Genomic DNA, 72,089 nt, shown 5'->3' with positions numbered 1-72,089 from the left:
CAACTTTGCTGAGGAAGGAGACTCAAATAAAGTCAAGCTTGAAGAACCCGATATTAGGGACTTATACTACTAAGTCCTTTGCTTGTAGTTTTATATATCTTGTTTTATATGTTTTAGAATTTATAGGTTTTTAACTTATTTTGGAAAAGACACTTTTTGTATTGTTTTTATAAGTTTGTAGGTATCCCTCAAGCTTTGGAGGGAGCCCCCAACAACTGCCTAAGATAAGTATCCCATGTATTTTCAGTTTTTGTTTTCATATACTCACTTAGTTTTGATTATATTAAATACTAATCACAATTCTCCCTCTATTGTCTTGATTAGGAAAAACATCTGCAATAAGTATGAAGGAGGATCTCTCAAGACATGGTCTGTTAATAAACTAAGGCATGCTTTAATACATTTCTATTGAAAAGATTATTCTTTTGCTAATCTATTACAAACATTGTTATGACTAGCTATATTGAATCACAGTGATTCTTGTTTTTGGTGATTCATCTCCTGGTAAATCTACCCACCCCACTCATATTCTTAACTGATTGTATAGAACCCAAGACAGGTTCTGGAAAACCCTAACCAAAGGGTATGCTAGTGTGAATGTCTGAAACCCTAAGTTAGTTAGAGATACTGTGAAATGTTGTTTTATTGATGATGTCATGTTTGGAATTTTGGTATGATCGGGAAAACCTAACTTGTTAGGATTGAATGATAAGATCTAAAGTTTTGAAACTTTGAAGTTTTGGTGATTGTTGGGTTTGATATGTTTCTACATTGAAACCTGACTCATTAGGATTTGGTAGAATGTGTAAGAAAGATCCTTATATTGTCTTAAAAATGATTTCATTGGTATGTGTGTGTTTGTCTAACCAAACCCTAGTGTAATCAAGATGGTTGTGTTTCTAACTCTTATTAATCATTGTGAAGTTGGGTTTGACTAACATATCATATGAAAAGTCTTTGCATGATGATGAAATCTAGGCATGAATGGTTATGTATTTTTGGTTGAAACCCTAGCTTGGTATAGATCAGATGTATTAATGTTGTTGGACATATGATATGAATGATTATGAATTCCTAGATATATGTGTTGGCTAATTATTGATGGTCATAAGTCTTAGGATTTAATGGAAATCCTAATATAAAATTATAGGATGATGATATTTGGAAATCCAAGGTTTTATAGCTAAACCCTAATGAAGTTAAATTGTCTAGTATGTGTGATATAACAATTTGAAATCTACTAAATGATTATTGAAAATGAAAATCTAGGGTTTTGCAGATAAATCCTAGTAGCAACATTCTCTAGTGTAAAATGTAACAATATGAGATCTATGTATTTAATGATTGTTGAGATTGTGAAAAATGGAATTCTAGGGTTTTGGAGTTGAACCTTAGTCAAAGTAAAATCTCTGAAATATGATGATTTGAGACTTGTGTAAGATGTTGAAATTGTGAAAATAGAATTCTAGGGTTTTGGAGTTGAACCTTAGTCGAAGTAGAAATCTCTAATGAATGTTGACAATATGATAATTTGAGATTTGTGAAAGATTGTTGAAATTTGAGTTTTGGATGGATTTGATGATTGATTGGAAATCTAGGGTTTGCAACTAACCCTAGTGGAAGTTGGTCAGGTTAATGACTAATTTGTGATTAACTTTAATTGATTCTTTTGTATGAAATCTAGGAATTATGTAAATATCTTGTGAGAATTCTAACATATGAATCTTTGAAGGGTTATTAGATGCCTTGTAGATCTATATTTGTGTGAACTATTTCTAGGGTTTTCTATATGTTTAAGTAAGGTATGTCATACCTTTGGAAGAAACATTGAAACCACGGTTGGAATGAAAAGTGTTATGAAGTAGTCTAGGGTTTATGATAAAGTCCCTACCAAGATGTTGAAGAGTATATGTCTCTCGTTTGTAATTAAGTTTCGATATCTGATATGCATAAAGATTAAATGCTTCCGTAATTCTAATATGGCTAACATCATGATTCTGTAGATTTGGTTGTACTTGTTATTTAAGTTGTGCAGGTACAAAGTCTTCAATATGGTGAAGATGCTCATTGATGCGATAAGCATGATCGAGATGATGGTAACTTTGATATGGTTGGAAGCCATGAAAGATTCTTCGATGACAAAAAGAAGAATCTAATATCCCTAAGAAATCATGAATAGAAGAGAACTTCCTAAGATTCAGAGGAGTTTGGATAAAGAGATGCTTTCTGGTAGAGAAGGAGGGCATAGCTTGATGTTAAATGAAGAACGAATTTTGGAGGATATGTTGTTGCATGGGAGGTAGGAAGGAAAATATATGATTGAGGAATATTATATCAAAGATTCAATTGAGAGTCCTACTATGGAAAGTTGAGAAGCAACATCAAGTTGTCTAAAATACCCCAGAGGTTTGTATTTGATTTTGTACATATGAAAGCATATTATTAATTGGGGTTGTGTTTTAACAGGTGAATCTCTCGAAGGTTTTGATAGCATGTTGTTTACCAATCAATCTGATTGGGAGAGATTGGTCATTATTGATCTCTGGATCAAGGGATGTTGAGGCTTTGTGAATGAAGCATTGCCTGGGAAGACATATGGCTGGATTTTTTTGCCGATGTCTGAGTCCCAAAGTTGGAAAGGTGGTGTTGGTTATTGAGCTCTGTTTTGGATAAACACCTGGATTTTTTGGTTGATGGTTAGCAAGCCTGAGGGTACCTAAAGGGGTTGAAAGCTTGAGTCCATCTTAGTCCCACCTAGATAGATTGCCTTAGTTAGGAATCTAGTCCATGGCATTGAGGTGCCTAAACTGTTGAGTGACTGTTTGGATAGATTGCCCTGGTCAGGAATCTAGTCCATGGCATTACGGTTCCTAAAGTTCTTCATGGTTCATATAGTTTGATGTCTTCTATTGTATTTGTACATTATGAATACCTCCCTAGTTAAGAGGGAGTGTTGGAAAATGTAACTATGTTCGGTCTTTAACAATGTAGTTGAGTCATCATGTAATGTACTTGTCAAAATAATAATAAAAATTATTATTATTATTATTACTTATTAAAGCATGGGTTTCATGCTTGGATCACCATGTTATAGGTCAAAGTCACCATTGAGGACTTCTATGATTTATTCTGAGTCTATAGAGTCATTATACATTTAAAGAGACCCTTCTTGGACTTTTAAATCATGTAAAAAGGTTAATTATTTAGTCAAATATGAATTATGTAACCTCCACACCATGTTGCCCTAGAAGAAGATCAATTCAGACTAAGGACCCTATTCGACCCCACATGAAGCCTATAAAAGGAAGCTTATCGAATTCATTTGGAGCATCATTCTCACATACAAGTTCGATCTCTCTTGTAGTTGGGAAGAAGTGTGAAGTCCGTTGATGGGAATTCGAAGTGAATGTGAGTTTGGGGAAGTCTAAGCAGAATGGAAAAATAGAAATTTTGGTGCCTCTCTCTCTCTCTAGTTCATGGTTTGGATTGGGAGATTGAAGTCTCCTAAGTTTTGTTGTTTCTAGAAGTTGTCTGTTGCCGGAAGCTGCTTCCTATTCGAAGTTGTTGGAAGGGTTCGAAGATCTGGAAGGCTCACTTGGTGTGGAGGCAAGTTCTGGTCTTAGTATAGGGTGAAGAGTCTCAAAGAATACTATTGAAAGGAAGAATTGTCTTGACTGGGTTTTCCCCACGAGGGGGGGTTTTCCCTAGCATAATGCCTACATCTAGGGTCTATTGTTTTATGTGATGTTGCTTTGGTAATTGCTTGATGAACTAAAAGAAAGAAGATATAAAGAATCGTAATAATAAGAAACATCACAAATAATTATCAAGAACAAGAAAAACTTTATGCCTTTCTGATTTTCTAACAAACTCTTCTATAGACATATTTTCTCTTAAAATGGTAAAACACACTTCTCGTTAAAACTAAATAGTTTCTTGGCTTGGTTGGAACTTACTAGTAAATTTTTAGACTTTTCCTTGTGCATATTGATGGCAAAGAATTTTCCATCCTTGATGAGGTCGTATTGGTTGGCTCGCCACATGAAGATTGCATTCCACATGTACACATAAGGACTTTCAAACACCACTTCACATACATCATGGAGAACAACATCTAGTTCTACTTCATCAATAAAATCAACATTAATAACAAATATAATTTTACACTGTTTAGTTACCTTTATTTCCACATCCTTATTTTCCCATCCCAATCGGATATGATATTTTATGATCATGAACTTCCACCCCCAACTCTACTACAATGAGATTCGCTTGTGATCCTGAGTTGAACATAACATAAATCTTTGTCTTCTTGACCTATATCCTTATATGGAAGAGTCTAATATTTTACTTATCTTCTTGTTGCTAAAGGATATTTATATTCACCTCCCTCTGCATTAATGTACAAATGATCTTCTCATCCACATCTTAGTTTCTTTCAACATAGTTATTCGAATCAGTGGCCATGGTATTCTTCTTCTTATTATCTTTCTTTTTGTTCTTCAAGTTAAGCTTTGGATGGAACTTCTAACACTTCTTTTCTATATGATCATCGATGTTACAATCATCATTGGGATCTTTGCACTAGTGTCTTTCGGTTGTTGTCTTTTTAACTTCCCCCCTTTCCACTTATTCTTCCCCTCCTCATAAGTGTCTCGGTGTTCCTTCTTATTTGACCCATTCAATTTCCCTTTCTTTTGGCATGTGTTCTCTACATATTGTGCCTATACACATGTGTCTTCCACCAATATAGGTTTGAACAACATCACTTGCTTCTGCAAATGGCTATGTAGATCCCCTAGATACTTGAGAAGCACATTTGCATTTTTTTGGGAGATACCCAACATTATGGCCATTTCTTTTTAACTTTGTGATGTACTCTTGTACACTCTGCCCTTGCTTATGCCCGTAGTAATGTCATCGAATCCATTTTGAATTTATAAGTGTTTTGAAATCCTCTCACTTAGTCATTGTAGGATATCCCTCCAACCTCAAGGTCTATGTGTGGCTTTTCCACCAGGTCAGGACATGACCCTATAATTTTAGTCGAGCAAACAAAATCTTGTATTCTTCCTTTATATGATGGATACTAAAATAAACTTCTAGTTGCTCCAACTAGTGATTTAGCTTCAGAGCATGAATCTCACTTTGGTACAACTATATGTCAAATTTTTCTTCCATTTTGAATAGGGACTGTGAATGGTTCATGGCACTCAAATTGGGTTGATCTTTTTTGGGTTCTTTCTTTGGTTGCTTCTTTGTTTCTTCGTGATCTCCCCTCTGATCGAACCTCTATGTCAGAACACCATCTTCTTTAAATAGCCTAAGCTTATTGGTCAAGTTCGCCATGAGGAGGTTCACATTATGGTTTATATTTGCAACTTGTGCTTCTAGTTCACGCAAACCACTCCTTTGTAAGATCACGAGGGTTATTCACATATTCATCTCCCATGACTGGGGTTTTGTGACTTTAGGATTAACTGACTCGGATCCCATGCAACTTCCCGTGATATGCCCAAATAAACCTTCTTTGATACCAATATGGTTTTTAAAATACCATGTACATTCCAATGGATAATTCGTGACAACAATCTCATAAAATTATGCTTAAAATCTTAAATTTATACTATGAGGTTTTATCTCTCCTAAGATTTATGGATATGTAAATTATTGTTTATTGTGTATGCATGCAAATTATAATTATGTATAAAATAGAGAATAGTGAAATAAAATTCACAAGCCACAAATTAACACATGAAATGACCTAGGAAACCCTCTTGGGAGAAAACCTAACTAGAAGATGAGGATTCTCTGCTCTCTCTTTCTGAATGGAAAAAGGACGCAAGTACAAAGAAGTAAGGTTTGTAGCCTGTGGGCTACTATAGTGCGCTAATCCTCTTTGTTTTCTCTCTTCCTATCCAATCTTTAACTACTTTGCTCACCTATGGAACAAAATGCACTCGAATAGAATTTAACCCCTTTTCTTCTTAATGACTAGGTTATAAGGCAACTCGATAGTTTGTTAGCAATTGAATTTGACTACCTTGACTCTTAACTAGAGTTGCAATATGGAATATTTTATAGTCTTCTTCATCATGATAATGTGGCTAGTCCATTTTCCATTAACAATAGGGGTTGACATGGCATCCTCTCGAATTATGGTGGTAAAAACATGAAGGTTGACTTTTGAATGGCATAACTTTTGCATATGGACTTTGATTGAGGTGTTTCTTGTGCCATTAGAAAGGTATCTATGTGTAAAATAACACGAAAAGGTGTCACACATAAGTTGCAAAGTTTTACCCCCCATAAAACACCATTTGATGCCTCAAACTGCTCTTGGAAGGTTTTAAACCCCAACTCACCAAACTGGGTCCTGTTGGTAAAAATGGCCATGTGAATTGATTGCTCCACCTTTTCCACTTTGAAAGCATTAAGATGAATGTCAAACAATATAATGATCCAATCTCGATCATAGGAGGAAACACATTGTCTTAACCATTAGGCCTACTTAATCAATAAATGTACAATTAAATTTAGGCAGTTTGTGTTACGTCAAATGATGATTACATAGACTAAAAAATTTTCTGCTACTGGTCTACCTAAAGGGAAACTAGACTATTGATATGAATTCAAAGTCTTGATGTTGCTAATACCTCATCTAACTAGGCATATTATAAGAAACTTATAAAAAGATACTAGTTATGCCAAACCTTGACATACATTGACGTGAGAAGACAAAAAAGACTACTGAAGTTGCAAGCGAAAAACTAGTGAGCCTTAACAACTATTGGGAAAAATCTCCACGCATACACGCTAGTTGATCACTACCCTCATTTAAGGAGAAGTAAATGTTGGTTGATATCCTAGCTAGAATGGTCAACTTGCGATCAATATTGTTAATTTTTTCCTCTAGCTTTGCCAATATGATAGAATTATCTCGTTGAGTTCTCTTATACCTCCTCATGCCACTTGCAATATTCAAATGACATTTAACCTTGTGTTGGCTTCGCACCATGATCAATGAAGTGACGAGAGTGCATGTAATGCACCAAGTATAGTGGGAAACCTAGCCCCCTTTTGTTTGAGCTAACATCATATCAAGGCAGAGGGGGGTGGGGAGGAGTGTGAAAAATCCACAATTGCAGTAAACTAGAAACTATTCTTCTAACTGCTGCAATTATTTTTATTTTGTTAATTAATTATTAACAAAAAACGGATAACTCAATATTGCAAGCTTCATAATTAAAATAAATGTTGCAGAAATAAACCTGAGAAATAGATGCACACACATAAAATGACACCAATAATGGATTAATGCCCCCAAAAAAACCCCAAAGGGAAAACCAGTGCAATAGATGAGGGTTTATATTTTATTATCTTCAACAAATTAGAGAGTACATAGATATGATTGCCAAACTTCGACCAAGCTTCGGGATTTCTTTTCCACCACTCTAACTGGAAAATCAACCTGGAAACCCTTAGCTTCCCTTGTGAAATCAAACTCAACCTCCTCCAGTAAATGCACAACAACAACAACAAAATTACTACAGGAAATACATACTAACTGGAAACTGAGTTTTTGTTGATCCTGCACTCTTTTGGTGATTTTTCACTCACACTAGACAACTCGCTCTGTCCTCTATAATTAATTCCTGATAATTGGAAAAATGATCTGTTGCCCAGATATGCGCACTAGAGAACTCGCACCCACTAACATGACCTTCCTGTAGAAGAAATAAACCTTGCCTCTGACCCTGGAAATCAATGGAAATCTCCCCTGGAAATATCTCTCCATTTTTTGTTGAACCCTTTCATTGATGCTCTGTTGGGTCGAAGTCTTCCCTCACTGAAAATTCAGCATTGGGAAATTTTCACTATCATACTCCCTTACTCAATCGATGTATCTTCTCCAAGCCCCTTCAACTTGCTCTTATAATTCTCTTCTTAGGGCACCAACGATCAAGATATAATTGTGATTGATGGCTAAGATCATCTTAAACTCTGTCAAATCACTTTTGAGACGTTTCTAGAGCAAAAGTTGATTGACTTAATTAATACACTTTAATTAACCAATTTGCCTAAGTTAGACTTAGGAAATATTTAATTATATGGTCAATTAATTTAATTAAGATATTTCATAGTCATATCTCGTGAAACCATTCTTAGTATTGGAGATCTCGTGTTCCTTAGCCTCTTAAACATTTCAAAGACTAGAACACTTGTCTTATGCTAATCCAAACTCCATCTTCAAAAACTAACAGGGAGGAGGGAGAACGCTCGCTCATAGGCACCCTCCTTGGGGGATAATTAGCATAATTATATTAGTAAATGTGATCGATATATGTATCATTTTTTTTAAACTATAATGAGAAATTTTGGAGAATCAATAACTTCGACCAAATCGACTACCACTATTACAAATTTATATGAGTCAATTACAACATGTCTCTGAAGACTTGAACCCACACAACCAAGGAAATGCATGGTTCATCAAACCACTCGAGCTAAGATCCTTTGACAACCATATAAATTAAAATAATGATTTATATTCGTAGCTATTATATTTCAAAACTTCATATTTAAAATTAATTGAAAAAACATAAAAATAAAATATTTATAATAAACATTTTTTCTAAGTTATATATTTATCTTTTATATCAATATATCATCAATATATCATCAAATATTATGCATTTAAATGCAATAAGAGGCAATAGTTTACTTACTTACAAGATTTTTAAACAAATAAAATTTTACCATTTACATTCTAATCCTTATAACTTATGGTGAACATTTCATTTTAATAAAATTTACATGAGTAATTTATAGAGGAATACCTGTACCGGTGGCTGGTAGAGATGCCTTTGACCTGCTGCTCCTGCTGAACGCTCATTTTGAAGGACCCAACTGGATTTACCTCCCAGCCAACTAGGAAATAATCCCTAGCCCATGAAACCTCCACAGGTTCCCTAGCCCTCTGAGCTCAAGTCCAACCAGATGTAATGTGTGTGTCCAAGATGAATGATCCAGACCAAGATGAACAATATTTCCCTCCTCTCAACAACCCAAGAAACCTCCACAGGTTCCTAAGGTCTCCAAAAATCACAGCAAATCCTAAAATCACAACCAACCCCAAAATCATAAGCAAGACCCAACATCCCCTTTTCTCCCTTCCCCCTTCCCTTTTTATACCCTCCCTCTCTTCTCCATCTCAACCACCTCTCATTAATGTCATTAACTTCTCATCCATCCTTACAGTTGACTTCTCTTCTCCCAAGTAAAGTTGGGAGTACATTTGGAAATGTGACATGAATATAAAATTGGGAAAATAATGGGAGAGGACCATGTCTTCTTTCAAGTAAATCTGAAAGTACATTTGGGAACGTGAGATGAATATATATATTGATAATTAAATGGAGAGGACTATGTCTTTTCCCAAGTAAATGTGAGGACACATTGGGGAATGTGAGATGAATATATATATTAATAATTAGTTGGAGAGGACCATGTCTTCTTCCAAGTAAAAGTGAGAGTATATTGGGGAATGTGAGATGTAATTAAATAGAGAGGACCATGTCTTCTCCCTAGTAAATGTGAGGGTACATTGGGGATTGTGAGATGTAATTAAATGGAGAGAACCATGTCTTCTCCCTAGTAAATGTGAGGGTACATTGGGGAATGTGAGATGAATAGATATATTATTTGAAATAATGGAAGGAGACCATATCCTACCTAAGATTCAATTTGAAAAGGTAAGTTGGGAATTTGAATAATAGAAATCATGAATTTTATATTAGACCAATATTTCTCAATATTTTTGAGATAATGTAAACATTAATAAAATTTGTAGGATAAGATTTAAGTGGGGCATTACATACACCGAAGTTAGAATTAAAAGATACAAGGGGTTCGAAAGCATAGCAAATCAGAGAGAGTTATAGCAATAAAATTTGATAAGTCAGACAATGACATTACTTCCCATCAAGAGTCTCTAACTGATCTATATCCCCCTATCCATCCTTTCCTATTTCCGTTCCCACCCTATCCGTCCTTCGTTGCTTTATCAGTGGCAATGGCCATACTAACCACTGATAAAACTGACATGGTGGAAGCATCGACTATGTTGACCTAACTTCCCCAACAAGCAACTGGCAATCGTCATCACACGTCTAGGGGAGCGTGTCCACCACTGCCCTCCCACAATTCCAGGTTTCGGAGGATACACGGTGGGAAATGCCTCCACCCTTCCTTCAGAACTAGGGTCAACACCCTAATACAGACCACACTACAGAGTTGGTTGGACTTGTCATCGAATAATCCAGTCAGGTCGTCTTACCACCTGTCATTTGCATTTTACTCGTGTCATAAGAGTGCATATCAAGTAGATACCAAATGTAGTAGAATAATGTACATTATACCTTCCTCATGAGATGTCTCGTCCTTCCCTCAATGGAAGAGTAGATCTCAGCTATCATATAGTTCTTTTCCCCCTGTGGGTTAGCTCTCATTCATGCATTTATATAACAACAAGACATATAATCATTACATTATTAAGTCTAGTATCCATGTGTCAATCTGGGAATTCTCACTGGAAGTAAATCATAAATTCACTAAGTCATTCATTTAAATAAATCATATCCACTTGAGCTATATATGAACCAAAATAATTCTGATAAGTTACGCACTAGATAATCCATCACTAAGTGAGTCATACATGTAGGCCATACATCAACCATTTCTATCATCAATATCAAATCTATCAATTGATTCATATAAGTAGTTTTATGTGTCAAACCAAATGCATCAATATTACATAATGTTCATAAATAAATAACATGGAACTGCAAAATAGAACCTTAACATAGGTAGTTGTCTAGTCAAAATGGGCATCACAGATGCTCAAAAAGTGAGGGGTAGTCACGACGCATAGTCTCTGCATCCTCCCAGGTAGCAGATCCTGGGCTATACTTGTCCCACTGGACCTTAACTTGGTCCATCGTGCAACGTCTGAGCTGTCGAACCTTACGATCCAATATGTGTAATGGTTCTACCATTACGGTTACCATGTCTGAGACCTGCAAGTCCCGCCAATCCAGTTTGTGAGATTCATCATAAACATAATGTCGTAAAATAGATACATGAAAAACATCATGAGTTTTATGCAAATGGGGTGGCAGTACAAGACGATAGGCAACTGGTCTAATCTTCTCTTTGATCCTAAAAGGTCCTACGAACCGAGGTGAAAATTTTGTCCCCTTCCCAAACTAGATGGTGCTTTTGTTGGGCCGGATACAAATAAAAATCTGGTCCCCTACTTCATAACTGCGATCAATCCTATGTGAATCAGCATAACTCTTCTGTCTATCCTGTGCTTCCTTTAACCTTTGTTGAACCTGCTTTACCTGTTCCTCCATTTCTTGAACTAATTTCAGGCCAACTATCACTCGGTCCTCCAACTTTTCCCAACTCAACGGCATCATGCAAGGCCTTCCATATAGAGCTTGATAAGGAGGCATCCCGATTGAACTGTGATAATTGTTATTATAGGCAAACTCTACCAATGGTAAGTACCTTTCCCGCTGAGTTTGATTATCCATGACGTGCATCCTAAGCATGTCCTCCAGAACCTGATTTACTATTTCAATCTGCCCATCTGTTTCTGGATGATATGCAATGCTCAGGTTCAACTGAGTCCCTAGTGCTGACTGCAAACTTGTCCAAAACCTAGATGTAAATCAGGAGTCTCTATCAGAAATGATCTTTGTGGGCAATCCGTGTAGTCGAATAACTTCATTGACAAACACTTGTGCCACATCCGTAACATCGTAAGTGTCCCTCACTAGGATGAAATGGGCACTTTTGGTCAATTTATCAACTATAACCAATATAGCATTGTGCCTCTGGAAGTGAGTGGCAAACCCACCACAAAATCCATGGAAATTACTTCCCATTTAGATGTAGGGATGTCATGAGGTTGTAGGAGTACTGCTGGATGGCAATGATCAGCCTTCACTCGCTGACATTCAAGACATTTGGCGACAAACTGGACCATTTCATGCTTCATTCCTGCCCAAAAGAAGAGTTTCCTTGTGTCTGCATACATCTTCTTTACCCTAGGATGTGCACAATAGAGTGCTCTATGAGACTATCCGAGGATGGTTTCTCTTATACCCCCTTCCTTAGGTACGTACATTCTCCCTTGGAATCTCAATAGCCCATCTGGTTCAAGGACATATCCCTCAAACTTTGGTTCTATCTATTTACCATTCTGGATGGCTAAGATGACTTTTAGATACCAACTATCTTCAAATAGTTTCTCCAATATCCGCTCCCTTAAATTTACCTTTAAGGCTACTAGGGAGAAGGTTCGTGGCCTCCTGCTTAGTGCATCCGCCACTACATTCTCCTTTCCCTTGATGTATGAGATTTCAAAATCATACTCACTCATAAATTCGCTCCATTGCCTTTGTCTGGCGTTCAAATCCCTTTGAGTGAAGAGATGCTTCAGGCTTTGATGATCCGTTCTTAACTCAAATCTTCTCCCAATGAGGTAGTGTCTCCATAGCTTCAAGGCTAACATCACTACTACCAATTCTAAGTCATGGGTAGCATATAACTCTTCATACTTCTTCAATTTTATAGAAGTGTAAGTTATTACTCCGCCTTCTTGCATCAATACTGCACCCAATCCTTGTGCCGAAGCATCGGTGCAGACAGTGAAGTCTTTTCTCATGTCTGGTACTTGAAGGATTGGTGCACTGGTTAGTAGCCTCTTCAGCTCTGTGAATGCAGTGTCACATTCATTTTTCCATTCATACCTAACCCCCTTTCGTTGTAATGTGGTGATGGGTTTTGCAATACTTGAAAACCCTTCCACAAACATGCGATAATACCGAGCTAGCCCCATAAAACTACGTACCTCATGGACATTTTTTGGTACTGGCCAATCCATTATGGTCTTCACCTTTTCCGGGTCAACTGAAATCCCTTCTCCTGAAATGATGTGCCCAAGGTAATGGAATTTCTTCTGAAAGAAGGAACATTTTGACAATTTCCCATACAATTGATTTTCCCCTAAACAAGTCAATACCACCCTTAGGTGCTTTTCATGCTCCTTTTCATTCTTAGAATATATAAGAATGTCATCAAGGAATACTTGCACGAATTGGTCCAAATACTTCGTGAACACACCATTCATGAGGCTCATGAATACTGTTGGTGCATTGGTTAAACCAAATGGAACAACAACGAACTCACAGTGCCCAAATCGAGTTTGAAATGCAGTTTTTGAGATGTCCTCCTCCTTTATCCTCAATTGGTGGTACCCAGATTGTAGATCGATTTTTTAGAAGACCGTTGCTCCCTTCATTTGATCAAATAAGTCATCTATTCGAGGTATTGCGTACCTATTCTTTATCGTGGCTCTGTTTAAGTCTCTATAATCTATGCATAGCCGCAAGGAACCATCCTTCTTCTTGACAAAAATTACTAGTGCACCCCAAGGTGAAATATTAGGTCTGGTCAATCCCAAGTCTAAGAGCTCCTTTAACTGCATCTACAACTCACAAAGCTCTGGAGTTGTCATCATATAGGGTGTCTTAGATATTGGTTCTGCACCTGGTTTCAGATCAATGGTGAAATCAATCTCTCTTACAGGAGGTAATCCAGGCAATTCCTCTGGAAAAACATCCTTGAATTCTATCAAAACTGGATGTTGATCTAGGGAAGGTCCTTTCTGGTCACTTACAGCCTTGACCAAATATGGTTTCCAACCTTGTTTGAGACAACTTTTTACCTTCATCATGGATATGAGTCGTAGGGACACTCCCCTCTTGATTCCAAAAATATCAATTGGCATACCTTCATCATCTAAATAGATCACCTTCTTCTTGAAATAGTCTACCAAAGCTCGATGAGCTTCTAGCCAGTCCATTCCAATAATTACATCATACGTCCCCAATGTTGTGACGTATGCCTTCAACTTAGTCATACACACCCCGAGGTTTACCTGACATTGGTCAACACTAGGCCCTACTGCTTGTTTTATTCCAGAAGCCTTCGCAACTTGTTTAAAGTCATCGTGCTCATAGGCTGCCAACCCACATTTTTCTAATGCAACTGGTGAAATGAAACTATTTGTAGCACCAAAGTCAAACAAAATTTTAACTTTTACTTTGTTTATCATACATGAAGTTTCTACCACGGTAGACTGGTGTTCAACTTGCTGATTGTCAACTGATGCATAGATTCGGTGGTGGCTACCTGCTCTCCCCATTAGTTCTTTCCCTCTCTTTTGTTGTTACCGGTTTGAAACTCAGGGCAGTCCCGCTGGTAATGAGGTCCTCTGCATCCCCAACAAGTGATGCATGGTGGACCTTGAACCGAATGTTGTGGAGTTCTTTGGAAAGAGTTTCTTCCCCTAGAACCCCTACCCCCACTTGTTGCTCCTCGCGTATGAATTTGATTTGTACGCGCCCTTGAAGCTGTGGGTGAAGCTGCATTAGAAACCATTCAAATCCATATTGTCGGTGTTCTAGGCATAACCTTGTTTCCATATGGTGGTGGCCTTAGACTTCCTCCCCTTTGGAAGGTACGAGGGGCCTTCCCCATAAACCTTGTTTGGCGTGGAAATATGGCCCTGCCTTCACCCTTTAAGTCTAAGTGTTCTTCGACATAATAAGCTTGTTCTATAGCTTCTGCAACTAAGGATGGTTTCGACATCCACACCATTGCCCTAATCTTAGGTTTCAACCCATACATAAAACGATCCACTTGGCACTGGTCAGTATCTATGTAGGAGACATACTTGACCAATTCCATAAATCGAATTTCATATTCTTCTACTGTACGACCTCCCTGTATCAGAGCATGGAAGGCTCTTACCTGATGTTCTTCATAATACACTAGCAGGTGCTTCTTCTTGAACCTCTCCTCAAATAATTCCCAAGTAACTGTGTCTGGAGTGAGGTGCAGTTGACGCTCCAAGTTGCCCCACCAATTCAGAGCACTATCTCTGAGTTGGAATATTACTATTTTGGCTTTGGAATTGGAATTGTAATCCCTTAGTGCAAAACACCTTCCCATCCCTTCTAACCAGGCTTCTTCATGCTCGTTGGCACGACCTCCTGCAAACTCTAAGAGCTTAATCTTCTGGAGCTCCCTAGTAATGTCCTCAACTGGAGGTCTTCTATTATAGTCTCTAGATCCCTCGGGGTTCCCTAATCCTGATGGAGGGTGTTCCCCTTCCATTTAATTTGTTTGGCGCCCTCTTAAGGTTTCATTAATTGCTTCCAGGGAACACAGGATGAGAGTTAATTCTGGTGAAGGTAATGGGTTATTTGAAGGACGTCCTTATGAAGACTCTCCGGGCCCTTGGTTTCTTCGCGTCCTCACCATTTTGATTTGTTAAAAAACTGCATGATATCTAAGACTTATTAGCACTATTCCTAACATTTTCTACCACACTCTAGATAGTCCATAGAGAACCCTAAGCAATAGATCAATTCAAGTTATGCCAAGTTACCAGAAATTTAAACTTTAGAACATGTTATCATAGGCTAGATCACTAGTTAAAAACATTGTTGGTTCTCTGTTTAAATGTTGTGTGCATTTTACCTGCCTACCAACACCTCATTTCTGTTTAATCTCAATGTCTTAAGCTCATATGTTCTCTTTCTAGTATATGGGAGAACTCCCTATAGCAACACAACACTTTCTAGTTGGTATTGATATTCTTCCCAATCAATGTTCATCCTAACATCATAACCCTCATGACTTTTATTGTTTCCATACCTCATTCATGCAAGATCCTCAACCAATGGACCATACTTTCATCCACCAATCTCAACAATTTTACAGCTAAGGAACCAATCGATCTTCATACATGTATATTCTCCACATCCACTTGTCAAGTTGTAAAAAGATTTTATTTATTTTTAATATATAATGTATAATTCAAACATAAACCTAAACTTAGTAATGTATTTTACCATATGCATCCAATTAATTTAATTTCTCTTTCTATTTTCCATTTAAAATTAATTTAGATTCTCTTTCTATTATATTTTAAAAAAAATTGATCTAGTTCATTGAAAAAAAAAACCCTATCTAAACAAACTTTTATATAAATATATTTTATATTTAAACTACCACCAATAAATAAATATAAATATATAGTGTAAGACAATCATATATTTATAAAATTTATATTTAAACTACCACCGCTCTAAAAGTTATTGTTTACCTCATACCAAAAACTCCCCACTCATGTACACGAAAAATCCAGAAGCTGCTACAGATTGAGTAGGTAAATATCTAAATAAATGTTTATCTCCCCTTTCTTTACAAACTGGAAAAGGAAAGTAACAGAATGGTGGGTCAATGAATGATAAATTGCAGACAAAAAGGTCCGACAACAAGTCTGTGTGTATTATCCCCTGAGACTATAAAACAATTGAAATGGGTTTCTTTGCACTGCGATTTGATATTGGTAATGAGCTTAACAGTCCTCTCGGATTCGCAGAACACAAAGCAGACAGATGCATTTTCAGATATGTTAGCATCCGAATCCCATGTCGTACAAATTCACTTGGGTTTACAGGTAATCACATAAGTTTGAGCAATTCGGCAATGGGAGTTCGTTTCAAAGAAATCCTTAGACATGTACCCGAACGGGAAGCTAGAGGATTTGAGAATGTTAATTGCAAATATCAACGAGCCATGGATTTGGATTCCTATGTTTCTATTCTGCTTGAATGCATAAGCATGAGATACCCTTTATGGGGTAAGCAGGTCCATGCCCACAACCTAAAATCTGTCATTAATCCAGAAGTTGTTATGCTGAACAACCTTGTGAACATGTATACCAAATGCGATCTTCTAGAGAATGCACGTCGAGTGTTTGATGAAATGCTAGAACGAAACATAGTGTCATGGACCATATTGATTATGGCATATGCCCAGGATGGGGTTGGAGAAGAGGCGTTGAAACTGTTTGGGCAAATGCAGAGAGAAGGGATTAAGATGGACCAGCTTATCTTCTCAAGTGTTCTCAAGGCATGCACGGACATCAGAGATTTACAGTCTGGGAAATAGATCTTTGCCCTCATTATCAAGATAGGATTTGGCTTAAATGTCTCGGTGGGGAATGCCCTTGTTACTTTGCATGCCAAATGTGGGAGTATAGAAGATGCTTGTAAAGTGTTTGATGGAATGCCTGATAGGAATATTGTCTCATGGACTGCTATGCTTTCCGGCTATGCTCGGAATGGCCTAGAGGAAGAGGCCGTGAGTCTCTTTTTTGAGATGTTGATGGCAAGTGTGAAGCCAAACCATTTCACATTTGCCACTGTCCTCCAAGCATGTGCTAGGAAAGGATGCGTAGAACAGGCCAAGAAATGTCTCAAAGAGATTTGATCTCGTGGAATGCCATGATTGCGGGGTATGCCCAGAATGGCTATGGAGAAGAGGCCATGGGATTGTTCCACGAGATGCAGCTTGCTGGATGGAGGCCAAATGTGACAACATGGAACACAATAATTGCAAGCTTTGTCGAGAATGGAAACAATGATGAGGCCTTGGAGTTCCTTCTTAAAATGGAATCAGAAGGGATCAAACCAAATGTTATCTCATGGACTACAATGATAGATGGGTGTTCGTAGAATGGCCAGTGTGATGATGCTAAGAAACTGTTTGATTTAATGCAAGTTGCAAGTGTGAAACCCGATGTTGTTGCATGGAACACAGTGATATCCCGATATGCCCAGAGTGGTTATTGTGATGAGGCTTTGAGACTCTTTAGTCAAATGCAAGCGGCAGGCATACATCCAGATGTAATCACATGGAATGCGCTGATTACAGGCTATGCCCACAATGGGCATGGTGATGATGCCTTAAAACTAGTTACCCAAATGCAATTAGCGGGGGTAAAATCGGACGTGATTACATGGAATGGGATGATTGCAGGCTATGCTCAGAACAGACATATTGATGAGGTTGTGCAATTATTTTCTCAATGCAATTGGTAAGCGTCAAACCCAATTCTGCAACAATTTCAAGTGTTCTCCCAGCATTTGCCTTCTTGGCAGCTCTACAACAGGGTAAGGAGATCCATGGTTATGTAAGTAGAAATGGGTTTGACTTAGACGTATTTGTGAGGAATGCCCTTATAGACATGTATGCAAAATGTGGTAATTTAAAAGTTGCAAAACCAGTTTTTATGGATACCTCTCAAAGAGATGTTGTCTCATGGAATGCAATGATTGTTGGTTATGCGCTTCATGGTCATGGTAAGGATGCTCTCCAATTTTTTAAGCAAATGCAAAAGGAAGATATCTATCCAGATCATGTTACCTTTATTGGTGTTTTGTCTGCGTGCAACCACGTAGGCCTAGTTGATGAGGGTCGACAATACTTTGATTCCATGAGTGGAGAATATTTAATAATACCCAGCATGGAGCACTATGCATGCATGGTTGACCTTCTTGGATGGGCTGGGCATTTGGATGAGGCACATGCCCTTATCAACAAAATGTTGTTTCAGCCTAATGCCTCTGTTTGGGGATCCTTGCTTGGTGCTTGCAGAATCCATTGCAATGTAGAGCTAGGAGAATGTGTAGCTAAAAACCTTTTTGAGTTGGAACCTGAAAATGCTGGAAATTATGTCCTGATGTCCAACATATATGCTGCTACTGCTAGGTGGGATGAAGTAGCAGAAGTAAGAAAATTGATGAAAGACCGGGGTGTGAGGAAGGATCTAGGACAAAGCTAGGTTGAAATCAAGAATAAAATGCATATGTTTGCCTCAGGAGATAGATTGCACCCACAAAGTGAAGAGATCTATGCAAAGCTAGAGGAATTAACTATGCAAATAAGAAATAAAAAAGTGGTGGCGCAGTTGGTTAGCGCGTAGGTCTCATAGCTTCTGAGAAATCCTGAGGTCGAGAGTTCGAACCAAATGTATCATAAAATGAACGACATTTAGGACTGATTAACTGCTCCATTCATTGATAAAGTGTACAGGGAGCAATTTCTGCTTTCTGGTGGCATAAGTGCACAACAATACCTTTATAATAAACCTGGCCCACTCTCACTTAAAATTGACAAGCACTGGGATCTGTTACGTTAGCTTAGGTTGGCATCGTTTGCGTGTTAGTTTGCAGTTATGCATGTAGTAGTCAGCATGTTTTTAATTTTTACTATGCATGAAATAAGATTGAGAATTTCCAGATTTGGAGAATTATCTTATCCGCATGGTGTAACTATCGGCCAACGACTTTTATATCCATTGTGATCCTTTTTTCTTAATACAATAGAGAACTATTTTGGTTCGCCTGTTTGCTGTAAATGTCAGCAAATCTGGTATATGGTTATCCCTGGGTTTTCATGATATCAGAACCATAAAGATTCACTCTACATTTTGGCACACTGGTGCACATGCTTGTTCACGAGATCAAAAGCTTCATTGGGATTCTTGTTATCTGAAAAGGTTTAAGGTTCATTTGCTTTTACTCGTTTAGCAGGTATTGTTCAAAGAGAGCATTCTCTATCGGTAGCAGTGGCACCATGCTTTTGTTTCAAATCAAAGCAATACAAAGGTTCCTTCTAATTTTTTTTTCTTCTCATTGTTTTTCTATTTCTGCTGCTTTAGGCATAATGTTTTCCTACATTATATATGCTTACTAGTGCTAACTATGTACTTTGGAAAAAAAAAGATTGTAGCAAATTGTCATAGGTGGTGAGTGTTACCCCTCACATAGCATGAGGATTGCCACAGCTCGAAGACCTTGCACAAGCAGTCTGTGTTTGGAGGATGTTGAGTTAGGGCCATATTTGTGTGGCTGTGATGCATGTTTTTCAAGTATTACCACAACAGCTTAACCTCAAGGTTGGAGGTTCAAGCCCTCCTTCTAGCATGTATAATATTGAGTTTAGTGGGCTTTGGGTCCAGATTTTGAACCAAAGCTCTGATACCATGTGTAAGAGCCCTATCCTAGGGTCTGCTAACAGATCTATTTCTAATGAATTTAAATGCAATAAAAGGCAATAGTTTACTTACTTACAAGACTTCTATACAAATAAAATTTTATCATTTACATTCTAATCCTTATAACTTATGGTGAACATTTCATTTTAATAAAATTTACATGAGTAATCTATAGAATAATATCTATACCGGTGGCTGGTGGAGATGCCTTTGACCTGCTGCTCCTGCTGAATGCTCCTTTTGAAGGACCCAACTGGATTTACCTCCCAGCCAACTAGGAAATAATCCCTAGCCCATGAAACCTCCACAGGTTCCCTAGCCCTCCGAGCTCAAGTCCAACCAGATGTAATATGTGTGTCCAAGATGAATGATCCAGACCAAGATGAACATTATTTCCCTCCTGTCAACAACCCAAGAAACCTCCACATGTTCCTAAGGTCTCCAAAAATCACAGCAAATCCTAAAATCACAACCAACCCCAAAATCATAAGCAAGACCCAACATTCTCTTTTTTCCCTTCCCCCTTCCCTTTCTATACCCCCCCTCTCTTCTCCATCTCAACCACCTCTCATTAATGTCATTAACTTCTCATCCATCCTTACAGTTGACTTCTCTTCTCCCAAGTAAAGCTGGGAGTACATTTGGAAATTTGACATGAATATAAAATTGAGAAATTAATGGGAGAGGGCCATGTCTTCTCCCAAGTAAATCTGAAAGTACATTTGGGAATGTGAGATATATATATATATATATATATATATATATATATATATGGAGAGGACTATTTCTTCTCCCAAGTAAATGTAAGGGTACATTGGAGAATGTGAGATGAATATATATATTGATAATTAGTTGGAGAGGACCATGTCTTCTCCCTAGTAAATGTGAGGGTACATTGGGGAATGTGAGATGAATATATATATTATTTGAAATAATGGAAAGAGACCATATCCTACCTAAGATTCAATTTGAGAAGGTAAGTTGGGAATTTGAATAATAGAAATCATGAATTTTATATTAGACCAATATTTCTCAATATTTTCAAATAATGTAAACATTAATAAAATTTGCAGGATAAGATTTAAGTGGGGCATTAAAAATATATATAATAGTATTAAGAACCAACACTTTAATCCATTTTAACTGGCCCAACAACACACAATCATGGGTATACTCACATTTACTTTACATTTTCATAGGCTTGCCAAGTGAGCTCCTGAAAGGGGCTCGTCTAATGTGTGTGTGTGTGTGTGCACGTTCAAAGAAAAAAACTTTATATATTCATGATGAAATATATATATTGTGGTCTATTACATCATATACCTTCAAAATGCCAATGATAGTTAAAACTATACAACTTGCTAATATCATATGTTGTATTATGTCTCAATACATTTTCAGTTTCAATTGTGTGTATCTTTCGTGCAATAAACCTTCCAAAAAGAGATAACAATAAAAAAATGTGATAGAGAATAAAGGAGAGATTACATATGGACTTACATTGCATCGATTACCTACCGATCGTTGTATTCATAGATTTTAGAGTGTCCAAGAGGAAGTTGTAAAGCTTCTTTCGAAAGAGCATCAACTTCCTCATTGAGTTCTCTCATAATATGGTTGTATGTGATCCATTTGAAAGAAGATTTTAGATCTTAAATTTCGAGTATAATAGAGTCCAATCAAATGTTTTGAACTATATTTCTCTGATTTTCCTATTTGATTACTAATTTAGAGGCCCCAAGGACATGTATTCTATTGAGGTTCTTCATTTTAGCAATCTGAAGGTGGCACAACAAAGTGAATTCCACCTATTGTCAATGCCTCTGCAAATTGAGAATCCACTGTAGAGAAAGTGAAGTTGATTCAAATATATGACAACCCCTACCCTATAGAGAGGTGGGTGGCACTGTCAAAGTATACATATATATAATGCCTTTTCACTTAAAAGTTATATCTTTTCACTTCTTCTTCTTTTTATCGATCAACATTTTCTATTAATTCGTCAAAATGATGTACATGATATATTTGGTCATTGCATTCCTCCTGGAATCACTCCTACCATATTTATGGGGGATGTACAAAAGGATTGTCTTTTAGACCAAAATTTAACAACTTTACACATGAAACCATAAAAAAGACACCAAAAGGGTAGCAAAATACAAATGTAACCCAACATCAACTAATTTGGAGGAAGTTGATCATGTTGATTACCCAACTGGTCCAGAAGAGGAGGACCCTCATGTGCATGATGTTTTAGATGTCCAAGGCATCCCTCAATATGGTCCAACCTCTCGTGGAGACTCCTTTGGCTACACTACACCAAGGTCACATGATCCATTAAGTCCCATTGATTATGTTGAATGTCATTCAGAAAATTGATGACCTCGCTCTTATCATCATGGTGATTATTGGAAAGGTCTCAAATCTGTGTCGAGAGAGCCTAAAGCTAGCTAGCAATGTAAGTTATCGACAAGAGTTCTCCAAGCCCGCCCCTGCTGGCCATACCTCATTGTCCAACTCCCTCTGTCCCTACTTGCTTTAGCTTCCCCGCTAGCATGGCCACCTCCCAATGAATCTTCACCATCCCTGGAAATTCCACCTCTGCGGGCCTGACCCCTTTGCTACAACATGCGTTCCCCCTAAGAAAACAAACCACACAACCACCACCCAACACCTGCAGTTCTCTCCCGACCTCAATCCCAAGACACACGTGACACCAAAGAGGTTCACATCATCCCAAAGATATGCACCGAAATAGAGAGACAACTAAGGTTCCCCCCACCCTGCCACCCCGCCCGCCTGTACATAGAAACCAAGCCCTAAGCCTACACTCACCCCAGACACTGGTCTATTCCACCACTGCTAACCAATTTCTCCCAACCACCCAAACGCACTTCTTTCCCTCCGTCCCCAGCCCATCTCTCATTGAATCAAAATGTCCTCATAGAGGTGGAGGTGCTCGAGAGCTCACTCAGGCTTCTCACAAGACTTCCCGAGAACAAAACCGCTTACCCATCACAAAACTGAAACTCCAGGCAACCATCACCCCCCAAGAACAGACTCAAGCATGGCTCCCAGGCCAATAGAACACTCCTCCACAAACACACCATCGAACCAACACCAAACGACACCTCTACCACCCTTATTAAAGAAATAAACAAAAAAACGACTAACACCACTGGACCAAGTACAAGAGCGGTGCCTTACGTACTTACCACCTTTCCACGCTTTGACGACCAACTACATGCAAAGGGAATCGAAGCCCTAAATCCTAGAGGGACCTCCTCGACACCCTGGAGCCGCAAAGAATCCACGCTCGAACTCAGGTCCCAAACCTATTGAAGACAACCATATACCTATCCACTGCTCGACACAACCACACTGAATCAAAGTGTCACCGAAGAAGATTCCCAGTGACACGGGCTCAGGAAAGACCCTTGTGCTTGTTCAGATTTTGAACCCTCTACTACACCAACTCCCATAACCTGCTTCATAATAAGGAAACCATGCCTCATAAATAATGTTTTTTCACATATTACTATTATTATATTACAAATAATACGGGTTACAAAAACCAAGGTCTTGTAAACTACCAATGGTTAAAATTTTTAAAGATCATACCATTAACTATTTGATATATTATTATATTGCAAATACCATGAGTTATAAAAAACAAGGTTTATAAACTACCAATGGGAAAAAAACTTAATTAATAACCATGAAAATATCTTTTAAACATGTCGAAGACAACTGTTAGCATAAGAGAGCAACATACATGTACCTTTGAATGAGAAAGTAAGTGTCCCTTATGAAATGTTCAATTGTAATTTGTATCAAGGTTCTTTTGCCGGAAGGAAACAAAAGTGAGTCTTTAGAAAAAATTAATAATACTAATCTAGTAAAGACATGCGCATATGCATAGGAAAGAATCGATAACCATTAAGCGAAATAGTTCGCATAGAATCAACGATCATGAAAACAAATACAACACATATTCAATTAGATGAGCACCAAAGCCACTGAAATAGTTCAATTTCTTTAGTACATATGAATGCCAACATATACCACAAACATCCCAAGGATAATTCTAAAAAATTCACGATATACGCAAGAAAATGTGTTGGCTTAATGAGCTTCAAATATTAGGTGAAAGTTCCAAGATACATTAATATAATGAACCACTAAATCCAATAGTGGAGCATTAAGCCACTACTTTCTCTCCATAAGAACTATCTTCCTCTCTAATGCTTTGGTGGAGAAGCCAAGGCTAAAAGTCCTCTCTTTGAATAATGAGGCCTCTTTTATAACAAGAGGAATGCCTTTTCATATCCTCATGACTCTTAGACTTCTAATGTGACCTTTGGACTTCTATATGACGTCTTAACTTCTATGTAACTTTTGGACTCCTCCATGTGGCTCTTTTGTCCATATGTGACTCTTGGACTTCCCAATATTTACATTTTAAATAATTGCTAAAATTACATCATCATGTGACGACAACACGACAAGTCATAGACATTGATGACTTGGCCCCATGGTGACTTGTACATAGAGTTCTTTGAGAAGTGACAACATTGCCACTATGTATTCAATACTCATAACAAATCTTGCACTGTGATTGTCTTCCACCCTCCAAAGGGTCTTGAGAGATCTTGGAGTCTTCATGAGTCACTTTAATCATTGAGATCCATTGTTCTTTCAATTGTCGCAACATGGCGCCTTCGTCTTTGGGATGCTCCCTTAGGAAACAATTCTTGTCAAAACTCCTCACGGATATTTTTTATTCTTCATTGAACATGTTCATATGTAGATCACTCATGGCAAGCAAACATTAGCCCAAAAATCTCTTATCTATCATGCTTCATGTAAATTCTCTGTTTATAGCTCTGCAGTGCGCCAAGCGAAGAGAGAGAGAGAGATTTATGAGCACAGGGCGCACTTGCAAAAGGCAAGGAGGGGATTCATTAATCATTGATAATGTGTTGTGTGCTTAACTAGAGAAGGAGAGGGCCTAATGGAGGGTGTAGGGCGCAACAACAAGGCATGAGGATGCGTTGTGTGCTTAGAAGGAAGATCCAGGGCCACAAGGAGGGTGAAAGGAATAGGAACAAGGCACAAGGGAAGACTTGATTTCCCACTAAGAGTACGTAGTGTACTCAACTAGGAGACTTAAGGCCTTTCTGGCACAAGGCACATAAATAAGCAACACGGAAGGGGTCTTGATGAATGGGAGTGCATTGTGCGTTGGACAGGGAGGAAGGCTTAGGTTTGGTGTAGGCAATAGCTTCAAATAACAAGAAGGGTCTTCAATAGGCCTTGAGAGTGCACAGTGTGCTCTCCTAGCGTAGAGGGCATGTTTGCAAAGTCAAAAAACTGTCTAAGTTTGGAAGGGTGAAACCTTGAAAAACCCATTGAGTTAGGAATAAAACCAAGCACGACACAACTCAACTCATTAGTAAAACTTAGATAGGACCCAATACTAAGAAGTATACATCAAAATGCTAGTTTCCAAAGATTCTCCAAGTATAATAGACAAAGTATGTGCCGTGTCTACCAAAAGTGTCGTTTTGTGACTAGGAAGTGTATTATGACTCCAAAGTACACCATTTTTACTCTTAATGATTCGACGACACTTAGAAAGGAACGTGGACACTTAGAACATGTGTAGAAACATGAAACGACACTTGATGACTAAAGCGACACTTCACATGTTAGAAAGTAGGCTCCAAAATTTGAATATAGCAAAATTTTGGAGGGTGTTGTAGCAGCAACAACAAAAAATATGTTGGGTATGGAGCCTAATTAATTTATTGATTCAGAGGTCTTAGCCGTGTTGGACCTCAGTTCCTAAATGGGGTGGAAATGTCACATGTATTATAGCCATTAATAGGGGGGGGATGACTAATTTTAATGAGCCACTCTGGCGGGGGTTCGGGGACAGGGCCCCCAAAGTTAAAAATAGATGAAAATTTTCCTTGTAAAATATTGTAATTTCATAGTTAATATGGGTCGTTCATTAGACAAATGATCTCACAGTAGAAGTTATGTTAATTTAGGTTTTTTCCCTAGAAAGCGACTCTTGGTTTATACGAGGGTATTGTATCATGGTTGTGTATTATTATTCTAAGCGAGAGAGAGAGAGGAGGTTGTGTGAGAGCGAAGAGGAAATTGCAACAGATATGTCATAGGCTATATCCTTTCATTTTTTTTGATAATATAAAGGAAGGATTGGTTGTTTCTCCATGGATGTATCCCAAATTGGGTGAACCACATATATCCGTGTCTCTCTTGTTTTATGCATTTATGTATTTGTGTTTCTCCAATATCTCATGTATTTCATTGCTTCGTTAATTAATTTATAACAAAATAACGAGAAGAGATTCAAAATTTACATCAATCCTGCTACTATAGTTGTACTATATGCAAAAACTATTACTATTGTATGCTCGACATAATTGAACACCTAACAAAATGCACTTATATTGAGCATGCATAGCTTATAGAGGAGAATCAATGGACACCTTGTCTGAAGGGCCACTAGCGGCACTACTACTTGTGCTTTGATTTTCATATGGATGTCGCTGATACTGCAAGTTTGCAATTTGACGACAAATCCAGTTCAATTCATCTTCCAATTGAGTGAACTTGGATTGGTGTTACTGGACTTCCTTGGTCAAGAATAGAATGTTGGTCAACTGCTACCGAGTTGTTGGCGAAAGGCATTGATCTTGTAACACACCCCCTCCTAATTTCAACCCACAACACGAGTTAGAAGGAGGTGGTTACTATGCTGACCCGAGATCTAAGGTAGCTATTGAAAATGCCAACAAGAAAATCCTTATTGAATTTTCCCTTGAATTAAATTAGGAGAAAAAATGTGATTCCACAAAACATGACAACTTGTACAATGTTAACTAAGTTTTTTTTTTTGGTAGGTAAGCACCCACGAGGGATTTGAACCAGTGACCTATCGCAAGGAGTGCCTTAACAGTGCACCCATTCACCGTCAATCCAAAGCCTCATGGGCTAATACAATGTTAACTAAGTTAGTTTGACTTAGTTGACTCAATTAATTCGAGTTGAGCGTCTAACTTGAGTCATGTAGAGTGTCTCCAACTTTATAAGAGCCCTGGTTGAGTTTAATTTGAGTTGTAATAATTTAATTCAATTAAATTGAGTTAATGTTAGTTAAGCTAGTTCCAACTATTGGAGGAACTAGTAAGAGGTCTAGCAGTGGGGTGCAACTTTAGTGTTCAACCGGTTAACTGATAATTCAGCCAAAAATAACTCATGCTTGTGTGATCTATGAGTTACCCAGTTGAGATTGGAGTTCAAGGGTAGTGTACTATTAGTTGTATGATCATTCAAATTGTACAGGTGGTGCATGCAGTCAAAGAAAGACCTATGACGGATTGTGCAAATTATGGATGAGCATTGCGCAAATTATGGATGAGGAATTTCCATAATTAATAGGGATTAATTCCCAGGGAAACAACATAAGGAAATTAGGACTTGGGAAAGCATAAAATTGGTTAAGTATTTGCCAAGGCTTGTATAGGAAGCAGTGAGACAGATAGAGATAGTGCAGAGGTTGCTTGGGCTTGAGCAAAGCATTGTAATCTTCTCATATTTTATGACTAATTCAATATACATATATCATGGGTTTTTAGTTGTGGCTTTCCCCAGGAAACCATTGTATAATGTGTTGATTTAACTCTTTCTCTTGTATGTTTCGTGCTTTCGCGATCGTTAATTGTTTTCACAATTGGTAGAGTAGATTCAAATCTATTGTTTAAGTAAATTGCAATTAACAGTTTGAATCTACATGGAATTTCTACATGGTATCAGAGCTAGAATCACAATAGACAAGAGAATTCAAAGTTTGTGTAGGAGGTTCGAAATACAAGATCAGTGTTGCGGGTTTTCTCCATGACCAAGAAGATGACTTCCACCGGACTCAGGCTCGAGTATGCTCTGGAAGGAACCATGAATTTTGTGGCATGGAAGATCCGTATGGAGTCAATATTATATGATAGTGGACTACTATAATACATCAAGACAAATGTAGTTAAACCCCCAACATATGATGCTTAGGATATCGCTCAGTGGAAGAAGGATGTGGCTAAAGTGAGGAGGATCATATTGGAGGGAGTTCGAGATCATATTGTCTCGAATCTCCACGGGAAAGAAACTCCATCGTGATGTGGAAAACATTGACTGACTTGTTTAAGAGCAAAAGTGACCACAAGAATCTGGCACTAAAGGACAAGATTCGTAGTATCAAGATGCAAAAGAATGACACAATTCCACAGTACCTGAGAAAGTTTACACAGTGTCATGATGAACTTGGTGGGGTTGGTGTGACTATCCTTGAAGAAGATTTGGTAGTTCTAGCTCTGTTAGGTCGTCCCAAGAGTTGGCATAGTTGTCATGATTTTGTGAATGATAGATACAAACTACCGAGTTGCGAACAGTTATGGTCCAATCTAGTGCATGAAGAAATAAGGTAGGGCAACCGAAATGGAACCTCATCCAAATAAGACGAAGAGGACCTTGCATTAGTCAGCAAAGGAAATAAATCCAAGGGAAATAAGTCCCAACATGAGGAGGGCAAGAAGAAACATTTTTCCAACATCAAGTGCTTTCGCTATCATGAATTCGAGCACTATGCCACGAAATGTCCATGGAAGAAGGAAAGCAAGAAGGAGCTTGTGCTAGCAGTAGTAGGTGAAGCTCTAGCTTCACACTTCAAGCTTGATTTTACTCTCATTTCATGCATGGAAATCATAGTAATGGGAATCATGTGGTATCTCGATAATAGTGCCTCGTTCCATGTGACAAGGAATAAAGATCTCTTCAGTGACTTGGAAGAGAAAGACCTTAAGTAAAACATTGAGTTTGGAGACGACGGGAGGTATAGCGTGACCAGTATCAATATAATTACTTTTTAAAGGGAATCTTTCTCCCCTCTTAGACTCAAGGATGTGATGTTTGTTTCGGGTCTAAAGAAGAATCTTATTTCTGTTACAGTATTGGAAGACCGTGGCTTCGATGTGATATTTAGCAAAGGGATGTTTTCCTTAGACACATTGCCACAGGATAGGTGAAGCAAATCAGTGTGCGAGTCAAAAAACTGTATGCACTTGAGGTCAAAGATGCATGCAAAGCCTTGAGGAGCAAGGCAAAGGTTAGAGATTTGGTGGTTGAGAGGGAGAATTAAATATTTACCTCTCAAAATGGAGCCTCAAAAGCAGCCTCAGCAAGTTATGGAGCAGCCATAATTGGAGAAGTAGAGAGGAGACAAAGTGGAAACATCCACTCAAGCGGAGTCCTCTAGTAGGGGGGAATTTCAAGCTAGGTGGGCAGATGGAGCACATGCAACCATACCTCCATGTGTGAGGTGGGGCGATGTGAAGCAATAGTTCCACAGTTACAGAAATTTGGGCAGGGTCCATTGAGGTGTTCTCCTCATGGATCATTACCTTGCTACGGGGGGCCACAATATTCAATAGCATGAGGATCAATGTCAGTCAGATACTGAGGAGCGTAGAGAAGTGTTGACAACAAAGCAGGATGCTTAGTAGAAGAGTCAACAACAACACCATTTTCCCAATAGATAATTGCAGATTTATTCAATGATTATTTTTATTTATTTATTATTCTCAGTTGCAAATGTTGCAGTAGCAACAACAACAGTGAGAGGTGTTGCATGCAGTACATTCCAAAGGTGTTGGATTGGGGTAGATGTGAATCCCTTTCTTTTTTATAGGGAGTGTTGAAAATGGAAACAAGAAAATCCTGATTTAATTTTCCCTTGAATTAATTAGGAGAAAATTTGTAATTCCACATCACATGACAGCTTGTACGAGTTAACTAAGTTAGTTTGACTTAGTTGACTCAATTAATTCGAGTTGAGAGTCTAACTTGAGTCATGTAGAGTGTCTCCTACTTTATAGGATCCCTGTTTGAGTTTAATTTGAGTTGTAATAATTTAATTACGTTAAACTGAGTTAATGCCAGTTAAACTAGTTCCAAATATTGGAGGAACTAGTAGGAGGTCTAACAATGGGGTGCAACCTCAGTGTTCAACGAGTTAACTGATAATTCAACCATAAATAACTCATGCATGTGTTCTTTACGAGTTACCCATTTGATATTGGAGTTCAAGGGCAGTGTACTATCAGTTGTATAATCATCCAAATTGTACAGGTGGTGCATGCAGTCAGAGGAAGGCCTATGATGGATTGTGCAGTTATGGATGAGGAATTTCCCTAGTTAATAGGGGCTAATTACCAAGGAAACAACGCAAGGAAATAGGGACTTGGGCAAGCAGAAAAATGGTTAAGTATTGGCCAGGGCTTGTCTAGGAAACAATGAGATGAATAGAGATAGTACAGAGGTTGCTCCAGCTTGAGCAAAGCATTGTAATCTTCTCATATTTTCTAACTAATGCAATATACAGATAGCAAGGGTTTTTAGTTGTGGCTTTCCCTAGGAGATCATTGTGTAATGTGTTGATTGAATTCTTTCTCTTGTATACTTCGTGATTTCGTGATCGTTAATTGTTTCCACAGTTGGTAGAGTAGTTTCAAGTCTATTGTTTTAGTAAATTACAAATAGCAGTTTGAATCTATAAGGAATTCCTACAATGGCATTATGGAAACAAGGTCTAAAAATTTCGATCTTTTTCAAACTTCTTAAAACTTCAAATGGATGATCTCATTACGTTCATCTCATCGAGATGATTTCGACAATATAAATTTTTTCCCAATCTGACTCTCAAATTAACCAGTATGGCCATTTGAAGCCCTTGCCAATTGAAGGGTGCCACGATATCAGGATGACACAAGGTGCCCATGTGGAGCACTTGTGGTTATCCAAATCTTAAGCCACCTATCAGTGGTTGACTCATTCACACTTGAGGTCACGAGATGACCCTTCTCAGTTGCTCACAAGGCTAAAAGGGGAACTTTCAACACACACACACAAACACATGTGTATGTGTGTGTGCACTTGATTATTACTCATGGGCATGGGTCACCCTTGCTACCTCACCTCAGGACTTCAGTCCCAGGCATTACATTCATAAGCATCGTCCAAACTCGTTGGGATGGCCTTATTACACTAGGCCTATCGTTTTCTGGTTGGTTAAACTTATGGCACAGTCCGCCCATTTAAGACCACTTCAGCCAACCCATGCCTTTCATTTAAAACATTCATTCCCTCAAGCAATGGAATTTGTGTCCCTTTCTTAGCCAATTAACATAATTACAATTATTTACGATGAGAAAATTATTTACGCAGGGGATATCACAATCCCCTCCTCCTTAAGGGGAACATCGTGCTTGATGTTCAATGGCCGTATACAATATACAATAACTACTTAAAAGACACAACAAAATTGATATGGAGCCTTATATATACAACACATTTTAGCTTTTTACAACACATCTTATATGCACAATGGCCTACCAACCACTCGGTAATCATTCATTTATAAATTCAACCATCCTTTAATGGCCCTCTTTAAAGTCTTTTGGTGCTTAGATGTGTTCAATCCAGCTTGGGTTGTCCTCTTTATCTGGAGTGCTACCTACCTCCCAATAACCAATGCTACTATCTTGCGCTCCTTGTTCCCTTAGTGAACAGTTATCGACTCATTGTTTTCTGGGCACACCCCCAATGTGCTTTTGATTCCAATCATCTATGCTCATGACCAAAAAACCAATTTGCTTTTCGGTTTTCCCTTCTCTACCTCCAAATCACTCGGGCGATCCATTCTTTGCATGGCTTCCTCGCATTGGATAGATGTCAAATCAAGGCTATCCTTGCCTCAAAACTATCATACTAGTCTTAGCATACTTCATAGTAAATCAATGGACACTATTGGGTACTAGTGCCCTACAACGACCCTGTCCCTGGAATCTTTCACCAATGTATTGATGCTTGCTTTAAGTTCTTTTATTGGTATTGCTATTAATATTGCAACTAGCTTCAACCACCTAATCCATGTAAATTCCATGCTTCCCTGCATCAGGGCACACAATTCTCCATGAGAATCATCTTAAGAAATTGCAATAATTCAATTCATGCCTTGTTAACAACTTATAAGTGAGATGACATTTGCAATTATATTTAGTTCCTATCACAACAAGTCAATTACCTCATTAATCAAATCATCATGTATAAGAATATCACAATTGATTAGCTCACAACCCAAACTATTATAAATAAAACGTGGAATTAGATGCATAATGCATAAATTCCAAAAATGAATGAAATACTGGTATTTATCTTTGAATTGTTCTTTGCTTTTGTCTTTACACACACTAGGTTGGTTTCCATGCCAACAAATGACCAATGGCCCTTTTTCTTTTCTTTTCTTTTTTCATACACACACTAGATCGATTACTAAACCCGACAAGCACCCAATGCCTTCTATTCTCTTCTCTTCCCTTTGGTTTCAAATTTACTAAGTGGTTCATTGGCCCTAAGGTGAGCACTTAGTAACAAATAAATATAAATGAGCCCAATCACTACCTCATGAATATGGCCACTACTAAACCAGGTAGTTACTAGCAACCAAGTAGTCTTCTATTGACAAAGATATAGATGTACTCCACAGCTTCATAGGCTCATGCAATCCCTATTCTGAGTAGTCTACATATCCTAAATCAACATGAGCCCAAACAGTCCTATACTTGTCTATCATAACACACTATACAACACAAGGGCCCAAACAATCCCATAATTTCCTGTCCCAAAATATTACACAAAACACACACACACACATAATACAACACAACACATACACAATACACATGGCACATGACAACTTCTACATAACAATTTTGAAAACCCGAAGACCATTCCGTCTCTTTCCACAAATGCCAGGCAACACTACCTCTAGTGTCCTTCACCGCATGCATCCCCAATCCATATCCAAGATCTACAGTTTCTTTAATTATCCAGCTTGTCCCAGTATGCTGCAAGTCACATTGATTCCATGTTGTTGATATATCCTTCAACATTCCTTGTTCATAATCTAAATATGGACATAATATAAGAATCATCTTCTTATGATGTTAAAATAATAGATCAACCATGGCTACTTTTCCCACTTGATTCCTCATATAATCAAGAATCTTGCATTCCATTCACATTTACATAAAATGAATATAAACTATCATTCTTCTACAAGAATGATTCTTGACAAAACCTGTCAGTCACAATGGCATTTATATATGTATATAAATATTGGCCTGATCATGAACATATCACATATTTATATATATGCATTGAGTTAAGGTCAAAGAACTTCTCCTGTGCCATTCTCATGGCTACCATGTCATTGTCCATTATTTCCCATGGACTAACCAACCACTTGGCCTTCATAGCGTTGTCCACTTAATCGTGGACACAACATACATATTGATATCTGTCTAAGAAGGTCAAAATTGAGATAACTCCCTTCGTTTAAGCAAGACATGCATCATCCAAAGGAATTCCTTCACCATAATTCCTCTTGTTTCCTTCTTCACCATGTTATTGTTTTCAGTTACACTTTTGCACATGCAATGTTCCAACCTCTCTTATTCTCATCCCTATGCTTTATTTATGCGCAGGGCCTTTCTTCCCTTGTATTATCGATTGATCCCCCTTGTTTCTCTTACCATAGGTCCGTGGCTTTACTGTCACACCCAACAAGCTTTCTCAACCCCAAGCATGACATTCAAAGGGCCATAAAAAGGGAAGGTGGATCGTTCAACACAAAAAGGGAAATCAACAATAAAAATAAATACAAAATTCAACAGAATAGCACGACCATATGCAAATGTAAAATCAAAATGAAGTCAATCCGTGAAAGTAATAAATTAAAGTCACAACCCATAGGCATTAAAATAAAACAGTCCCCAAAATCAAATTTTTTCCCTATGAGTCCAGCGTTCATGGCACTTCCAATCGTCATACAAGTGTGCATATGTAAACATGTACATATGTATATCAAATCAATTCAAGACTTCTTTACAAGGATCATAACAAACTTGAAGTCTTACATTCCCCAAAGTTCACAGGGGATTTCTTTGAAACATATATGCATATATAAAGGAGCTTGAGGGAATGCCCCATCCTCCTTCTCAACACCTTGCATCGTTGATTCATGTATCTATGGCTTGTAGGGGCTATTTGATTTCTTCTTCTGCCTGTGGGGACAATCCTTTCACAAATGTTTTTCTCCACCATACCGGCAAGAAAATATTCTCTTCTCCTTTTCAGCTTCACAAGGCCTCTTCCTGCCAATTTTCTCTCTCCTTTTTGAGGATTCAGTTTAATATGCCATTTCTTGCAACTATTTTTGTAGTGAACAACATTCCACTCAACCAGTTCTTGTTGTTTCCTTATGATCTTTCTATGTTCTGCCCTGTAGATCTTTAGCTCATCTCCCAAGTCTTTGAGCTCAACCTCCAAATTCCTGAAGTTTCTTTTCCTTTGGAGAAATGTCCCTCTTTCTCGTTTTGGATGGGCTTGGTCCATATCCTATTGCACCATCCACGATACATGTTTCATTTCAATGCCATTGAGTCTTGCTATGTGCTGCCACATATACTTACCTGTTAGTGCATTAATATATTCAAGCAAATACATCAGTTGCCTTGCCTTGTGGTACTAAGCACATTGTCCTGCAACTGCACACATGTCTCAATTTACGTCTTAGCAACATGTCTCAAAATCCAAGACATAAATATCTCAACATAATTTTTTAGAAACCAAAATTTCTACATGCACATACACATATCAACTCATAATTAATTTCTTTCATTCTCTATACCCAGACCAAGGCAACAATTTAAATCCAGCCTTTATACCAAGGCTAGTAATTAAGGCATCTGCAATCTTAAGGAAATTAATTAGAAAACCTTTAACACATCAACATCATTTAATGCATAATCACATCTTTACATGATTAAATTTAAAACTTTTACCCGAAATTATCAACATTGATTACTATCAACCTCTCTACCGAGACCCCTGTTATTACATGTTAAAATCAATCTTCAAAGTTAAAAAGAATGTCAACATTCATTTGCTTGCCCACTATACTAGAAGAATAACTCATATGGTCAAAATAATCATTTATGGAAGAGGATTGTGTAACACAAGGGACTCATGATAATTCAAAGTAACCTCTAATATTGTAGTCTCTTTCTCTAGCAAAGCTACAATTCCTTCATCTACAAGGCCTACACAAGACCCTTGCCTTTGAACTCATCTAATTCAGGTATTGAACATGGATTCTCTATCTCATAGTGAGATAACAACTTCTATAGGTTTCAACCAACTATCTTTGTATGTCACACCCAGTTCCTCAAATGGGGGAGGCATTGACCATGAGGACGAGCACTCATAAAGAAAACATAATAACCATAATCATCATACAAAAATAGTTAACCTCCTATGAGGTTCCTTATCATATACCAATCAGGCAATGGGACTCCCCCATCCCATTCAATATATTCATATACATGTACTTTCATCAATTAGAACCACTCTATGCTACATAATTAAATCATAAGGTAAGCATGTCAACCATGCATACAATTAGTCAATCACACACTGACTTTTAACACCCAAACACTATTTTATCAATATTCTAAAAATCAATATGGATCCCTTTGCAGGAACCTTGCAGTCACTTGTCCATGATAGAGCCCATCCAATCTAAGTGTTGAACTTGGATGCTTTGATACCACTATGTAATACACCATCTCCTAATCCCAACCCATAACACATGTTAAAAGGAGGTGGTTACTATGCTAACCCGAGATCCAAGGTAGCATTATGGAAATGGGGTCTAAAAATTTCAATATTTTTTCGAACTTCTTAAAACTTTAGACAGATGAATTCATTGAGTTCTTCTCATCGAGATTATTCCGAGATATAAAATTTGTCCCAATTTGGATTAACTGGTATGGCCATTTGAATCCCTGGCCAATTAAAGGGTGCCATGATATCGGGAGGCCATGAAGCGCCCATGTGGAGCCCTCGTAGCTGTCCAAATCTTAAGTCACCTGTTAGTTGTCAACTCATCCATACTCCAGGTCACAGGCTGACCCTTCTCAGCTGCTCACAAGGCTAAAAGGGGAGCTTTCAACACATATATATATGTGTATGCTTAATTATTACGCATAGGCGTGAGCCACCCTTACCACCTCACCGAGGGACATTAGTCCCAGGCATTACATTCATAAGCATTGTCCAAACTTGTTGAGATGATGAGGACTAGGACGACGTGGCCTTGCAAAGGGACGTGGAGGCCTTAATGAAAATGCCAAGGTGATGTGCGTAATTACATGTCGGTAGATTGTTATATGAAAGAGACATGAACTTTCCCATTCCTTGGAGTCCATCTCCCGAGAGGAACAAAGGCATGCTCCAAGGAACAACTGGGGCTGACAAGGCTCCAGGATAACGTGGAGGTGGAATGTGCATATCCATTAGAATGTTGCAGATGTAACAACCCCGAGTTAAAATTTCATGTAATAAAGTTAATAAAGGTAAAAATTAAGACCAAGGTCATAGGACACTTATTCCAAGCTGAATGTTGGGCAAAACATCCTAGTGGGTGTTCATTTCGGTTTATTATGGCTAAGGAAATTGGAAAAGGAATTAAAAAGGAAAAGAGGCATTAATTAGTATTTTATTTATGAAAATAATGGAAAATTGGAGAAAAGGACAAGGAGGAAATTGAAGGAAAATTAATGGAAATTTAAGAAAGTAAAGGCCTCATTCATAAAAAGTCTTTTGAGGACCAGTTCATGGCTTTTATCAGTGTGAGACTTTTGTTAGTTTTAGCTTGTAGCTCTCTTCTATTCTCTTACTCTCTCATACTCTTGCACACTCAAAGCATTCTTGGAGCACTCTAGTATTGAAGAAAGGAAGGCAAAGGAAGGACAAGCAAGCACAGGGAAGCAAATATCAAGCAAGGAAGAGTTGGATCAAGCAGCTACAACGATATTACTTGTAGGTATCGAGTTGCATGCATGATTCCCTTTCTAGTTTTGGCATGCATGGTACATGTGAGTGTATATTTGGTTCTCTTGTAGTCATTGGCATGGGTTTTGCCGGGTGTGATAGTGGTTTTCAGCTTTGCCTTGCCATTTCCTGATAGCCATAGTGTGATGGATATCTCTCTTTATTTGAACTTGGATTGCTGGATGGTTTTGGAATCAGGTGAGGTGGTCTCAAGAAAATTCCCAAGGGCCTAGAAATCCCTTGAATGGTAATGACATGATATGCGATAAAGCCTGAGGGTGGAGACAGGAAAAATCCTCAAGGTATTGGTGAAGAAATCCAGAGGCATCCATGCTTGTTTAGGGCCTAGTGATCCTTTGGCTGGTTTTGGTGGGATTGTGGTAATGCCTGGTAGTGTATGTTTCTTTGCTTGGGCCTAGGAGTCTCTTGACCGGTAATGGCGAGATTGCGGTAAAGCCTGGTTGGGTAGGTGCTTCCATGGGGCCTAGAAATTCCTTGATTGGTAATGGAGGGATATATGGTAAAACCTGAGGAAGCCCTGGTTGTTTTGTTTTTGAGTCCCACATTAATGCTTGGAATATGGCATGAGGGTGATTGGTTGAAAGAAATATTTGGTTTAACCCAATCTATAGTCGGGTGGTATGTGGAAGTCCATGTTGGTTAGCTTTTGCATATGTTAATAAGAGTTATTTTCCTCTTATATTTCATGAGTATTTATACCTGTTATGATGTGGCTTTGATGGCTATTCTATCATTGATATTATTTTGCTTATATGCTGGTTACAAACATGGTTCCATAACAGGTTCTAACTATGGATCTTGATATGCCTTGATTATTTGATGAATGGTTAATGGATGCATGAGTTAAAAAATCTTATGGCAACTATTATGAGAGGGAATTAGACCTTGTTGATGATTCTCAGATAAGTATCAAACCCCTATGTTCATATATGCATTCATGACCTGTAGATTTCATATTCTCAATGTATTTGACGAAATGTCTATTATGGTTAGGCTTGGTCAGGCCAAATCTTTGATCAAGTTTTGTGTTAGAGGCATTGTGTTTGTGTCATTTATTGTTTTGGAAAGTCTCATCAAGTTATGTGCAGTGATATTTAGTCTAGCCCTAAAAAGGTGGCACAAATTTTGCAATTGCAGGCACAAAACTGGGAAAGTGCGATTGCAATCACTAGCTTAAAGGCTTATGCATGTGACTGGAGGCCTATAGTCACATGGATGTAGGCTTGTGCATGCAACTGGGAGTTTAGGTTAGTGAAAAAGCAATCTGTCCCAGGGTTTGGGCACCTGAAGGGGTGATTTATCTCCTCTGGGTCTTGTAGCTCCTGAGGAAGTTCAGTAAAGTTTCAGTTTGTCGATTCCACTTCCTTAACTGTACTTAAGAGGTTGAGTCATATCATGGTAACTCTTCATCACATATTTACCCTAGTGGACCAGTGAACTTGCGTAAGTGAGGGAGGAGGGTGTTACAGCAGAGGGCGGTAATACGATGACTAAGTTGTCCTAACACTTTAAGGAGTAGTCAGGGGGGGTGACGTGTCCCAGAGGACCATGGTCACAAGCCTTATTTGCATGCAACATAATTTTTGCATTGATGCTGAGATTAAATGCCCAGATATATATGTATGCCATGATCGAAGGTGCCATAAAAAGGATATTTGTAAGGGAAAGCGCAATGATATAATGCATAATACTACAAATAATTGTCAGGTATATGAAATCCTCTCCTCGCGCTCTTATAAGTGAGCCTTCCCCATCCCACAACCATGATTTGTTGCATGCATGAATGGATTCAATCTCGCCTTTGGGTGAAGGAAGCGCCTGAGTACACACACACACACACATAAACATTTGTGTATGAAAATACATGTATGAATCCACATGCTTGCAGCGCTATCCTTTTTGAGCTTTAAACTAACGGAACAAAGCTTAATAACCTATTGTATAAGTGATAAAATAAATAGAACCAGGTTTGCCCATTCATAACCACTAAGGCCCATTAGAAAAATTGCAAGCTCATTGCAACTCGGAGGCCTACAAACCTCTCAGACTGATATTAATAGACAAAAATCAAACCCATCTTATCACATAGATCCATTGGTCACTTGGGCTATTAATAAATATACAACAAGTGAACAAGGAACATACAAGGCCAAAAATCCTATAGGGAATCACATTCCACAGGAAAATATGAAATCTCAGCCCCCAATCAATTCACAGGCAAGAATCACACATTTGAGCATTAAATTTACCATCATTACATTCTTGTAGCCCACATAACTTTTATATAGTTGACATACATAAGAACCAACAATCCTCAACATTAGCATGTCATTATCCCAATGCAAATAACATAGACAATATAGTAGTCACAAGCACAACATAAGATTATACTTATCTTATAAAAGTTTTGGCAACTAAGAGTGGGACTCTAACTCTCCGCCCAACCATAGACAAGTTGCAACCAAGTCTCTCTTGCTGTTGTCACCCCTGAGCCAGATTTTAGTGGTTGATGTGGATTGCTTTTGTGGGGTTTTTAACCAATAGAACAACTGAAATAGGTTGCCATCAGGGCACACTTCCTTCATCCACCAGCTACCCAAATGATCATTCCAACATTTCAATCATAATCACTTCTTGTCGGGATACCACAATGCAAAGAACTTCAATTCACTTTTCACGAGAAGAGATCCCACAATAAGGAAGGTTCATATGTGGTTAAGTTGCCAATGGGTAAAGAAATCACTCTCCAGTTGGTTCATCAATGAGTTAAGCACCAGAGCTTTAGCCCCGAGGCAATTGTTGGTGGTTCTTTTAGCCCTCACAAGCACCATAGTGAATCCTTCTAATCTAACAACTTCATCAAGCCACCAACTTCCAATGGTTTCTTCATATTAACACGCAAGCCATTTTTCTCTTTTTGTGATTCCTTTTACCAAGCAAGCCTCATGTTAGAGGATTCCTGCTCTTATCCAAAGTTCAAAACTTAGCGATAGTGACCACATTTCCTTTCGTTCCGCTTTTGCGCTCTCTCATTGCTTTTGTGTGCATATTCCATGCACATCCATGAGAGAGTTTTTCCTGAAAGTCCCCTTGGTTGGTGTTTTTCCTTGCCCATTCAATGACCAATCGCCTACCTCTTATCGAGGTTCCACTCAACCCCTTCCTTTGACAACATAACCCATATTACTCTATTAAATTTTTGTCCTTATTTGCTTGCTATTAGAGGCTAAGGACACCTAGGCTTAACCTTTTTTGGTTGGTTAAACTTATTGCACAATCAACCCATTTAAGACCACTTCAGCCAACCCACACCTACCATTTAAAACATCCATTCCCTCGAGCAATCTCCTACCTCAAGTAGTGTAATCTATGTCCCTTTCTCAAACAATTAACATAATTACATTTATTTACGATGAGAAAAATATTTACCTAATGGATATCACAAATTTCTTCATGGTTCTTGATAGAGGGATGCAAGCAACATTTGCAAGGGTCAGAATTGTCCATCGAGTGTCTGTGACCAAATTTGAAAAAATAACAACAAACGACATAAGGGAATAGAGGAGAGGCATAACTCCAACCAAAAAGACCTCTGAAATCAAGGATGGCGACATACCAACTTGAGAAATATCTACGCATGAAAGGCCAAGATAATGTTTTCGGGACCAAGTGAACGAGCAACTGATCCCCTCTACCTACTTGAGCTGTGATTGAAACCGCACAAGGCAACTAAGAACACTTTCTGGTAGAATTGTAAGCCATTGTTGATGAAAATGGAACTTCCCAATTGATCTTCCAGAGATTACTTGGGACCACTGCGCTATTCAATGTCAAATTATACCCGTGGATTGCAACAAGGGAGAAGAAACCAAGTTAGATAGATAGCCCATAAACTCCAACCCTGTTCTTTTTTAGAGGAGAGGGCTGAGTGAGTTTCCAACACTCTGGTAGGAGAATCATGACACAAGGAATGAAGGACTAAGGAATGCACAAGACATAGAAAACGCCATAGAGACACCAAAATGTAGCTTGTCAAACTAATTCTGCAGACATAAGCGCGAGATCATCCTCCATCAATGCAACCATCCCTTCAGAGATATCCCACACTTTAGGAGATGATGCCATTATGATCCTCATAAATTTAACCCATCGATTTTCCATCAGACCTAGTATGAAGGCGAAGGCGAACGAGTAGTGGAGTCCAGAATCCAAAAACTTCACATGCCATGAATAAATGTCCCCATATATTTCATTCTCTAAGGTTGCCGCCTCAATTAATATGACCCGTGCATGATGCCACCCGTTGAACATTGAATTATTCACCAAGGGAGAAGGCTTGGAAGGGTGGCCTATATCATTCACCTTGGCATAGAGTTTATTTTGATTTGAGCTTTCAATTCTAATAGCAAAGTTGAGACTAGGAATATCTTTAACATATATCATGGGATCGCTATCCAGCTTGAAGATCCATTAACAATACATTTCCCTTCTTCTAGTTGACATGCAAGAGTAGTTTGAGCATCAACTTCTTTATTTTGGTTGTGGAGAATGTGGAAATAGGTCTTGTGCAAGAATGACTCCAGAGTGCAATTAATTCTTTGAAGGAGAGAGGAAAGAAGGTTGTTTTTTGGAAGAGAGCCTGAGTAAAGGTGTTGAATTGTGATTAGGGAATTTCCAATAATGATTATGGAAGAGATGTCTCTATCTTTGGCCAGCTATAAGCCAAGGTGAATCCCATATAGATTGGCGAGATTATTTGTTTTGTGACCCAAACCGGTCAAACTTGACCTCCTGATCTCCATCAGGATTGGAAAAAATCCCTACCAATGGTTAACAAACTTAAAGATCATATCTTTAACTATTATATTATGTTACAAATACCATAGATTATAAAAACCACAACTTATAAATCACTAATGAAAACAAATTAATTAATAATAATGAAAATATATTTTCACCTTCTCTTATTATTATTTGTTTTATTTTAAACTTAAAAACAACATCCTTTCATTATTTTATTATTATCATGTTGAGAATACTATGGGCTATAAAATAATGACCTTGTAAACCACCATTGCTAAAAAAAACTTGTGACATCTTTTTCATTATTTTATTATTATTATACTACAAAAACAATGGTCTTGTAAAGGACAAATCTAAAAAAAACTTAAAGTGATGTATTTTCATTATTTTATTATTATCATATTACAAATATGATCGAATTAACAGTTACGTGTGGGGTTAATTCCCCACAAGTCTTGTGGTCCATTCCCTGGGCTTAATTCTCCACAAGTCTTGTGGTCTATTCCCTGGGCTCTATGTACACCCATTGAGACTATTTTAGGGGTGATTTCTCCTCCAAGCACTTCTGACTCTGAAAAAAATGATTGAATCAATTAATGATCATGTTGATTTAGTAGAAAGAGGTGGATGGTTATCCATATCCATTAGATCATGTACACTGTCAAAGATAAATAAAGGTGTAATCTAACTTATAGACGACCGAATCAATTAATGATCATGTTGATTCAGTAGAAAGAGGTGGATGGTTATCCATATCCATTAGATCATGTACAATGTCAAAGCTAAATAAAGGTGTAGTCTAACTTATAGACGAAATAGCCTTTTTCACCGAGAATACATTTTTGTTGTTATTCAAAATACATTTTTAAATGCATAAATGGATTTTACACCCTAAAAAACCCTTGGGGCACTCAAATTATGCAGATTAAACAATTTAAATTCATGTTTTTAAAAATCTTTGCAAACCAAAAAAATGGTTGTGAAAAAGGTCATTCTATAAGTTAGACTACTTCCTAAATAAATACTCTATAAGTTAGATTTTATATTGTAAAAATCTAAATAAATATTCTATATAACAATGTAAAAAACACACACACACATAAAACTAACCACCTAATAGAAGACATGGAAAAGGAGAAGTGGAATAAAGAATCCTCTCTAAAAGGCCTTACATTGTTAAATCTAAATAAATGTTCCAAATATCGAGTTTAATTAGATGATTTGTAAAATATGAACAAAGTTTATGTAAAAATTTAATATTTAAATTCAATATGTAAAATTTATTTTATATAATATTATATATTTTATTGCTTGATTATTATTATTCTAGATTCACTTCAAATTTAGATCTATCAAGCACTTAGAGGGGTTAATTTTAGGGTTAATATGGATCTAAGTTGGTAATTTTACATTCCATAATGAATTTTCTTAAATCTTTAAATATGCTTTATCATAGCAAATACCAGGGGCCATGCAATACCATAGACTTGTAAACCACCATGATAAACCCATCAAACGACTAAGTCAAATCTCAAACTTATCTTTACTACTCTATAACGTAAATATTTATTTTTATTTTATTTTAAATAATTGGACCAAGTAAACATAACATTACACTGCATAACATTTTACAACATTATTACAATATTGAAATATAAAACGCCCTTCACCACAACATTTATTATTATAATATTTTATAAATTAAACAATTTTTATTAAATATATAATTTAAAAATTTGCTTTAATCTATAATTTAAACTAAACAAATAATTAATGATATTACTTTATTATTTAAATTAAAGGGATAATTACCTAAAATTATTATTATTATCCAATTTTAAGGTCAATCCAAACACCATATTATTATTGGTGTATGAGACCCCCTTGTTTGTGGGACAAAGAACCCAATTTTAAGGACACGGCCTAGCCACACACCAAATTGGTATATAAGACCCTATATATAAGACCCTTTTGTTTGAAATTTTAATTAATGATATTAATATATCATTTAATTTATACAGATAATTAACTAAAATTATTATTATTTTATTATCCAATATGAAGGTCATGGCCAAGCGAGACACCATATTATTATTGGTGTATGAGTGTATGAGACCCCATTATTTGTGGGACAAGGGATCCAATTTTAAGGTCACGATCAAGCTAGACACCAAATTGATGTATGACCTATTATTTGTAGAACAAGGGAACCCAAGCTAGACACCATATTATTATTTTTACATGAGTGTATGAGACCCCCGAGACCCCCTTGTTTGTGGGACAAGGGACCCAATTTTAAGGTTACGACTAATCCAACCACAAATTTGTGTATGAGACCCCTTGTGTGTGGGGCAAGGGACCCACCTCTGATTTGACTACTAAATTTACAAAGGCATACATACTCTACTCCTCTAGTTTTGAACATATAACTCCTTAGAAAAAAACACATGCTCTTAACTATTAAGACTACTTAACTATATTGATACAACATTACCCATAATAACTTTTTAATTATTTAAATAATAATAATGCAGAAGTGAACTAAAAGGCGTTTTGTCATTCACCACCGGATTATAATAATATGTGGGATGGAACCTTTGGGTTATAATATATATTTTGTGGATCGAACATTTGGGTTAAATATATATATTTTTGGATGGATCCTTATTGAGGACACGTGTCAATAGAATAAATAGCATGTCCTTATTGGAATGTCTTTATAAGATAACCACTTTGGGGTGGGGATAGAGGAACTTATAAACTAGGGTTCGGAAATAGATGGATTCAAGATATATAAAGGACAGAGCGAGGAAGGGTTTGATTGACGAAAGCTCCAGATCGACGCTTTGGCTCTCATAACCCTTGTAACTTTGCTTTCAGACCCTACAACAGATCGATCTCAGGATCTTATGAGCGAAATTGACGCGGTTGGCGAAAATTAGACCATCTGCAGGTAAAAGTTAACCTAATTTGTCACGTCTTTTATATATGTCCGGCTTAACTTCGCACATAAATCGCTTCTTGGAATCCCTGCAGAATATTTGATAGTTAATGCGATTTTGGAAATTAAGGGTTTGGAAGGTTTTTTGCCGCATCTGTTTTCTATGGCTTTACTGCACTCGCGAGAGGATTTATTTATCTATTCATCTAAATCATCTTTACGAACAGTGATCCGTGATATTTCCAGTTTCGATCTAGTGTATTTTTTTATCCTGTTCATGCTTCCGAGGCTTCAAGTATTTATTCTCTCTTCACTGTTCATCATGTAGGGTTTACAGACTAGGTGATTGGGGCAAAATTCCAGGGTTTTAATGAGTTTCCATTAAAGGACCGGCTCTGCATGTTCTTTAACTTGGGTTTTGATTGCAATGCTTTTTCCCATAGCATATTATGGTTGCTAGACCCGTGTCTACACTAAGTTTTTTTTGTTCTTTAAAACGGAACACAAATCTTCTAATGAGTAAATATTGTCGTTTTTACTACAGGGATTTTCGTTACTTGACCATTAGGGGCTTTTTGAAAACAATATCCAAACACATGGATTTTTGCATTATGCAAATTCTTGCTGTACTTGCCAACCTTTGTTTACGTATTTCTTTGTTTTCGAACGCGCATTACGATGAAGTGTTACAGAGTAGGTCTTTCGGTTAAGAGCCTGTATCTAGGTGTGACCACTTTCGTTATGTTTTACAGAGAGTTCTTATATTTTTGTGTTGGCAAAGGTGTAACAACATTTTTTCGCGAGTCTTACTCTGCTTGTCAATCATATCGCTGTAAAACCTGTATACTATACTTATGAAACATGCATAATTCCGTGCTTATTACGCACTCATATTCTCCCCTTGTCTGGGGAGAGAGTTTTGCATCAATATATGCACACTCAGAACGCATACATTTTGATTGAAATATGACAAATGAGCTCCCTTGTCAGTCGAGTGTTTTTTCAAATACATTCTCTGGAATCTAGCATTTTCAGAGTCTTTTTTCTTTTTGTTTTTATTTGCATCTTATATGTAAATCCATGCTTGAGATGAAAACGAGTCAATTAGGAAGGGATTTTTTCATGCAGCTCTTGGTTTGTATCGTTTTGCCATGTTATTTTCTATTTTTATGCATCTGCAGTGTTTTTTTCGGCACCTTTATAAGCATCTCTTGGGACTATGAACAACGAGCTAATTGATTGAACTTTGTGTGCCTATTTTAAAGAACTTGCAGCGTTACCTTTCTTCCTTGGGTCGTAATTCACATCAGTAGGACAGATGGCGGAGCATTTAGCTTCCATTTTTGGTACCGAGAAAGACAGGGTCAACTGCCCTTTCTACTTTAAGATTGGAGCCTGCAGGCATGGGGATCGGTGTTCAAGACTGCACACGAGACCAACTATCAGCCCTACTATATTGCTTTCAAATATGTACCAGAGACCTGATATGGTGACTCCTGGAATGGATCTCCAAGGACACGCAATGGATCCTCGGAAGATTCAGGAACATTTTGAGGTATATGCATTTCTATTAATATTTTAGCTGATTACCTAACCTCAAAATTAAGATATTTGTTAGGTATAAATTACGACATTTAAATAGGCATTGTGCCATGTCACGTTGAATGATGACTGATTTATTGTTCTTTTTGAATGCAAGGGGTTTGTAACAGGTTGAACTAGTTCATGATATCTCTCATTTCTTCCATATTTATACTTCATTATGGATGGTGTTATACTTAATTGGATCGAATTTTCTCTCTGTTCCAAGGTTTTATTAGTTCTATGTGTAGCCACAAAGCCCTCATCACCAATATTTGTCTGGTCTAGAATATACCGTTTATCTTTTATGTATTTACTTTGCATATTTATTCGTTTCTATGATTCGTGTGTGTTTGCACTCCTGTAAATTGTTTTCATGATGTTCTGTTGCGCTGTCAAGTTTTTCTCCATTATGAGCTCCATTTTTTAGTTTTTTGTTGCAATTTTCTATATGTGCATTCTACCATTCCCATATGTATTCGTATCCACTTTGAATTGATATCTTCCATTTTTATATTTGATTATGAATGCAGACTTGATTCCATTCTTTAATGTTTTTGTTTTGCATGTTTAATATCTATTTTAGTTTTTTTAGTTGGTTGTAAGATTTTTATGAGTTCAGTGTGTAACTACAAAAGCCTCATAACCTAGATTTGTCTGCTTCCCAATATGTCGTGCATCTTCTGAGTATTTTACTTTTATATCTATTGTTTTCTCGATGTCTTCTTGTCCATTATATTGATTCATTCATGGACAAGGAGATGATCTTTGTAAGTATGCAGTTTCGTAATTTTTTTTTCTGCACTGCCATTTTTTTTCCATTGTCTTGCTCTCTTTTGAACTTTCACAGTTTGTTATCGATCAGTGCTTTTTAGTATTTGCAAATCATGTTCTTGAGATTCTGTGCAGTTGCTTTATCTTGTTATACACTATATCAAATTGTCTTCATTGTTTGCTAGTAATGTTTTTATGTGCTCCTAAGCTGGGTTGTCTGTCATGTACAGTATTTGATAGTGTCTAACTTCATAGTGGATGTAGCTATGCCACTACAATTCACTGGTATTCTCCTCTCTTTTGTTTTATTTTATTTAAATTTATTAAATGCAAATTGAAATTAATTTACCCATGTTCCATGTTAACATGGCTAAAATTTTCATCATATTTGTTAATGATTGTAGCGATGTTTCTCTCAGGATCTTATAGGAGATGTAATATTCTATTTTTACGAATATATTAGGTGTGCAATGCATTTCTGCCTTTCACCATTTTTCATCTTGTTTGCTTTTCGTAAACAAATCAATATGATAACTCATGAATCCGTGTGGTTTTATCTCAACTAAACATTCGTACCTGCAGGATTTTTATGAAGATTTGTTTGAAGAGCTCGGCAAGTATGGAGAAATCGAGAGTTTGAATGTTTGTGACAATTTGGCTGATCATATGGTGGGTATCATCCTTACTTAATCCATATTTTCTTTTCTCTTTAGCACTTGGTAGCAAGCTTTATGTTTTTTTCCTAAACACACGCCTCTTTCGCTGAACACTTGCCTCATTTTATTGAATTACATGATATTACATATCAAATAGTTGGTTTTGTAAATGTTATTCCTCCAAGTTATTATTGGGTGCTGCAAAGCTTTGCTTGTGTTTCTTCACAAATTCTTCATTTTTGACGCTATCCATGTGGATAATTTTTTTTAATCTGGTTTGGTTGTATAGGTTGGGAACGTGTATGTGCAATTTCGGGAAGAAGAGCAGGCTGCTAATGCTTTGCGATCTTTGCAAGGCAGGTTTTATGCAGGTCAGTCATTGTTTTGTCATGCCCACTAGTCAATACCTATTTACGTTTTGAGCAATAGCCTTCTGCATATGAAACGTTCGAGAGTTTCTGTTCAATGATATATTTAAAGGCATTGCAAATTGTTTCCAAAGTGAAAATGTTAGGTATATATGTTGTAGGATTTCTGTCTCTTCACATTTTGTAATCAACTGAAACTTAGATGTATTTGATTCGATTTGAAGAAAAGGCATGTTGTAATTTAGCAATTAAGTGTGAAAGGATGTTAAATAGTCTGGCCTCTAGGAGGATTGGAATATTTGAGGTTTTTTGTGAGTCTGTACCTCGTGTATATCCGGACAATAATCTGGACCTATTTTGGAGATATGTGTATCAATATAAAGCTTGAAAAAGGAAGGGTTTTTTCCCCTCTAAATAGTAAAATTAAAGGCCCAGTTGTAAGTATATGACGAGGCACAAGAGGTATTTGGATGCATTTTATAGAAATGCCTACCTTTTTCTGCTTAGAAAACCAGCTATCTCGTTTTTAGCACATCACAGACTTTCAATAAGTTCGGTTTTAATGAGATATCTGTAGCAGTGGTCGGTTTTAATGAGAGATGCCTGTAACATGGAAAAATATTAGTCACTGAAAATGTATAAGCTAAGCTTTTACATCTATGATCCTTAGATCTGTAATGTTATGTTATTTAAATTATATTATTGCTGTTACTTTTTCCCCTCACTTCGTGGAAGCTAAATATATCATTTTATTTTGGAATTGAATAATAGGGCGCCCAATCATAGTGGATTTCTCTCCTGTTACTGATTTTCGTGAAGCAACATGTAGACAATATGAAGAGAATACTTGTAATCGTGGCGGGTACTGCAACTTCATGCACTTGAAGAAAATAAGTCGGTATGTATTTATATCTTGCTCATGTGGAATCTGTATTCATCTTTGTTATCTTTTTTTTTAATTGTTTTCGGCGGTTTGTTAATATTCTATATTTTAATGCTCTATTCAATTGTAAATAATGCTAGAGAATTGCGACGGAGGTTATTTGGGAGATACAGGAGGTACAGCCACAGTCGAAGTCGAAGCAGGAGTGTTAGCCCACACAGGGACACTGACAGACATCGGCATCATGATGATCGCCCTCGTCATGGGGGCCGTGGATATGATAGGAGATATGATGATGATGATCGGGATGGCCATCGTGGGCGAAAAACCCGAAGCCGTAGTCCTGGAGGCCGTAGAAGAGGTCGCAGTCGGAGCTATAGTCCAAGACGTAATAGGAGTCCAATTCGGGAAGGTAGTGCAGAGAGAAGAGCAAAAATTGAACAGTGGAACAGGGAAAAGGAAGCTCAAGCATCATCAGCAGATGTTAGTTATGCTATGCAAAATGGAGGGTCGTACTCGAATCCACAGGGTTATTATGACCGCTGATTGTGTTGGCTTCATCATTTTTGGGTTTGTTCTACTATTCCTCTACCATGTTTTGAATAACATGTGCATTACAGTCCTGCATAATACATGCATGCTGTGTGGATAGATGCGCATCATCTATGCTGGTTAAATGAAGATGGCGATGAAACATGTGTATCAGCTCTGATTCTATTTAGTTTCACTTTTCACTTTCTGTGATGTTATGAGAGGACGCCGGAATGCACACCGGTTTTGGGAGTCATTATATCAAACTATCTAGAGACTGTACTGATGTAACCGTGTTCTTTCCATGGATGTTATGTACATTGAAAATTTCTTTTTCTTTCGCTTTAGGTTTCTTATTCCTTTTCCTATGACGTTTGGTTTTTCTTCGGTGATGACGTGCTTTGCATTTATTTTCTGTGGAGGGGGAGCCCATCTTTTTTTTCTCATGATTACAGTGAATTGTGAATAGAGTGGATAGAGTGCTTCGATGTATTTCTTTATTTCACATTTTTGTTGGGATAATTATACAGGTATCTATCTAGCGACTGAGGAGATATTCACAGCCAGGCATATGGAGCTTGCTTCAAACTTGCTTTTGTAGACTGCACGGATTTTCTCTGAAAAGGACGGATTTTAATTTTTGATTCTGTGAAAAGGACGGATTTTAATTTTTGATTCTGGAAGTGTCGAAAAATGAACTTTTGATCAGTGTATCTCTGTGGATCATTTAACCTTTCTCACTATCATAGTATGAGACACTGAGATCTATTTAGTATTTACTATGTAAGAGAAATGGTGGCGGGGCCAACATTTCTTTAGGCAAGGACTTGTCCAAGAAATCTAGTCGGAAACAAGCAAATCTGGAGAATCTAACTAGTCTTCTCTATTTAGTCACTTGCTTGAGCGGAATTCTCGTTTGTAAACATGGTAAAACTGTTTTCTCTATTTTTGAGTCAAATTCTCATTTGGAAGTATGCTTAAACCGCTCTCTCTGTTTTTGGTTCATTTCTATTCGGAGACATGGTGATTACGTTCATTATATTATTGAATGTTATCATTATTATTGAATGGACACATTTTTTAAACATATGGATTTTTAGCCATGCTGTTATCAAATGGATACAAGTATTTGTAGGCACGCTATGTTGGCATTAAATAGATTTTTATTATCAGTGTAGATTTACTTTGGCTAGGCTGTGGCATTCAATGGATTTTTTTATTTTTATTTTTTGTAAGCTTCAGAAATATATTTATACTACGGAAAAATTGATATTACATTCAATGGATTTTTTTATTTTTATTTTTTGTAAGCTTCAGAAATATATTTATACTACTGATATTCAGAAATATATTTATACTACGGAAAATCTGATATTACATTGGTAGCTTCTGTTTCCCAAAAACAATCTGGGATCCCACATTCCCAGTTTGAGCAAAAATATAACATTCAAATTAGGTAGCCAAGGCATTGTCCATAATAAACAAAACCAAACCAATCTTAGCTGGACAAGGCATTGCCTATAACAAACAAAACAAAACCAATCTTCACATAGAGCATAGTAATACATCTTGAGAGCCATAGAGCATAGTAATACATCTTGAGAGCCATAGAGCATAGGAATAGGCAATATATTTATATTACGGAAAAACTTACAAACATTCAAATTAGGTAGACAAGGCATTGCCCATAACAAACAAAACCAATCTTCACATATAGCATACTAATACATCTTGACCGCCATAGAGCATAGGAAAACGAGGTAATATACCAATCTTAGCTAGACAAGGCATTGCCTATAACAAACAAAATCGCATGGGAAAACGAGGTAATATACCAATCTTAGCTAGACAAGGCATTGCCTATAACAAACAAAACCGATCTTCACATATAGCATACTAATACATCTTGACAGCCATAGAGCATAGGAAAATTAGGTAATATATTTATATTACATTGGTAGCTTTTGTGTCCCAAAAAAAACTCTGTATCCCATATTCCAAAATCAATCTTCACATATAGCATACTAATACATCTTGACAGCCATAGAGCATAGGAAAATTAGGTAATATAAATCTGTATCCCATATTCCAAAATCAATCTTCACATATAGCATACTAATACATCTTGACAGCCATAGAGCATAGGAAAATTAGGTAATATATTTATATTACATTGGTAGCTTTTGTGTCCCAAAAAAAACTCTGTATCCCATATTCCAAAATCAATCTTCACATATAGCATACTAATACATCTTGACCGCCATAGAGCATAGTAAAATTAGGTAATATATTTATATTACATTGGTAGCTTTTGTGTCCCAAAAAAACTCTGTATCCCATATTCCAAAATCACTCTTCACATATAGCATACTAATACATCTTGACCGCCATAGAGCATAGTAAAATTAGGTAAAAATTAGGTAATATATTTATATTACATTGGTAGCTTTTGTGTCCCCAAAAAAAACCCTGGATCCCATATTCCAATAGTATGGACTCTGGACAAAACATTTTCGCGTATTCCCAGGTTGAGCAAAAAAACAAACGAAACTTACAAACATTCTAATTCCCAGGTTGAGCAAAAAAACAAACGAAACTAACGAAACTTACAAACATTCTAATTCCCAGGTTGAGCAAAATAACAAACGAAACTAGGTGTAGCTTATACAAAATTGAAGAGCTGAGCGCCATGAGAGACTGTTAGTCTAATATAATAATACATCTTGACAGCCATAGCAGAGGAAAACTAGGTGTAGCTTGCCCATACCAAAGAAAACCCATCTTCACATATAGCATACTAATACATCTTGACAGCCATAGAGCATAGGAAAACTAGGTGTAGCTTATACAAAATTGAAGAGCTGAGCGCCATGAGAGACTGTTAGTCTAATATAATAATACTTCTTGACAGCCATAGCAGAGGAAAACTAGGTGTAGCTTATACAAAATTGAAGAGCCGAGCGCAATGAGAGACTCTTAGTCTAATATAATAATTGGAGAGAGAGACTTGGAGTTGTCTTATAATAATTGGAGAGAGAGTTGGAGTTGCCTTAAGGTGGATCTTCTGTTGGTGCATTAATAACAGCTGGTGTTTGAGGCTGTGAGTCTGTTTCGGAGTTGGAATTGGACATGAGGTAGTGTTTTACTTGTAGTTGTTGACTTTTTCTTGTCACGGATGACCACATGGTTTCTAGTTGACGACACAGAACCACTGAGTGAAGAAAATGAAGTCTCCTTGAGTGAAATTTGCCAGCATCCAGAGTTCCAGCATCCAGAGTTCACCTGACGGTGCTGCCACTGATTTTAGAGTCAGAAAAGTATTTCAGAGAGAGAAAAATATGTTTGATGCCCAAATTCTTTGGCTTATTATGTTGGTAGCTTCTGTTTCCCAAAAACCCTCTGGGATCCCATATTCCAGTAGTATAGACAAAACATTTTCCCGTATTCCTAGGTTGAACAAAAAAATTACAAACATTCAAATTAGCTAGACAAGACAATGCCCATAACAAACAAACCCAATCTTCACAGATAACATACATCTTGACAGCCATATAGCATAGGAAATAGCATACTAATACATCTTTACAGCCATATAGCATAGGAAAACTAGGTAATATATTTATATTACAGAAAAACTGATATTACATTGGTAGCTTTTGTGTCCCAAAAACTCTTTGGGATCACATATTCCAATAGCATGGACAACATTTTCTTGTATTCCCAGGTTGAGCACAAAACAAACGAAACTTACAAACATTCGAAGTAGCTAGACAAGGCATTGCCCGTAACGAATAAAACCATTTTCACATCTAGGATACTAATACATCTTGACAGCCATAGAGCATAGGAAAACTAACTGTAGCTTATACAAAATTGAAGAGCCGAGCGCCATGAGAGACTGTTAGTCTAATATCATAATTGGAGAGAGAATTGGAGTTCCCTTGAGGTGGATCTTCTGTTGGTGCATTGATAACAACTGGTGTTTGGTGCATTGATAACAACTGGTGTTTGAGGCTGTGAGTCTGATTCGGAGTTGGAATTGGACACCACGCAGTATAACAACTGGTGTTTGAGGCTGTGAGTTTGGACACCACGCAGTATAACAACTGGTGTTTGAGGCTGTGAGTCTGATTCGGAGTTGGAATTGGACACCACAGAGTGTTCCACTTGTAGTTGTTGACTTGCTTGTTGCAAATGACCATGTGGAGCAAGGTTTCTAGTTGACGGTGCAGAACCACTGGGTGAATAAAATGAATTTCCTTTAGCGAAATTTGCCAGGACCTGGAGGAGTTCACCTAAGGGTGCTGCCACAGATTTCAGAGTCAGAAAAGTATGTCCGATCCCCAAATTCCTTGGGTTCCAAGTGGAGGATCTCATTCCTCACTTCAGTGGGGACAAAGTCAAAGTGATAAGCCATGGAGTGCCAACCAAAGAGCTGCTGACGACGAGAGGAGGATGCTCTAGCGGCACCACCTTGACGATTGGGTAGACACAGTCGGGGAGCCACAAAAACGTAGGGAGAATTGGTATAACCAGGTGTAGTTTGGATGACTAGAAAACCAACCCAAGTACGATAATAATGGAGATGTAATATTACAGTAGTGTGGAGACTGAATGTTATAAGGGCATCATCAACTATAGACAAAGAGAACGACCCTAAATGACTTACTAGGTAGACTTCCTTTTCAAACTGGATTTGCAGAAGAGAATGATGGGTTGGGACTATGAAACACAGAATTGTGAAGGCCTGTCCTGTAATACTATGAAAAGCAAATTTTTGCAAATTGAAAATGTCCCTGAATACCGGACACCTCATGCCAATACCAATACCAGACAACTAAATGATATACTTGCAGACTCAGTGATTTGGGATGATGCAATAGGCAACACAGCGACCAACTTAAAGAGAGACCCGTCACTGCGTTATGGAAAGGACGGAAAAATAGAACAAAGAACATGGGCACTTGCAATAACCAGACAAACTGCCAAGGCAAAACGATACACAATAGCTAGTAAATTAAACGAGCTGAATTGGAAAGGTTGGAAATACATAGATGGACCTTAACAGAAATCACTGAGCCCCAACGTCGGTAACCTTGAGCTGAGGGGGAGTAGGAAATCATCCGCAAACCTGTTAACAATATTGAAATCTGCAAACCTGTTAACAACATTGAAAATCCACCCCCTGGGACAAAGTCCATTTGTTTATAAAGGAAAACCAACAATTGAAAGATCAAACAGGCATGAATGAAGGCTCCAGCAAATTTGAAACCAAAGAAACCAAAGGACAAGTGTGCGTCGTGGCACACATGTTAATGCCTACATTAAAAACCCAATTCGTGTGCACTCTTTCCTGAAATGAGTCCATGATCAGCGCCCATGGCTGAAAACTGCAGACAAGGGGAATGGTGGCGATGGCTGAAAACTGCAGACAAGGGGAATGTTGCACTGATGTCCCTCTCCTGCCACTTGCTTGCATTTAAAGTGATTGGGCGAAGTTGGATGTGCTTGAGCCTGAAGGTGGTGTGAATGCCACGCCTAGGTGAGGTCCGATGCTGGCTCTCGTCCCCGTGCTCACCTTCCTTTTTGCCATGGACTTTTCACGCATGCTAATCATGCTAAGCGCCTTTGTAACCTTAATGTCACCCCCATCGGGGATGCTTCCTTTTGCTTGTCACTGATCATGCTGCAGGCAGTGTTGTTCATTGGTGATTTCTCGAGTATTTCTGATGGTGATTTCTTGTATACTGGTAACATACCTCTTTATTGTATTAAATACTCTCATATTTCGCTCTTTCCACAGATTAGGACAAAGCAACAGGACAATTGCCAGGCGCGTAAGGCTATCGGATTTTTGAATTTCTTTTCAAAGCATTGAATTAATAGATTTGTAATACAAGGACTATTTGGTGTTTGGTTAAGCTGTGGCATTAAATAGATTTTATTATGAGTATCATTGTTATCAAATAAATACAGGTATTTTAGGCCTGCTGTGTGTTGGTGCCTGTTTTTAGGCTGTGTTATTAAATATATTTTTATTATTATTGTCGTTATTATCAAATGGATACAGTTATTTTAGGCTGTGTTGGGTATAGTAAGTCATGTTGAGGTGTCAGGGTTAGGCTGTGCCATTATTTTTAAATGGAAACAGTTATTTTAAGCATAAATACAATTATTATAGGCATGTTGTGTTGGGTATAGTAAGTAATTTGGGGTATTTTAGGCATGCTGTACTGGATATGGTCGGTGATGGGGTTGAGATAGTTGAATTTAGGCAAGCATTTTGGTGTCTGGGCAAGTAATTTGGGGTATTTTGTTTATGATGTGTTGGCACCGTCTGAAGTGATGGTTGAGATGGAAGTAATTTGGTTCAATTTACGCAAGTATTTGGTGTCTGTTGGTTGGGTATAGTCAGTGATGAGGTTGAGATAGTTGAATTTAGTCTTGAGTAATTTGGTGTCTGAAGTAAGTTGGGGTATTTGAGGTATGTTGTGTTGGGTACCGTCTGAAGTGATGGTTGAGATGGAAATTATTTGGTGGCTGGGCAAGTAATGGTAACGCTGTATTCTTAAATGGATTTTTATTGGTATAGTAAATTGATGGTTGAATTTAGGTAAGCAATTAGATTTAAATGGTTTATATTGGTATTAGTGAAGTGATGCTTGAATTTAGGTGCAAGTAATTTGGCGTCTTATTATTTTTGGTGGAATTTAATTTGGTTTTTGTTGGAGTCGTTTGTCTGGACGGCCAAAAGTGGCCAGAATCCAGGCAAAAAAATTTCAAAAAATCTTGTAGATGCAATGTTTGAATCATGTTTTTGATGGTGGAAATGCATTCAGCACCATCAAAAACCTCGAAGGCACATAAAATTATGAAGTTTGACTGATTTTACTTGGATTTACAAAATCCCCTGCTGGATTTTTTCAAAATATGATCAGAATTTCCATAACTTTCAAGGACTTGTCAAATAGAGTTTTATTTTTATTATTGTTGTTGTTATTAGTTTTGGTTAGACTCTCATATGAAATAGATTTTTATTTTTAGTTCTTGCTGGGCAGATTCAAACAATAATAGAGGCTCAATTTTGGCCTGCTCTGTTTAACAATTTTTGAACATGTGGCAAAACACAAAGTTTGGTAAAACACAACAATTAGAAAGTTTCAACAACGTGCACTCTTTTTCCAGGAAATTACTTCCAAAAATATCCCTTCTATAATGACATCACAGATTTTGGAAACTGCATCATGATTCTGGGTAATATCTAAGAATACAAAAAAAAACCAAGAAAAGTAGAGAATCAATATAAAAAACCAAAACGGCAATTGGAAATTTTACTCTTGTATAATGGAGATGCTTTTGTTTTCATAGCTTGCATATTAATTACATCCAAAAATATTTTTCTATAATGACATCACAGATTTTGGAAATTGCATCATCATTCTGGGTAATATCTAAGAAAACCAAGAAAAGCAGAGAATCAAGAAAAAAAAACCAAAACGGCAATTGGAAATTTTACTCTTGTATAATGGACCCGCTCTTTTTTTTCATGGCTTGCATATGAAATAATTTCAATTTTGTTCACTAGTCGTATTTGCGGTTTTTGTGTACACTGAGATTAAGTTAAAAATTATAACTAACTGCCATTTACAAAGGGTTTGGACCATTTTAAACATCGCAAAGTAAAAGCTTGACGTTGGATCTTGGGTTTTTTCGGGGGGAGGGGGGTTGTTTAGAATGGTATCTCGATGCTGATTCTCATGGTATCGACAACCACCCTCAACGACAGCGTCATGGTTACTATGTGCATAAGCATCCTTATCAACAAGGTCAATTGTTTGACTTTGCTGATGGCGGTTGGATTCCAAGATATTCCTGGAATCTGCAATCAGAATAAGGTCGAAATATGCGAACAAGTAACAACACATACATGCCACTTCTCAAAAGTGTTCATTTGCATGATGTGCACATACAAGGTCATGTTGAGGGAGGTGTCGGTGGCCCACCCAGAAGCCCAGGGAGGAGTGCCGCGACATCTCTAGTTGAAATACATTCATGAATACGGGCATTCGCTCCATCATAGTGATGATAATGGGTTGGGAGAAGAGCAAGATGATGGTGATGGCGAGAATGATGACATGGAGGGTGATATTCCATCCTTGGATATAACTTTGAAGATTCCCAAAAGATTGTACCTGTTCGCTCTCAGGCTCACTCTTTCATACTATGGAAAAGATAGCGTGCAAGGAAATTTGATTCTGATGGTTTATTAATGCTTTTTTCATTAAAAAAAATGCATTTTATTTTTCATTCATTTTTACAAAAACAAATGCCATACAATCATACATTACTTGGAATTGTTTGAATTTAGAGACAATTTTAAGGATTGAAGTTTATCTTCAAGTTTAGAAACTCTGACGAATTTTACTAGTTCTTAATATGCAAATTGTAAAATTTTTAGTGATATTTTTGTAGAAATATTTATATTTCCAATGATTTGATATAACATTTTGGTGATTTTTAAGGTAAAATAATGGGGTAATATAAAATTTGGGTGAATCATTTTAGAAAAAATGGAAATTGAGAATTTTTTTTAAGGAAAAATCATGGAAAATTAGCACACTTACAAATATTAGCCCTTAAAATTTTCCTAATTGAAAGTGAGACATAAGCTGCATTGGTGTCCATCATAAATGCCTCCAATTCTATTATAAAGCTTCCTAATTTAGCATGATAATTAATGACTAAATCAAATTAATACTTAACTCAACCATGTGTAACATGGCAACATCGCTGGGCCTGGAGTATGCCCTAAAACTGCTTCTGCTTGGCTAAGAGCTCGTCTTCCTCGGACGTAAGGAAACAGGTTAACGGCCCAAGACCCAGAGGCATCTGGCAGGAGTGATAGCCTGCTCCCTTACGGACCACCAGCGGGTTATTTCAGGTGGCGTGGTTTTCCTTGATAACAGTGATGTGTTAAACTAACATTCGCGGATAGCAGCCAGAGATGGCTGTCCTCACTGTTGGTTTGACAAACTGAGTTTGATAGATTTTTCCACCTTTTGAAAAAGAAAAAAAAAAAAAAAAACATGGCAACATTGCCATCAAAAATTAAACATATGGGTTTTTTCCTCAACATAATCAAGAATAAGCTGCATTGGTGTCCATCACAAATGCCTCCAATTCTATTATGAAACTTCCTAATTTAGCATGATAATTAATGACTAAATCAAATTAGTACTTAACTCAACCATGTGTAGCATGGCAACATTTCCATCAAAGGTTTGACTCGAGAATGCCTTTTTCGTAGGAAGGAGATGCATTTTGTGTCGCTCTTTCCCGCTGGTCTAATCATCCGTTTGTTTGTTTTTATTAGGTTAAATATTTGATATTATTTGGAGAGAGTTTAATTGTTGCGCATTTACATTTTAAATCATTCTAAGCATTGCGTTGTTCTATTTGCACTAAATATTATTTGTTAGTTGGTTGCTGCATTATTTGTTTTGCGGCTTTTGGCACCATTTTTATGTTATTCTGAGGACATAGAGACTGACTTTAACATTTTAAATTGCTCTAAGCATTGCGTTGCTTTATTTGCACTAAAGATTATTTGTTATTTGGCTGCATTATTTGTTTGTTCTGCGGCAGCATTTTTATTTCATTCTGAGGATATAGAGACTGACTTTATCTAGTTAAATGATATTGTTTCCTTTGCGTTGCTGATTTTTGTCGGGCTGATTAGTTAAATGATATTGTTTCCTTTGCGTTGCTGACGTTTGTCGGGCTGATTTAACCTTGTTTCAAGATCTCTGGCTTGTCGGGCTGATTTAACCTTGTTTCAAGATCTATGGCTTTCAATGTTTGACAAGTCCTTGACATTTGGCTGTTATTATAGTTCACTTGAGCCTCTCTCAAGGCTCTTTTTTCAGTGTTTGCATATTATTTTTGTCTTTGCTGGTAACTTGCTAATTTTCATTATAAATTAGCTCTTGAATCACATTTTTTTTTTGGTGTGATATGCCACTTCTGGATAACTTGAATGAGCATGTGGCATTGGATGTGGAGTGATAGCATACTGAAGCACGAAAAATCCGAAATCAACGCCTTCTTAAAACAGCGTATCCAAGAACTTGTTTCTTGAACGTTCTTACTGGAGACTTGTCTACGTACGTATTTTCAGGTGGTCTTATATTAAAAAAAGGAAATGTTACCGACGCTTTTAAAATTTATGCCCAATGTGAATAGAATAGGTATTCTGATGAGCTATGCAATATTGTTCTCTTTCTCTAACCAGGCTATAAGTTTCTTCTAGAATTTTTATTACAAGCTTATTAGGAAAAGTAATATGTTCAAGGCTGCTGTCTGAAGTTGCTTGTAATGAAGTAATGATGCTACGAACACAAAGGAAGGTAGCTGAGTGTGCACAGGATTAAACAAGATTCCATGAGAGTTGATTCCATGCTAGATTGAGCGTGTTTACTTGAAGCATTTTAATACTGTGCATTGTTACAGGATTGACCATAACAGTACTCTGTTGTTGCACGCATCTTCTGATAAAATCGTACATAGATGGTTCAAGAAAGAGAAAATGGTTGGAAAGATATATTGGGCACCTGAGATATTAATGGAACCAGAGTAACGTGGAATTGAAATGAGTTAAAAGGAAAGACTTGTTTAGAGCATCATGAAGCTTCTTCCTGCGTGTAATGTACTAAGAGACTCCTTTTTAAGAAGAACAAATCCTATTTTTCTATTAAAATACGAGAATGGGTTACGGATTTTACGCTTCAGTTACCTGTTGGGCAATATACAACGAAAAAACCATTCACTTATTAATTCAACAAATATTAATGAGAAGAAATAGGCTTCTTATTAATTCCTACCTGTTGGGCAATATACAACGAAAAAACCATTCACTTATTACTTCAACAAATATTAATAAGAAAAAATAGACTTCTTATTAATTCCCGCCAACTTGGTTGATATCATTTTTTTTAATATATATATATATATATATATATATATATTTATATTTATATTAAAAACCTATTCCCTTTAATCAAAGGAACCTAACTCAAGTGTTAAGGGTCATGATTTGTATTCCAAGCTTATGATTTATGTTTCTAGTAGAGTGAGTTCAAGTCTCTAGAGATTTAAAAAATAATTAAGATGACTATTGACATCTTATTAGATCATGTTCTTGCACAACAACCATTATAACTATTTTTTATGGATTTTATTTTTTTTACCAAAATCTTCTTATATTTGTGGAGATGAATCTTGGTGAACGCTACAATGACTCAGGATTGTTGAAGAATTTTTGATTTTTTTATTGAAATTAATAGATATGGTTTAAAATTAAAAGTTTTGAGTTATACAATTGGCACGATTTAAGTGTTTAGAAAATTTAAAAACTTATTTCAAACAATCTAAAATTTCAATTTCACTCCAATAGATTGAGTGTAGATGCTAAAACCCACAAGTATGGAATAGTCTTGGTGCTGAGCAAGAAGGCTGTAGCGTGCTTTAGGTTTAATTTTTTGTCTAGCTCTTTGAAGTTGTCCCTCGAGTTGTATTTACCCGAGTGATACAACTGATCCATTCTGTCTTCACAACTTTATTGATTTTCCCAAAATTTTTATTCTTTTAGTGTACCTTTGCAATTTTAGGAGAATTGCTACTTATTATTGTTGTGATTATTAGTTTGTTTAGGTTGTACTTGTAATTTATAAAATGATTTTTATTATTAAATGCACATATGTATTTTAGGTGTCTTGTGTTGTTATGTGGATTGGTATGTTTATTTTGGAATTAATTTTAATTTAATTATCAATAATTATAAGGCAAATGGTAGAGATTTAATCTCCATAGAATATTTTTGATAGTATACATAAATCAAAGGTTGAAATTTATTTTCAAAGTAATGTTTTAATTAAAAATCATATTTTTAGTAGTATATATAAATTAAAAGTTGAGTTTTTTTTTTCAAAGTAATGTTTTAATTAAAAAATGTCATATGAACAAGTGTGTGAGTGATGCTTTTTTGAGCATGTAATATTGATAAGTCATTGAATTGAGCTATGATATTGTAAGAAATCCTATGTACAACTTAAGATCTAATGATATTGTAACAAAGTCTATTTATAGAATCTCCTTAGCCATGGAATTGACCTATGATATTGTAACAAAGTCTATTTATAGAATCTCCTTAGCCATGGAATTGACCTATGATATTGTAACAAAACTTACTTACATATTACGAATCTTTGTAATATTGTAATAAAACTTATTTATGATTTAGTCTTTGTAGCCATATAACTGGGTCCTAATAAAGTGGGGTGGATTTCCATAATTAAGAATCTTCTTACATGTTTTTTAAAAGTGTGTTTTTAAATGTATATTTTTTAAAATTATATATTAATAATGATGAATTCTTTTGGAATAGTGTAAACATTTTTTTATTATCATTAATAGTATTAATAATTTTTAAATAATTTTAGTAATTTAAGATGTACGATTGAAGTAAATGTTTTGATGTTTATTATGGATTGATTTTTCTCTACATTTACTAGCCATTTAATTTATAATAGTATTAATAATTATTTTAAATAATTTTAGTAATTTAAGATGTATGATGAAGTAAATGTTTTGATGTTTATTATGGATTGATTTTTATCTACATTTACTAGCCATTTAATTTATATGGATGCACTAGTTATTATTATTGTCATTATTATTAAATGGAAATCGGTGTTGTGTTGGATATAACCTCAAGCTAGGAATGTATATTTTGGACGATTAAATTTATTGTTGTTATTATTGATTATTGAATATTTTTATTTTCCCGTAAATTCAAATATAATTTTCTATTTTTTGAAAATATTCTATCTAATTATTCATTGGTTGAGTGAACTTTGATGCAACATAGTTCTCTTGGTGCAGGGTGATTTATTCATTATAAATTAAAAAAAGACTAATTTTATGTGTGGCCATTTCGTTAGTGAGTGTTCTGACGCTGTTATGTTTGACATTGTTATTGCTCTGCCCAATGATGCTAGAATTGACAGGGTTTCAAGGTCCTTATGGGGGTGGGAGGTTAGGGGGCGGAGACCTAAACAAATATGCAAAGGAAGTAGAAAGGAAGTGTGGGGAAAGGTTGTGTTGGAAGTGAGGGGGAGGTCAAGACTATATCAAGTCAACTTTCTCTCTACGCTTCGTGTAGGGTTGATTTAATATGTAGAGTTGAGACATGGACAAAAAAGACTAATTTTGTGAGTGTTCAATTTGTCGATGAGTGCTCTAATAATACTACTGATTGCCTATATGTAAGGGTGAGGGGGCTAAACAAATATGTGGAAGAAACTTTTATATATTAATTTAATATGAAATTGCTACTATTTTGTTGTGCGAAAAAAGGGTTGGCGGGAAGTACATGAGAAAATATGTGCAAAGAAATTGTGTATGAGGGAGTTTGTTAAAGAGCATGGACTATATCAAGACAAACTTTTTGCACTCCGCTCAATGTATATTTTAAAATTTTAATAAATTACTCCGCATATCAAATGGAAATAGTTTCATTTACAAATGCTTCTAGTGTTCAAGGTTTTTTTTCTTGCTATGACACACACATTTTTTATTTTTTATTTGCAATTTTCTTATTTTATCTGATGAGATGATTTTCCCCAAATAAGACAATTGCAAATCTGTCCTATAGTCGAGATTCATTTCTAGTTGACACAATCAATACCATTGCAATTTCAACAACATAGACAGGGATGCAATAAGTAGTAGAAATCAAAGAGGGGAACATTGCTCAGGACATGTTCAAGCACACAACAAACTTCTTCCAATATATCTTTCAATCTTGCATGAAAATGTTTTTTGTCGCTCTTGCTAAAAAATATAGTTAAACGAGAACAAGTTTTCTCGATTTCACAATCAATGTTCATATGTTCAATGAAGTTAGTGAAGAAAGTTGAAACTCTGAGAAAAATGGTTTCTTTGGCAAGTGGAGTATGTGACTAAGTGCATTTGTGATTTGACATTTGTCAATTAAATAGTTATTACTCAATATTAAATGAAGTGCCTTTGTAATGTGTATGAAAATGAAGTGTTGTGCAGGGGAACAAGTGTGCGGAACAAGCAACATAAACCTTTCCTCTTGTACACTTTTACGATACACCTACCTCTTTGATTGTGTAGAGTGTAAAAGTGCAAACGATGGTAAAATTAAAAATTTAATATATTTAATTAAAATATTTGTGGAGGAGAATGTGCCTGGAGGTGCGGAAGGAGAAACATGGATCATCGACAATGTTGTATCTTGATATCAAATAAAACGAGTCCATGTCGACATAACTTGATATACACAAGAAAATTATTTTTAAGGCTTTGATCGTTTAAAAACTATTAAAGTAGAAACAACGAATCTTGGTTCATGATTTCTGAATACTATGCGCATTGGTGAGCTAACATTTTTGAATTGAATATTTATTATGCAATATTAAATGAAGTGTTTTTTAATGTGTGCGAGGAAGAAGTTAGATTATGTTCGAAGGCTTTGATTGTTTAAAAATTGTATAAAAGTAGAAACAACAAATCTTGGTGCTCACAGTTTGAGATTACTATGTGCATATATAATCTCACATTTGTGAATAATTATGCAGAGAAGGAGAAAGTGTGTGAGAGATGTGCGAGGGAGTTTGTTAAAGAGCAGGGACTATATTGAGTAAAGCTTTATTTCTCTATATTCCACACAAGGCTAATTTAATATGCAGAGTCGAGGCATGGACAAAAACTGCAAATTTTGTGAGCAACCATTTCGTCGGTGAGTGCTCTGACACTACTACTGCTATGCCCAATGATGTCAGCACTGATGGGGTTCCAAGTCCCTTATGTAAGCGAGGGGGTTGGGGGCCGCACAAATATGTGGAGGAAGCTTTTATATATTAATTGAATATGAAATTGCTACTATTTTGATGTGTGGAGAAGAGGTGTGCGGGAAGCGTGGGAGAAACAGTGTACGGAGAAATTGTGCGCGAAGGAGATTTTTAAAGAGCAAGGATATATCAAGCTTTTTTCCTCCACAATCCGCACAATGTATATTTTGAAATTTTATTAAATTACATCGCATACCATATGGAAACCAATGCTAGAACCTCCATTACCAATGTACTATCTCAGTGTTTAATAAGCTTATTCAAAAGAATTGATAGTTTCATTTATAAAGTCTTCCAACACTGTCGAATGTTCGAGATTTTTCTTTTCATGCTATGGCATCCAAATATTATTTTTTCTTTATTTGTAATTTTTTTATTATTTAAAATTTGATAAGACAATTTCTCCCAAATATGACGATTGCAAATCTGCATTGTAGTCAAGATCCGTTTCCAATTGACACAATCAGTGCCATTGCAATTCCAACAACACAGATAAGGATGCAATAAGTACTAAAAATCAAAGAAGGAAATGTCAATCAAGACATGTTCAAACACACAAGAGTTGTTTCATTAAATATATCTTTCAATTCAATATTATCCAATATGAACGTCAGTTGTGAAGTTATTATCCAATATTAAATGAAGTGTCTTTGTAATGCGTATGAGGATTAAGTGTCGTGCGGGAGGACGAGTATGTGAAGCAAGTAGCATGAACTTTTTTTCTTCCACACACTCCTAGAAATGATCCCTCACACTTAGTATCATGAAGGTCAAATAAAACGACCCACGTAGACACAATAGTGGGGATAGTTAATAGTCCATCCTGATTTCACACATGATATACACGTAACCCAAACTTTTATTACCCAAAATTTTGTAGTTTTATTACTATAAAGTTCGGAAGATGTTATATGTTATAATTGTTTAAATTTATGTAGAGTGTGGATGTGCGAAATAAGCTTTCATTGTCCTTTCATATTTGCAAAAACCAAACCTTCGCACTCGAAGCTATTGAACATTGTTTTGAGAACCAAACATTGGACCACCCCAAAAGCAAATTTTCCGAAGCTTTTTTGCATCCTGATATCAAATAAAACGTGTCCACATTGACATAATAGTGCACTTAGTTGATCACCCACCCTTATTTTGGAGGTATGAACATTGCAAATGAATGTTTTTGTTATTTGCTCTACACACATGTTCTCCAAAACAACACTTCTTCCTCACACACATTAAAAATACACTTCATTTAATATTGGATATTAAGTACTTGATTAAAAATGTAAAATCACACATGGTATTTGAGAAACTCAAATAATACAAGCCCACGTACACACAATAGTGGGGACAATTAATCGCCCACCCTTAAAATTTTTGCGTCTCAATATTTAATAAGCCAAAAACCTTGATTATTAATTCAACATATTAATCAATTAATTAGTGGTTTTGGCTTATTAATGCGTGTGAGGAAAAAATGTTGTACAGAAGAACAAGTGTGCAAGAAAGAATATAAACTTTCTTATGCAACACCAAATTAATAACGCTAACAATATCAAAATCGTCTTTCAAATTTGTGGCAAAGTTTCCATTAAAAAGTAATTTTGGATTAAAACAAAAACAATTTCTGGAGGCACTCCACTAGAAAAAGATTTTTGACAATGATGATACCAAAAAGACTTAGAAAACTAAAAAAATTTAGACAAATGATAAAGCAAATACCCATAACACTTGTCAGTTTTAGAAGAAATGAAGCAAGTCGCTTGCCTAGAGATTTTAGAAATGAGTTTAGTGCTAATGGGCCTACAACAAGATTCAAGAAATTCATAAAACATTAGACACATGATAAATAAAGCCTCGATAACAATTGTCAACTTTAGAACAACTAAAGCAAATCGCTTTCCTAGAGCTTTTAGAAACCAATTCAGAGCTAATAGGCCTACATTTAATGCATCAGAGGCCGTAAGTCATCTAAATCACGAATTGACATCAAAGTTCTGAAAGGACATTTAACTGTTATCAATTTTAATGGTATCCATTAAACATTGATCATCATTATTTTGTCTAGTACTGATTTTCTTGATCTGCAATCAGAAAACACTGTTCTAATATTGATTATTATAAACCATATCCATTTTTCTTAAATTCTCACTCGAGATAGTCGAGTGAGTGAACCTTGGTGTTGATGTTTCTTGAATACTAAGTGCATTAGTGATTACACGTTTGTGAATTGAACACATATTATCCAATATTAAATGAAGCGTGTTTTTAATCTATGTGAGGAAGAAGTGTTGTGCGGGAGAACATGCATGCGGAGCAAGTAACACAAACTTTGTTTCACAATGTTCCACACTCCCACGTCGTACATTATCCCTCATCACAATTCTTCCACACACTTATGTTTTGCACAAAACTACACATAAATCAATTAATTAACAGTTTTGGCTTTTTAAAGTTTGGGGCATGAAAAATTTGTTTTACATGTATATTGGATGCAGAATAAATGTAGATGATTAATTGGCTTGTAGGCTAAAAAATAGCATTTAAAAACTATTATCAGTTTTTTTTATAATTTTTATAATTTTAGTATAGATTTTAGATTTTTCATGTGAGATAAGTGTGCAAAGCAAGTAACATACACCACCTCCCCTATTATGACATTTTTATTTTATTTTATTTTTTATTTATTTATTTTTTTTTTTTTGAAAAAACACGGACAACTCATCGATAAATTTGTAATAAATAGGGAAAATCGCTGATAATGGGAATATCAACATTATTGTTGTTTTTAAAGTTTAAAAAATGCACTGACAATTGAATTGTCAGCGTTATTGTGAATTTTAAAATAGAAGCAGGAAATCGTGTAGGCAATCAGGCTATCAACGACAAACGATGAAAATTCAAAATTTGTTTTATATTGTGCTAACAACATCCACATCAGCGACAGAGAAATCATTTAGTAAACATGCGCTGATGATTCGACTAAGTGAGTTCACATGATCTACTGATGGTTATCGCCACTGAGAGATGATACAGGTAAGATTCATGATTACTAGTGAGATTTTTCGTAGATTTTATGTCAGTTCGTTATTATAACGTACTCTACCAGATCCTGTGGTTTTTTACCCAATTAAGTAACATTCGTTAACCCACCTCTTGATTGATTTTATTCCTTACGCCTCATGATCGTAAGTTATTAGTCTTCCCCTAAGATCAAGTGATCGAATTTCAAGTTCGGATCTTGTGTTCTCGTTTAACAGTGGAAAATATGGGAAGAAGTGGGAAACTAAATAAGAGTGAACCCAAGGCTCCCGATTTGCTTGAGATATATCCAAAGATACAACAACAATTTCAGGCAGTAGGATGTGTAGATTTTTTCAAGCGGTGTAGCGATTTACACGACGAAGTTGCCAGAGCATTTTCTTAAGGATTCGGTGACAAGGGGGTCATAGGAGGAATTACCTTTCAGGTAACAGAGGAATTGATTGCTGAGGTTATAGGTCTGCCTATAGATGGGGGTAAATCCTTCAGAAGCCATGTCTTAGCTGGAGTCGATGTACCATTCTTTTTGAAAGAAGAATTTAAAGATGCTAACTAGAGAGCAAGGGTGCATAGATTGTGGTTAAAAGATGAATGACATTGTTTGCTTCAAATCACCCAGTCCTATTTCACCTGTGAGGGATGCTACAACCGGGTCAACTTGTACCACTTCATATTCTTGGCTCACATTGCAGGTCAGTTAAGAATTAACACCCTTTATTTTCTACTGGAGAGTTTAAAACACATGGCTGCTCGAGTCCAAGCTAGGATGAATGAATCATCTCATTTCATATAGCACAAGAGTCTGATAAAATTATTAATTGAAAGTCAATTAAGAAGGGCTGGGAGAACTTTTTGTTTTGGGGAGGGTTTCAACCTCATCCTGCAAAATCAAAGAGAGGTAGAAAAAAGGGTAGTAAGAAGAAAACTACCTAAACACAAATCCCTGAAGCAAAAACTTCTCATAGGACCTCCTTTGTACAGACAAGGAGTCAGAAAAAGACTGAAACAACCCCTCCTCTGGTTCCTCAGTTACTTAAGGTTTACACCAGGAAAAGTGATAGGCTCAAGAAAATGCAGGAGACCCCTCCTCCTACTGAAAACCTCCCAACAGACAGTCAACTGACTGAGAAAGCTAAGGATAAAATAACTGAACCTGAAGTCAGACATACCTCATTTGAGAAGGAGCCCACCTTAGCTGAAATGTTTAAAGATGGGAAGAAACCTCACACCAGGCCATGGAACAAGCTAAGATTAAACATAAAATTAAAGAAGAACCTTGAACTAGCCAAGGAGGTCATAGACGCGGATAAGATTCCTTTGAAGGACATGATAATAAACAAGGAGAAGGCTACCAACTCAAAAAGGCTAAAGAAAGCGAAAGATTCAAAGAAGGGAGCCGCTATGGAGACTCAGAGGAGTAAAAGACAGAGGATGACCAATGTGGATATTTTGTTAGAGGTAGCTAGCATCCTGAGCTAAGCTAATGTTTGTTTGTTCAGATTTGACCTCCCGCTATCGATATGAAGTTTCAATCTATAAAATGACAACCCACTTATTAGCGTTTTTCACCGACATAATTAAAAGGGTGCTGATAGTTTCATTGTCAACGCATTTTTGACTAAAAGATAGTTAAAAGCGCGGACAACCGGTTCGTCAGCAAAATTGGCATTTTCTGATTTGAAAAAGATAGTAACAAGATTGTTAGCACTATAAAAATGGAAAGTTTGAAAGGAGGCACTATTCAACAAAGCAGATTTTTGAGGGAGTGACAGAGCACAAATTCCAGTAAAGAAGGCAGAAGATTAGTCACTATTTTTGAACCTATTTTCCAGTCGCATTTGTAGTACATTCATATATCTAGATACATATAGATTTGAAAGATTTTTCATACGCGTGTTTTTGATAAAATGCACTGTTATTTTTAGATTTTGTTATTAAAATATGCTAGAAACATGTTGTAAGTTGCAATATTTCCTATAAAAATAGTTTCTGAAGAATGAGAAAGGGTTGGGATTTTTTGATAGAACTTTGATATATTTTGTATACAGTTTGACATTAATATAAGCTGCTTTGACTGGTGTTATTTCTTCAGAAGTTCAAAGATTCACGTGTGATGGTTTTCCGGTATGTCTTCTAGTATTTGTTATCTCTCTTGTTTCATAATATTTTCCCATATGTCTTCTACATTTTGGAAACTAAGTTATTAAATTTGAACTTTGTTTGTCAGCTCAGTTTTACTAATGCCAAACTTCTATATGTTTTCCACTTAGATATCTTAAACAAAATTCATTAATTGCTCCATTTTTGGTATTTATCTCTACTTGCTTCTATCACAACTAAATGATAAATTGTCTAAGCAAGTTGTTGCTACCTTGCCTTTGTATTATGTTCATATAGCATGTAAGCAGTAACTTGTTGTCAAACAAAATCCATGCCCAATGGTTTTCTCTATTTTTTTCTATACCAACATTGCTCAACTCTAATTAGATCTAGTCAATTTGCTGAATACATAACCAGTCATTGTGATTGAGTTATAGAAGGGATCCCCCTTTGGATTGAAAGGGTTAGATTTTAATCCAAAAGATTGGTTAGAGGATACCTTAGAGTTTTTCTCGCAGCCAGGGTTTTCCTAAGTAATAACACCCCCTTCACACATAAATACCAAAGATTTTGGTGTATCGAGAAAGGGTGCGTGGACACAGGGTGTGCAGAGGAGTTTGTGTCCATTTATTCGCATACACATTCCCTACACACACTTTTTGTTGCACTCCCTACATAGCGTTTCTGTGCACACCAAAACAAATCTTATTATCCTCATAGCTTAGGTTGTCTATGTACCTTGGTAGAAATTCATATTCCTAATAATATATGTCAATGACAACATGGACCATTTGATCTTTCTAATGGGGAGGTCAAAGCATTGTGTATGAAAGTAGATTGAATCTCGATATAGGAACGATCAACAAGAGGTCAAATGTAGAATCAATATATACTATTATGGGAAATCAAAATATCAATTTGAGCATGCTTACTGACTCCATATTATCAATTAATGTAAATATTTGACCTTTTGAATGTCCAAGGATTCTAGGAAAGGAGGCCTGCTGTATTAGTCCGCACAGAGGGAGAATTAAACTATTGAACCATCAACATAAGTCTCTTGCACACAAGAATGCATTGAATGTACCTTGAGTGAAATGCATTGAGCATTAAAATGAAGTGTTTGATTTTTAGACATTTTTTGGAAAAAAATTAATCAACTAATTAGTGGTTTTGGCTTATTAATGTGCATGAGGAAGAAGTGTTGTGCGGGAAAATGGGTGTGTGAATCAAAAAACATAAAATTTCTTCGATAATGTCCCATATCTCTGCACACTACATATTAATTAATTAGCAATTTGGGCTTATTAAAGTTTGGCACATGAAAAGTTTTAGTTGCGTGAATATTAAGTGCATTTGTGATTTCACATTTGTCAATTAAATAGTTATATTAAATGAAGTCTCTTTTTAATGTGTACTAGGAAAAAGTGTTGTGCGGGAAAACGAGTGTCCATGTTAACGAATATAAATTTTCTTTAGCAATGTTCCATGCCTCTAGATACTTTCCCTTAAGTTACATATTAATTGAGCTAAGAGGCGCTCTCCATCCAAGTATGGAAGAGATGTTGTAATGTCCTGCTCTATTGAACATTTTCACTTGGTCAAATTACATAAAATAAAAGTGAAAGTAAAAAATAAAATAAAATTAAAAATTTGAAAGAAATAATAATTATAATTATTAATAAAACATTTTCAGTGTGTCAAATTACAAAAAATAAAAATAAAAATAAAATTAATAATTGCATTGAGAGGAGCTCTCTAGCTTAGTATGTTAGAGATGTCTAGCTCAATATGGTAGATGTGTTAATTAGTATGGTAGAGATGTCTAGCTCAATATGGTAGATGTGTAAGGTAACGTAATGTAGTGTAAACATTTTGACTCTGTAAAAAAAATAATTTCTCTCCATGGTAGAGATGTTGTAACATAATGTAATGTCATGCAAGTTAAACATTTTAATTCGGTCAAAACAAAATAAAAGTAAAAATAACCAAATAAAAATAACCTTATAAAAAAATAATAATAAAAAAATGACCCATGGTATTCATGTGAAATATAACCTAGTTAAGGGGAAAATCAAACCAATTAGATATGTATGACCCTTGTATACCTTCGCCTCTTTGGAGGGCTGAGCATGATATTAAATTCCATCCAAACGTCAGTGAGTTTGTTTTTTTATATATTTGCAACAAAAGGTAAACAAAATCAGGAAAACTATGCCTTATTTGTGAGAAATCTCATGACTTTAATTTAAAGATTACTACTCCATTAATCGATGTGTTAGTGTCAATCAGTTCTGCCTGTCACCAGTGATCAAATATGTTTTTACCAAGTTTTGTTAGGGATCTCAAAGTCAAATTTTATCATGTCACTAGGTTTTCAAAATAAAATTTGGTCATTGGCTAGTGTGTCTAGGTTGTCAATTACTCCTTTACAA

At 36.5% G+C, this 72,089-nt stretch overlaps 1 protein-coding gene and 1 pseudogene across 2 annotated transcripts; both read left to right on the top strand.

The window, feature by feature from the left end:
- The first annotated feature begins 18,175 nt into the window (after nucleotides 1-18,175).
- LOC149220558 (pentatricopeptide repeat-containing protein At4g02750 pseudogene) lies at nucleotides 18,176-18,772 on the top strand (annotated as a pseudogene).
- A 25,822-nt stretch (nucleotides 18,773-44,594) lies between these two features.
- LOC149220557 (splicing factor U2af small subunit B-like) lies at nucleotides 44,595-50,561 on the top strand. Of its 2 annotated transcripts, none has more exons than XM_089384811.1 (7): nucleotides 44,595-44,798; nucleotides 46,061-46,341; nucleotides 47,724-47,810; nucleotides 48,087-48,168; nucleotides 48,937-49,063; nucleotides 49,189-49,618; nucleotides 50,110-50,561. In XM_089384811.1, exons 2-6 carry the CDS (start codon nucleotides 46,105-46,107, stop codon nucleotides 49,592-49,594), a joined length of 939 nt encoding a protein of 312 aa, XP_089240937.1. In that variant the 5' UTR covers nucleotides 44,595-44,798; nucleotides 46,061-46,104; the 3' UTR covers nucleotides 49,595-49,618; nucleotides 50,110-50,561. The 2 variants fall into 2 exon arrangements, with proteins under 2 accessions (XP_089240937.1, XP_089240936.1); XM_089384810.1 differs by having other exon boundaries at nucleotides 46,052-46,341.
- The last annotated feature ends 21,528 nt before the right edge of the window (nucleotides 50,562-72,089 follow it).

This window comes from Pinus tabuliformis, chromosome Q (genome assembly GCF_031772625.1).
Source record: "Pinus tabuliformis cultivar Carrire ecotype Pingquan chromosome Q, CPIR1, whole genome shotgun sequence".
Taxonomy (NCBI): Eukaryota; Viridiplantae; Streptophyta; class Pinopsida; order Pinales; family Pinaceae; genus Pinus; species Pinus tabuliformis.
Note: the sequence above shows the minus strand (reverse complement) of the source record. Positions and strands in the feature narration are given on the sequence as shown.

Excerpts from the sequence above, each read along its gene's own strand:
- LOC149220557 (XM_089384811.1), top strand. The coding sequence starts at position 46,105 with ATGGCGGAGCATTTAGCTTCCATTTTTGGTACCGAGAAAGACAGGGTC. Across the intron at positions 46,342-47,723 it reads AGATTCAGGAACATTTTGAG|GATTTTTATGAAGATTTGTT; the intron begins GTATATGCATTT and ends TCGTACCTGCAG. Across the intron at positions 47,811-48,086 it reads ACAATTTGGCTGATCATATG|GTTGGGAACGTGTATGTGCA; the intron begins GTGGGTATCATC and ends TTGGTTGTATAG.